The sequence below is a fragment of the Perca flavescens genome, chromosome 14 (genome assembly GCF_004354835.1).
Source record: "Perca flavescens isolate YP-PL-M2 chromosome 14, PFLA_1.0, whole genome shotgun sequence".
In the NCBI taxonomy this organism is placed as follows: Eukaryota; Metazoa; Chordata; class Actinopteri; order Perciformes; family Percidae; genus Perca; species Perca flavescens.
This window is the reverse complement of record NC_041344.1, coordinates 26200660-26257016: the sequence shown is the minus strand read 5'-3', so window position 1 is coordinate 26257016 and position 56357 is coordinate 26200660. Positions and strand designations below refer to the sequence as shown.

Sequence of the window (56357 nt, the reverse complement as noted above, 5' to 3'; positions counted from 1 at the left end):
AGCAAATGACAGAAAGTTAGTTTTATAAGTCTTACCTACTGCACCTTTAAGGAGGTTTGAATAGGCTTCACTTTACACATTTTTCTAAGGTAATATAAATAATAAAATAAAACCCTGGCACAAAACGATTTCTCTGTCTGCCATGTGAGGTTCTTTTTCAAGAAAGTAGAGGAAAACCCAAAATCAAGTCATTCAGAAAATAATTATATAGATAACACAGATACATCTTAACAAAACACTTTCCCGAAACAAAAAGTGGGAAGTATTACAAACTTATTTAATCCCACCCTTTCTCCATGAAACATTTTTAAATATTTAACAAACTTTCTCTGTCATAATTTTTCTTTCCTTTTTTTTTTAAAACTCTACCAGACAGCGGTGTAATCTACGTGATACGCAGGTATACGCAGTGCACCCATCAAGAAAGCTCCAGGATTTCCATATACCCACTAAAAAATGCCATACATGTCATACAACAACATACTTTCCATTATATTTTTGATATATTTAGAATTGTCATCTGTGTTTTTCTTCTTCACATAGGCTAAATAAAGGTATTTCCACCGTAAATTGGGGCATAAAAGTTTATCCGAATATAGGAAATGAAGTCGTCGATGCTCAAAACTTCCCTAGAGGGAACCTCCACTATGATATGTATATATACACTGTACAGTACAGTATACCCACTACAATACATTAGACTACACCACTGCTACTAACTTTACTTACCAATTCTCTTACAAAATACAATTTGTATCTCATATATTCCTTATCAAGTGTGCATTATAATTTCTTGCATATTTACTTATTTTACCCAAAATACATATTGATATATTTTAGGATCAGGTTAAAATAACTGAGTGAGATACATATCTTTAGCTAGCCGGAGAAGAGCCTCTGTCATACCAGACTAAACTGAAACACAACCGATTTTTAACTAGTGTGTGTGTGTGTGTGTGTGTGTGTGTGTGTGTGTGTGTGTGTGTGTGTGTGTGTGTGTGTTTGCCCAACATTTCACTACCTCACAAATGGAATTATAGTGGCAAAGTGAACTACCAATGAGAGCTGTGCTGGTGCAGCGGTATCCACATGACAGTAGGACTGACCTGTACCCTCCTGTTGTCCTCGGGTCAAATGTGACCCGTTTTTAAAGTTTCTATATCATAAATTTGGGTTTCTTTTAACCAAAGTACCCAAATATAACATGAATGGTTAAAATAAAAAAAAAGAGATTGGGTATAATTTCATATAAATGAGGTTTGTTGACCATGATTTCCAACAAGAAGTGTAAAACTAGTGACAAGTTGGAATGAAGTTGGCTAAGAAGATGTAGGCCTAACGCAGAACTGGGGAGATAAGCAGGTGAAACGGACGGAGGACAACACAAGGGTTAAGTCAACTCATACCAAACATTTCTGACCTTAGGTCAACTCATACCAAACATTTGTACAGCCGCGCCGCTGCTTTGGGGAATGCTATAGTGTCACTGCCTTCTGCTGGTAGCATGAGGAACACCAGTTGCTACTCCCTGATCTACTACCGGTTAACCCTTTTTCTATTTCTCACTGCCTCTGATGAACTGGTAGCTTGTGTTGGATAAATACCCCTGCTTTCTTTCTTCCTTCCTTCTATCCTAACATCCCTTTTCTTCCTTCCTATTTTTTTCTTATGTTGCATGAACACGTTTGTTCGGTTGGACCTGGAAATTCGAAAATATACCAATGTGTTTCAAAGCTGCACGTGTGGACTGTTGCCTCATTTCTTCTCTGGTTGGTTTGGGATATATGTAAGGATTGCATTAAGGGAGCAGAGCATTTCACCGAGGACAAGGCTAATGTCCGGTCTGCAGTGGTGGAAGAAGTATTTACATCCTTTCCTTTAAGTAAAAGTACTAATACACTGTGAAAATACTCTGTTACAAGTAAAAGTCCTGCATTGAAAATGTTACTTAAGTAAACTTATGCAAGTATCAGCAGGGAAATCTACTTAAAGTACTCAATGCAGAAAAATCCTCACATTTTAGAAACTGGAAACGATCCGAACAGTTTTGTCAATCAACTAAGTGTTTAACCCTTGTGTTGTCTTCCATTCAGCCATGCACTTGCTGGTTGAAAACTGAAAATCCCCACTTTTGGCGCCTTTTTCAACATTTTTTGCGCTTTTTTGACGTTCTTCTTTTCACTACCATGAATAAACACCACTAACACCAACTTATCACCACTAGTTTTACACTTATTTTTGGAATTCATGGTCAATAGACCTCATTTATAGATTGTTATAAGTTAAGTTATACCTAATTCTTGAGTTACAAAAGCAGAAATTATGAATTATTTAGACTAATATTAAAGGAAGGATAATCACAGAAGGGTATCTGTCTTCTTTTCTTTATTTAAAATTTTGGGCATTTCTGCCTTTATTGGATAGGAAAGCTGAGAGAGAGGGGGGAGACACGCAGGAAAACCGTCACAGGTCGGACTCGAACCCTGGACCTTCTGCGTCGAGGAATAAACCTCCTCCGCATATTCGTTGCGTTCAGTTGGGATACTGTCCATTTTTTTTCAATGCAAAAAAATTAAAGTGGAGATCCGATATTTTGTTGTACTTGCGAAGCACGAGGTGTGGGATTATCCATGTTATTTTTTGGGTAATCACAATTAGGTAGTTAAAAAGAAACCTGTATTTCTGATTTCTGAATTTTGAAAACGGGTCAAATTTGACCCAAAGACAACACACAAGGGTTAATCACCTGATCATTTCAGCTGTAAGTGAAGGCCGTTATATTGTTGGGTAGTTTCATTTATATTAAAACATTGTATTTTATAAACCACATGTGTTTTGTGTGCAAAAATCTTAATTATAAAGTAACTAGTAACTAAAGCTGTCAGATGAATGTAGCGGAGTAAAAAAAGTACAATATTTCTCTCTGAAATGTAGCGGAGTAGAAGTAGAAAGTGGCATGAAAAGACTCAAGTAAAGTACAAGTACCTCAACATTTGTACTTAGTACAGTGCTTGAGTAAATGTATTTAGTTGCAAGCCACCACTGCTGGTCTGACAGCTGGAAATTGCTGTCATGCATTGGAATGTGGCAGCCTGTCGAGGTACACCGTAGGTCCTTATTATTATTATTATTATTATTATTATTATTATTATTATTAACAAGAAGTGGGTGAATGTGTTTGCACCAGCCTGTCAGGATGTCTACATGGGAGTGTAACCAGTCATTCCTGTCAGATCACTGTAGCTGCTGCCATCAACCACACGTTAAACTGAAATGTCTTTTCGGTTTCAGAATTCATCTGTAAAACACACAAGATAGATGCATCATTTTGAATAAAAAGTTTTATTTACTTGTTGACTTAACTTGTCAAAATAAATACCTAACAGCAGAAAAAAACGTGCACACACTGTCTCAATTCTCAATTACTCACACAGGCAACGAAAACGGATAAAAGCTTGGAGGCACACCCACACCAACACACTCTGCACACTGCATTTCTTCACTTGTGAGAATCTTTTGTCCTATTTCTACTGTACTGGTCTCCGTTATATGTCTAAACTCAAACATTAAAAGAACAGTTGCACATTTTAGGTAATACACGTTTTTGCCTTCTTATCGAGAGTCAGACGAGAAGATCAATATACAACTTGCGTGTCTGTGTGCCGAATGTGAAGAGAGCTGATTAGCTTAGCTTAGCATAAAGACAAAGCAGGGGAAAACAGCTAGCCTGGCCTTGTTTTTAAAAAACATTTTCTGCTTGTGTACAAATTAATCAAACGTGAAAATATTAATTGGTGAGCTTTAGTGGTGCAAGTAAGCATTTCTTTTTTTTAACGTTGGACCGAGCCAGGTTAGCCGTTTCTCTCCCTGATTCCAGTTTCATGATATGCTATGCTAAGCTAAGCAAAAAAAACGATATGCTCCCGGCCATGAATTGACTTTTTTTTTTTTTTTCACTACAAGATATAGCATGTTGAGTAGTGAGAGTTTTTGCTAGGTGTTTCTTTCACATTGGACGGAGCCAAGCTAGTGGTTTTCCCCCTGCTTTCAGTCTTTATGCTAAGCTAAGCTAAGCATGCCCCTACTGCACAGACATAGTCCTATCAATCTTCTAATCTGACTCTCGCCGAGAAAGCGTCAAAAGTACATTTCCCAAAATGTCCAACTATTATTAATTAACTCTGAATGAATCCTTGTAGAGTCAAGGATTTGCCTCATCTGTCTATCCTGACATTACATATTGCTTTTTGACCCTCATATGTACAGATATACAGATGTACAGATATACAGACACATAACCGAGATACTGCACATTGTGCAAACAGCCTGGGCCTTAGAAAATGAATACGTCGGCATTGAGTAATGAACGTCTCCAGCTCTAAGTTCATAGTTATGAAGTACTGAAAGGACAACAGGGTTGTGGAGTAAGATATTTGAATCCAAGCATTGTAGCTAGCGCTACAGTATACATCCACACAGCATTTTGGTCTTCAAGAAGCTCTTGCATGTCAAATATATGTCTAAATCCAGAAGCTGGACCTTTCATGGGCACCCCTCCCCAGCAGCTGGTGCTGCTGCGGTGGCCTTTGCTGGCTGCCAACCCTCGTTTTTAGCCTCTCTTCGTCTGACCTTTCTCTGTGCGGCTGGTGAAGAGGCCGCCTCTCCGAGGGAGGAAGGCTCCGATGTTGATGGGGAAGACGCTGTGGAGGGGGAGGAGGTCTGTGATGCTGTCTTGGAGGTTCAGTGTTCCGTCTTGGAGGTTGGCGATAGCTTCTTGGAGGATCAGTGCAGCGGGTTGGAGGTTCAGCGTAGCTTCTTGGAGGGTCATTGTAGCGGGATGGAGGGTCATTGTAATACTTTGGAGGTTCAGCGTAGCTTCTTGGAGGGTCATTGTAGCGGGATGGAGGGTCATTGTAACACGTTGGAGGTTCAGCGTAGCTTCTTGGAGGGTCATTGTTGCGAGAGGGAGGGGCTTCCTCCATTGGCCTCACCACATTGATCTACACAAACAGAAAAGGTATTTATTTTTTAAATCCAATTTCAAACAAACAATGCTCAATTGAAAAATAGGGGCTGCTGGATTATGGAGAAAAAAAAATCCTAATTAAAATTGAAATGACGATTATGTAACACGATTACTCATTGACTTTTGGAAAGACGCCGCATTTACTGAGCTTCAAAAACAGTTCAACAAATCCAACAGTGAAAACACCTTGAACTGTGATATTTCCCGTTGATACTTTTCCCTTTTGAAGAGGTTTATTTTTATCTATTTTTTCATTCAGAACACAAGACAAAATAGGAGTTTACTTGCAAAAACAAAATAATAGTTTTTTTCTCTATGACATTGTTTTTGTGATCGTTAGGAGCCGAAATCGTAATCACAATTACAATTCGAATAATGGCACAGCCTTAAATTGAAAACACCTCACGCACCATCTAAATGGATTCTTTTTTTTAACCCTTGTGTTGTCTTCCGGTCGTTGAAATGCTGTCCTTTCAGGTCAAAATTGAAAACTTTTAGTTGGCCCTTTTTATCAATGCTTTTAAAAAAGAAAAAAAGAAAAGAAAAAAGGTCAATAAACCTAATATAAATGACATTACCAAATTTTAAAAAAAGCAGATATTATGAATTCTTCTGACTAATAGTTAAGATAAGAGGATGTTGACTGAATCACAGAATTCATGTCAAAGTTCAGTCAGGATGCGGTTTTTAAACAATTAAAAAAAAAAAAAATGTAAATGCTATAGAATACAATAAAGACCCAAAATTCAGTGAAAGTAATCATGAATTGTATCTGTGAAGAATGTTGTATGGGTAACATCCAACGTACATCCATGCATCAGTTATTTTTTGGCAATTTGGTTGAAAGAAACCTATATTTCTGATATACAAAAAAAAAACATTGAAAACGGGTCAAATTTGACCCAAGGACAATATGGGGGTTAAAGCAGCTCAATGTGTTGTACTGTACGTCCCAGTGGAAATCTCACCGCTCTGCCATAGTCCCTCCTCCTTCTCTTCCTGGTAGGGCAGCAAGGTAGACCCAGGAATGAGACGCAGACAGCCAAGCACCGGGATGAAAACACCGTCTGGGTGACACAAGTCACGATCAGAGGCACCCAAAGGATCAGCGTGGTACTCTGGGGAGCGTTGGAGGAGAGGAGTTAGCGGCAAACACCAGCTGGACCATATGGAACCCAATTTGAGGCATGAGCGGCAGGGGACACGGTGTGGGAAATGATGCGATACGTACAAGCTTGTTTTTCTAAGACGGCTGTGGGAATAAATAAATAAATAAAAAAAAAAAAAAAAAAAACAGAAGCAGAGTCTGGGAGTTTGCACGGGAGAGTCAGCATTGTGAATTAAATATGTGGAGCAGAATGTTATCAAAGTAAAAGTGTACAGAGGGAATTCAAAGAAAACGAGCTGCAGGTTTTTTTTTTTTTTTTTTTTTTTTTTTTAGGCAGGCTGACTTCAAAGAGAATGAACGTTTATGGTTCAAAAGTTTGGAGCTTTCTTTGGAAATTCATCATGAAATATGCAGGAAGCACAAAACAATAAACCTTGCACAGCCATCATTAGTGCCTCTGAGCAGCTATGAATGTCAGAACCAGAAGCCCGAAACACACTTTCAGGTGATGTAATGGGCCCTACGGCGGCCATATTGGAGGTCCCTTGCTAATAGGCAACTTGTTAGTGAACAGCCCGTCCTGCAGTCTCAGCAGAACACAACAGTTACTTCTGTACCGACTCGGAGTTGGAACGGACTTTTTTAAAAAGGATAAATCTGGTTTATTATTTCTTTTTTTAAACTTTATTTGGAGGTACGACCAAATGTGAGCACAACCAAAACAAGACAAATAATCCCGCGTTTTCGGGAAAACGGACTAGATTGGGCATGAATTAATTTAATCTTCATTGTCTTTTGGAAAGATGTTGCAATTCTTTAACTTAATAAAAAAAAAAAAAAAACATTCTGAACACAGGACAAAATAAGAGATGCACATTTGCCCCATAGGGTTACATGGCAGCCGGTTACAGCTTAATACTAGACCAATGTCAAAGATTGTTGTTCCCATCAGTCACTTACACACAAAAAAACATAGGAAAATAGGGTCCAGGTTGAAAAAAAAACAAAAAAACTGTAGTTACCCTTTAAAAACCAAAACGTAGCAAGAGCCTCTTTCCGACCAAGTAGTTACAGGAACGTTGTTATAGGAACAGTCCACTTCTAAACAGTTCTCCTAACTACTCTACCCCAAATACCAGTTTTGCCATTTGCATTCGCGCTGGCCAAGTGGCCATAGGAACTGGTAGGAGGGGTAACGGAGTGACGCCAGCACGGCTACGGTCTTAATAGCGCCGTCACTTGACTTTAGCGCCACATACAACAACAAACCAGCATGGAGGAGGCCATCGGAAGGGTCCCTCTTGCCGGGATCCTCGTAACGGAGTTTGAACGGCGGCGTTTAAAGACTAGGCTGGAGTACAATAACAGAGGAAAACAGAAAATGAAGGCTCCGGCGTAATATGATCCTAATTAAGATGATGGAAGAAGACAGAAGAGCAGGCCGATTGCAACAGACAGTGAAGAATACGTACTGTTTGTGTTTCCTGCCCTGAAAGTAGGAGCTGAAAGAGTTACAGGAACTGCAGTCAGAGGAACTTAATAATCCCCAAATTGGTCCAATCGGAACAGGAGGGGAAAAAAAAGGGTTCTAGTAACGTTATGTTCTAGGAACTGTAAAAATCCCTCCGGTCATAAAGGGACTAATGTAAATGTGTCACAAAGTGAATGAAAAAATGAAAAACACAACACAAAATGCTGTGTTTGTGGTATTAACGGCTCAAATCCGAGACTGAGCCGAATGTATGTATTTACAGCGGGACTGGCGTTAACTTCTCCCATAGAGTACAAATCCAGCTTAGAAATCCACAAAAAGTCACCCAGCGTACAAATTGTAGACTACTAGGCGTGCTGAAATGCCAAAGTGTTGCCGTGTGCTGCTGCAGCGGTGAGGCTGAGCCGGCCCGGCAGTCCATCTGCAGCACACCGGAACAGGACCGGGAAAAGTGTCCAGATCCAGTACTCGCTCTTAACCCTTGTGTTGAACACGCAACTTTCTGTTTATTCTAGGTCAACGTTTGAAATAAAAACTTTTTGGTCGTCTTTTTTTGATACAATTGTTGCTTTTCCCAATGTTTTGGTTGATTTTTATTTTTTTTCTGTGCTTTTTTTGGTTTTCTCCGCACATTTTTCAATATTTTGGTCACTTTTTTCAACGTTCTTGTATCAGTTCTTTTTTAGATGCTATACATATAACTGTAACTGGTTCGGTTCCGACCTGCGGCCCTTTGCTGCATGTCATCCCCCTTCTAAGCTGTCCTGCCACAAATAAAGTCCTAAAATGCCCCCCAAAAAAAGGAGGGGCAAGGCAGTATATAAATATTATACCGACACCGATATGAGGCTAAATATCGTAAGGGTTGGATATGGTAATATTGTGATATGACATGGTTTTAAAGCAGGGGTCTCAAAATCGCGGCCCGATAGTTTGTGGCCCCCGCCTTAATATGAAAGTTTAATGTTAGTGCGGCCCGCGAGTGTGATATGTATGGTACTTTACAGTGTTGTGTGCGGAGCTGAACGAACCCACCAATCACGGTGGGGTATATGGCTCTCGGGGGCGGGACATCGGCCGGGCTTGATGCAAGCAGAGAAACATTCCTCAATGAGTGAAAGTTACAGCAGCGTTGCCATGGAGTGTTTTCTTCCGTGCCTGGATGGCTGCCTCGTTTCTATTGGGCACACGCGGACATTCGTCCCAGCGCGATGCGTTCACAACACTTCACTTCAAGTTGCTGCCCAGCGGGACATTAAATGTATATAACCAGGGGTTAAATTGGGCCGGGGCTTCGGGGCTCGGCCCCGGCACATAAGCTTGTTTGTTCGGATGTGCCTGCTTGCAGTCTAAATATGTCACGAGTTCATGTCGCTGACCAAGCAAGAACCGGTCCTCGCTGTCGCATCTCCGCCAGCGGTAGGGCTCCGAGCCGGCCACGGCTCACCTCCGAGCATCGGAAAGCCCCACTCGGTGTGCGTGCGTGCGTGCGTGCGTGCGTGCAAGTAAAGAGAGAGAATGGGAGAAGAAGTTTGTGTGAGGTGGACCTGGTCACCACAGACCCAAATCTTCTCAGTTGTTGCTACTGTCATGCTGCATGTCCGTCTCTTCATGCGGCACATTATGTTTGGCACATTGTATGGGTCACTTCTGATATCAGAACAAGGTAATACAGTGTGTAATCAAGTGATGACTGATTAACAGTAATGTAAATGCTAAATGCCCTAATACCTGTTGATACTACAACAATGCAAAGTATAGGCTCTTAACCTTGCAGTTTTGCACATATAATGTAAGACTCAATTTCTCCATTTCTTTGCACAAAACTCTCCAGAAACTGCCATGTAACGGTTTATTTTTTTTTTTTATTTCCCGGGGGGGTATACCCCCGGACCCCCCTAGAATAGGCTATATATATATAGTTATACATACACGTAAATGGCACTTAGAGTTAATATGAGGTCTCTCTCTCTGACAAAGTAAATCAAAGTGATGCGTATACGCGGCGGGATAAAAGAATTTAAATAATAAAGAGATTTGAGAAGGTTGGAATTTTTTTAACAAAGCTTTTCTTGTGGAAAACCTGATGCGGCCCAGCCTCACCCAGACTCTGCCTCCAGCGGCCCCCAGGTAAATTGAGTTTGAGACCCCTGATTTAAAGGCTGCGTTACAGTAAAGTAACATAGTTCTCTGAACTTGCCAGGCTTACCAGCCGTTTTCGTTCTCATTGTGTAAATATTTGGTGAAAGCACCAATTGTCAACCCTACAGTATCGCCGCAATATCGGCATCGATGTATTTGGTCAAAAATAAAGTAATATTCTATTTTCTCCATATCGCCCAGCTCTACTTAAAAGCAAAAAGTACTCAATGTAGAAAACAAATCCTCACATTTCAGAAACTGGAAACGATCCAAACAGTTCAATCAACTAAATGGTCTGATCATTTCAGCTGGACTTGTGGGCCGTTATATTGTTGGCTAGTTTCATTTATGATAAAACATCGTATTTTATAAACTACACGTCGAGAGCAGAAATCTTAATTTGTAAAGTAACTAAAGCTGTCAGATGAATGTAGTGGGAGTAAAAAGTATAATAGTTCTCTCTGTGGCATAAAAAGACTCAAGTAAAGTAGAAGTACCTGAAAGTAATAGGGCTGCACAATATTTAGTTATTTTTTTATCGTCTTCGCGTTATCAACTGGCGCGACAAACACATCGCGAAAGGCTGCGACATATAGACACTCCGAGATTTTTGTAATAGATGAAAGAAAATACGATTAGAAAACTGCACTTTGTCATTCTTTTTTTAAGTGGAGCCTTTTATATGCAATGTTCAATTTGTTCAGTAAAATAATGATTTCCTTTCATGTGTTTTAAATACAACAAGCACTTTCTTTTTTTTGCAGAATACTGAAAGCAGCAGAAATGCAGAACTGAGTACACTTTAATATCGGTTTATTTATCGCAAGTAATATTGTTATGTCGATATTCAACAACATTGTCGCGTGTTGCAGATTTACCTCATATCGTGCAGCCCTATACAGTACTTGAGTAAATGTACTTAATTACATTCCACCAGTGCACGCACACGCACACACGCACACACACACACACACACACAGGGCTGACGCACACGCCAGTACACTCACATAGACGCGTGTGGGGTCAAAAGGACACTCCTCGGTAATGCTGGAGTAGCCGGCGGCGTCGGGGAAGTGGCAGTGAGTCAGGAGATCACGCTCGCCGTGAACGGCGGCCCACACCATGTTCACGGAGAGTCCGACGGCGGAGGCCGCCGCCATGAGGGCTGCAGCCAGGCTGACGCAGAAGAGGGACCACGTCTGGGGGAGGAACAGACGGAGAAGAGACAATCAGGGATCCAAAAAGCTGACGGCTCATGAGATCAAGCCTTTTTCATACAGTTGGGAAAAGTGGGGCGTTGAAATGGAAAATGTAAATTCTCTAAATTTTCCATTGCTTTAGCACAAAGTTGCTTTAGTCATGTTGAATATTATTATTAATATAAGGACTGCAGAGAATAAACCATATTAACCCTCGAGGACAAAAGACGCACCTGAGAGCCCACGCAAAACAATGTCATTTTAGACATTTATTTACTATTATGTATTCATATATTACAGTAGGTTACACTTCTTTTGTGAACCCAAGACTTTTGTAAATTAATTTCAAGCACCCTAAGTGTGTTTTTTTTTTTTTTGTTCACAAGAGATTTGAGAAAATTCAAAAAGCGAACGTCAACTTTTCAGCTTTAGGGCCAAATTATCTCTTTACTCGTTGCTTTGGGAAAAATTTGGACCCCACTTGATGGATGATTTGATATGAAACACATGGGGATCAGGTTAAAAAGATATTTAAAAATTCCCTTAGACTTCAGAGGGGTTAATATTAACAACATGAGATATGGAGATGTAGGCAAAAAAAGATCAATTAATTGAGAATTGATGAAGTAGTATGAACGTTTAAGTTATGCATTTGGAACATGTTTTTGATTTTGCCTTAAAGCGACCATCTTATGCTCATTTTCAGGTTCATAATTGTATTTAGAGGTTGTACCAGAATAGGTTTACGTGGTTTAATTTTCAAAAAACACCATATTTTTGTTGTACAGCACATTGCTGCAGCTCCTCTTTTCATCCTGTGTGTTGAGCTCTCTGTTTTAGCTACAGAGTGAGACATCTCACTTCTGGTCCATCTTTGTTGGGAGTCGCACATGCGCAGTAGCTAGGTAAGGACTACTAGCTAGAAGCTAGCGCTGCTAGCGGTTAGCTACCTCGTTCTCAGGTATTCCACGCAAAGTTGGAAGCGCGCCCTCGTTTAGAAGAAGTCTCCCGGCTAATCCTGCCTTGTACCGAAGTTGGAGAAACAGCTAGCTGGTGTGGTATTAGCTAAAGTGGTTAGCACACACCAAATGTTTCGGCCCTGCCGATTTTGACCATTCAGACTCCCATATCTTTCTCAAAACAGCATGGAGGTTTTTTTCCAAGTTTGGATGCGTGTGGAAGCACCAAAGACACACAATAACACCCCAAATCCCCAAAAAAGTGATTTATTTTTTTCATAATATGGGCACTTTAAGTTCATTGCTTTTCAATCCAGACTTTAAAAGGTGTCGAGTCATGTGTCACACAACAAACCCAATAGCTTTAGTTTGGATGAACTCTGTGTTCTATTGCAGCTTCTCAAGGGGCTTTAACACAGTCCAGTGGAGGCTTAAAGGGGCAATCCACCCATTTTACACATGAAGATCAGTCTACTTTTACTTCCATCCAGGGCCACGCGGAAGCTGCAGTCAGCAGAATTTTCATATAAAAAAACAAAACTTAAATACAACTCAGAATGTTTAGACTTGTCCCCACCCCAAGAAGACAAAAAAAGTCTGCTAAAAATTCCACAGATTTTCATTCTGGATCACAGCTGAAAACTGTAAAAAATAAAATACAAAAAAAAAACATAGATTCTGTTTGGGTCTGGTTTTCTCCCAAACCTAACGGAAGTTCATTTCTAAATTCCAACTAAAATGTCAATCCTCCTTTGAACAGTGGAAGAAGCTGCAGCATTAGAAACTAAAGCTATCAGCTATGAGCGATAACACATGACACGGTGTGTAAAAAAAACAAAAAACAAACAGTGAACCTATCTTTTAATAAGGTGAGACATAGGTACAGAAAGTCTGGAGACATTCAAAATCCCTTTGTGAAGATGACTGAGTCGTGGGGTCGAAACTCGATAAGAAGAACAAGAATTAAAGGAGAGAGATTAGAAGCTAGTAGTAGCCAGCGTGCGTGATAAAGGACGATATGAGGACTGTGTAAACGTGAAAAAAGGGAGTGTTAGGATTACTTGTTATTCATGCAGCGTGACGCCTGGATGAGTGAGTAGGATAACGAGACGGAGCAGGAGTTTGCCAAGTTCACGGTTGCTCTCGCTGACAAAAGGGAACAGGGAGTGGTTTATAGCGGCAGGTTTGGCCCGCTGCCCCACCTGTCCCGTCGGAACAGCCCAACAGCTGATTAAGTAAACACGAGGAGAAGCTGTGCTGCACGGCCTGAGGGAGAGGAGAGAGGAAGAAAAAAAAAAATGAAGAAAAAAAACCACACACAAACTATTCCAGCTCTGCAGGGCCAGATTGAGACAACTGAGGCAACATGCAGGAGCTCAAAGAGGGTTTTTGAATATCCTCCTGGCAGGATAGACCGAAGCTAAGAAAGCGGGAAAATATAATAGAATAATAAAATAATATAATATAAAGAGAAAGCAAGTGTAAATGGAGGTAGACAGATCACAATTAGCAGAGAGTAGGGATGTCACGAGAGCTGGTACAAAAATTCCGAAAACGTGACGCTACTCGTTTTTCTACAGTACCGCATGTACCACAGAAAGACAGAAAGAAGTTGAAACTAAAGAAAAACACATGGCCTGTCCCAAACCCCCCCTCCCTTCAAATGTTTAAATAAAAGGTGTTAGGCTATGTTCACACTTGGTAGATTTTTGGACTTTTGTATTTAAAAAAAAAATAAAAAAAAAAATAAGATGACAGCCTTTTGGTTCCAAAAAGCAGCCGAGAGCATCTTTTGTTGCTATAACAACAGCCACTGCTACAGTAGCCTAGAGCGCTATGTGGAAAAGACGGCAAGTGTGAACGTAGGCTTAATGGGTTATTGTTTGTTTTGGGGTTGTTGTTTTTTTTTTACACACCGTGGTATCGACTTCATTTGGTATCGAGTAGCATGTACTTTTGGTGGTATCGGTGCCGACCACTAGATTTTTGGTATCGTGACATCGTCGGCAGAGAGTGCCTTGAAAATACTGATCATGGCGACGTAGGAAGAATCGATGGACAGAGTAGAAGAGAGAAAATGAAAGTAATGATACTAACCAGGCCTCGACTCTTCTTGTTTTTAGACAGGACAATAGCCAGAATGCCAACAAGAATTCCCTGCAGAAACAAGACACATTTAAAGAATATTCATATTGCTCCATTTGCAACTATACACATGGCCACTACATGAAATAGGAGAAGATTTCACTTTCTCAGACACGCTCAAGGTAGCAACAGTCTAAAGATCTCAACACCACAGCTGTGCTGCCACTAACACACATTTCAAATTGCTTCTTTAAAGTGCCCTTGTCGGCTATGAAAGTTGTTTTTCCATCTAACATCTACATCTAATTCATGGTATTTAACCCCTCCTGTTATCCTCGGGTCAAATTTGACCCATTTAAAAAAAATGTTTCTATATCAGAAATTTGTGTTTCTTTTAAAGTGCTCATATTATGCTAATTTTCAGGGTCATAATTGTATTTAGAGGTTGTACCAGAATAGGTTTACACGGTTTAATTTTCAGAAAACACCATATTTTTTGTTGTACTGCACATTGCTGCTGATCCTGTTTTCACCCTGTGTGTTGAGCTCTCTGTTTTAGCTACAGAGTGAGACATCGCACTTTGGTACCATCTTTGTTGGGAGTCACACATGCGCAGGCCTAGGTAAGGACTACTAGCCAGTCAGAAGCAGAGTATGAGGGCGTGCCACGCTAGTAGCTAGGCGAGCATTAGAACGTGTGTTACAAAGTGACGAACGTTGAAGTATGTAATGTCTCTGAAGTAAAGGCTGGACTACAGTAGAGCTGTTTGTGAACAGGGTTTTCTGTTGGAGATGTTAAGTCCCTTTGGGGTGGACTTTGGGCTTTTTCACTTCGTAAACCTATAACGCCCAAAAAAGATATATGACACAATATAGGGAAAAAGCCAAAAAGCCTAATATGAGCACTTTAACCAAAGTGTCCAAAAAAGTAACGTGGATGGTTCCATCGTAAAAGAACGGATCAGTTCACAACTTTCATTGAATTTTGGTGTTCAATTAAATATGGGATTTGGAGAAAAAAAACCAATTGATAACAGAACGTTGAAAAAAGTGACAAAAACGTTAGAAAAAGAGAAAAAGAAATTGGATAAAAGTGACAAAAACATCGGGAAAAACGACAAAAGTGTTGAAAAAGACGACCAAAAAGTTGCCCGGGGCGACGGAAAAGACAAGATAGAGTTAATATGTTATTTAAACACGGCTCAAGCACTTCTGGTTAGACGCTAAAACTAAATGTTGTTGCTCTGTACTTGTGACACGTGCAATGACAATAAAGTTGAATCTAATCTCATCAGTGTTGATGATCAATTTGAGATTATAAAATAAATCTGTGACTGATTCAAACAACCATTTTCTGCAGTTGTAAAGGGGAAATGACATGTCATAAATTAAATGATCTTCCTATGAACAAAAAAGAAGAGGATTCCCGAACGGTTCTTGGTCAACAAATAGCCCTAATGACTAGGAGGATCCAGTGAGGCCCACGTCCAAATAACCCCTTTTGTTGCAATATTGATTTTTGTACTGAGAATGTTTCCGCAGTACTTCACGATCAATTCTAGTTACATTTGTAGATGCATTTGTAGCTTGTGGTCGGCAGGGTGCAACCACAGCACTAATGGAGCATGGAGATGTATATGCAATGGTTTGGTTAACAGTTGGAAAATTCCCTTATACCCGAATTCAATGCCTTGTCATTCAATACCAAATTCCAATACCTAAGGAGCAAATCTCATCAGCGAGCCAATAAGCCCTCGGCATGCTTTTGCCGAGATCTAATAATGCCGGTGATTGGCTGTAGTCGTAGAGACAAGCAGGGAAAAGTCCAAGTTACACACAGAGACAGGGCTCACGTAGTAGGAGCTGAAAAAGGTAAATAAAAAAAGATTTCTCTGCAACGCTGTAATTTGTACGCGTGTACGTTCAAAGGTTGTTTTAGTCGTGCGACGGAAAACTCCGATTGGACAGATAGTCTAGCTAGCTGTCTGGAATTTACCCTGCAGAGATCTGAGGAGACAGTTAACCATAGTCCTCAGAAATCCACCGGAGTTTAGAACGCCAACACAAAGGAAGAGGAAGGGGACGGACATCCGGCCGAAATGAAAGACATCCGGCGGCAGCTGAACAAATCCCAGAAACCAAACGTCGTGGATATAGACCACGATCAGTAGGAATCTTACTACGAGGCCCGAGGTGAGAGCGACCACGTTGGAGATGGCGTACTCCACGGCCAACGCCTGCTTGTTGAGGTTGATGTGTCGGAGCACCACGCCCTGCACCAGCGCTCCCAACAGGAAGTTAACATGGCCGACGAGGACCATGCACAGACCCATCTTCATCAGGCTCTTGGGCTCCTCCAGGCTGGCACAACACACTCCTGAGGACGGGGAAAGGAGGGAGGGAGAAAAGCAGGTGGAATATATATATATAAAACAGAGAGTTGCAGTGCTTTCAGGTAGAGGCATGGGCCGGTATGAGATTCCGACGGTATGATAACCTTCAGCAAAAATATCAAGGTTTCGCGATATTGCGGTATTGCAATTACAGCTTCAAAAATGTATTATTTTTGAAATGTCTGAGTTAGGGATGCACTGAATCCAGGATTCGGCTTTGGATTCGGCCGAATATTGGGCTTTTTGACGGGGTTCGGGTTTCTGCCGAACCTTAGAATTTTGTTCCACCGAACCCTACGCTTGCACTACGCACGCTACGCTGGCCGCCGTAATGACGCCGCCGTTGATTACAATGCAGTAGTCTGTGAGAAAGTGAAAATGGAACTCACGAGCAGAGAAAAAAAAAGTGTTGTTTGGCAGTACTTTCAGTCAAAAGAAGGCCATTCAAGTCCAGCCACATGTTCAATTTGCAACGCCGAATTGTCTGGTGGTGGCGAGGACCCTAAACAATACACAACATCGCCAATGTTACAACATTTGCGTATGAAACAGCCGAAAGAATACGAGCAACTTCAGGTACGGCAAAGGAAGGCCAGTCCATGCTTAAAACTGGTGTTAACCAGACGAGCATTACCAGCTTTGCTAGCCCTTCTACTACCTTTGGACACAATGCCTTCCGCTTTGCAGCAGTACATGATTGGAACACACTACAAAATACTCTGAAACTTACGTCTCCCAATTTCCACCTTTAAGCTTAATCTTCAAAACAACACAGTCGATTCCTGTTCCTGCTGATAAACATGAATCATATTTATACATATACTTAAGCATTTTATTTTTTCTCTTTGCTATCTACTTTTATTTTTTTATTTGCTTGTTCTGTGTGTTATGTGTATGACATGTATATGTTTAGTTGTAGAGTACGTTTTCATTTATTTCTGTAGCCTCTTGGCCAGGTCATGTTTGTAAATGAGAAGTTTACCTGGATAAATAAAGGTTAAATAAAAATGAAATAAAATAAAAAGCCCTACACCGAACAAACAGTGGGCTTGGATCTTGAGATAGAGTAAACATAGGCCTATGGTAATTGTCAAAATAGTTCTTCCCACTTGTCTTCCTGGCATAATGCTGCCTATTCTTTTTTTTTTTTTTTTTTTTTTTACAGTTAACGTAAAATGAAATGAAAAATACACTGCTGTGGACCCGGCAGAATCTTAACCAGTGGATTCGGTATTCGGCCGAACCTCAAAAATCTGAATTCGGTGCATCCCTAGTCTGGGTACACAATGTATTTTATGTGGGAAGGCAGAGATAAAAGGAGGGCTTCTTTTTGGTGGTGGTTGAAAAAAATCTAACAAGGGAGCTCTTTGCTGCAGGGGTCATCCAATGGTATCAGAACAGCATGAAAACCAAGGCACTCTTGAAGAAAATATTAAAAAAAAAGTCTTTTTTTTTTAAACACACTGCCACACTGGCAGGGACAGGGATTTCTAAGACTCATAATAAAAATAAAATAAAAGAAACAGCTCATACAGGAGCGGTACCGCGGATCATTTTAGTGGTTTTGAAACAGTCACTTTTTCAGTATATTTTCGGTATACCTTGAAACCGGTAACCGGCCCACGCCTACTTTCAGGTGATTGTTACGTGATGCGTGTTTGCCCATGTTGTATTGATCACAGACACGAGAGCCGGGTTCAAAACCACAGCAGAGATGTTACTGGTATTAATGATTAGCTGCTAAACACATAACTAGCCTACAGTACAGGCAGGTTCAGACTGGAACTGTCCCGAACAAGTCGCTAAGGAATAAAAAAAAAAAAAAAATCAAACTACATTTGACATGAATTGATTGCAACTAAAAATCCAAGCTGGAGTGAAGAGGATACATTATGCTGAATCAACAATTCCTGCAGGCTATGGATTCATTGTGTAGCCTTGTAATATTCAACACATGAAAAGCACTCTGCTTGTCCACGAAACCTAACTTGGACTTAACACAGAAACCTAGCAAATGCCATCTGACAAGAAAAATAAAAATAAAAAACTGAATTTCAAAACTGAAGACAAACTTGTGCCTTGGCTTAATATGGACACTGAGACCTGTTAGTTAAGTTACACATCTATATTTGTTGATTCATGCAACATAGATATAGGACACATCCCCATTTAAACCTGGTCACTGCTCCCATCCTCACAGCTGAATATTTGGGGAATTCAAACTCACATATTCCTGCATTCACTCATACAAAAGACTTGCAGAGCAGATGTGTCATTGCATTTCACATCAGCATTCACACCTCCAAGGAATGTGGTTTGAAAATAGACTAGAAGTGCAGTACTTAACTCCCATTTGCAGTTTTAATATCACATTTAAATTAATGTAAAATATCAGTAGTACTGGGACTTTGACACAGGGCTTGTTGAATCTGGTAGGAAACCATTTTAACTTTTGAAGGGATTTAGCTACAGAGAAAAAAAAAACACTATTGGATTGACAATGCAATTTTAAAGCTCTCTTCACAAGACACACAGTTCATCTCCAGGCTGGTGTGTCACACCTCCACTACCACACCCAAACCATTCCGAAAGTTTGAAACAAACAAATATGTCTGTCGTTTCCACATTTAAATAACTATGTATTACCTGAACCGGCCATCTCTGTTGGGTCACCACCATTCGGTTATACTGACGGTGAGTCCCGTGCCTTGAGTTTATCAGCGTGTCCCCCCCCTTCTCTCCAAAAACTACACTCTCCTGTCAACCAGCCGGACGGACAGACGGACGGACAGACAGACTGACACTGCTGCTCATCTTTTTCAAAATAAAATCTCGTTTTATTTAGGAATGTAATCACTAAAAGCGTATTAAACTTGATAAACACTGTGCTGTACACAGTACTTGTCAAACTATCAGAGTCGCTTTTTGGAGTGGAGTTCCATAAACCCAGTAACTACGTTTCCTCAAGCAATTGTAGGCATGTAGATGAAAGTCAGAAAAAAATGGCCTACTGAGCGAAGTGCAAAGAAAATGAAGGAAAATGACAAAAGTTTAAAATTATGTTTGAGTAATAATCAGTTGTAAATGCATTATCAAAATATGTTTTCATGTCCCAAAATGCCTCTGACGTGCATTAGACGTGCAACGGTTAGGGCTATTTCTTGTGAAGGAATACGTTTCATGCTTTTATTTTGAAATCAACACCAGTTGTCTGTCGAATGTCGGCAACCTTCACAGACAAGCACCTCTTAGTTAGCACCTCCCTGTTTTTAGTGATAGGAAAAGTTATGGACATGCTGTACAGGCTACTTTAGTGTAAGCCATGCTGCAGTTAACTGACTTTATTCATAAATGTTGGGGGAATGTTTTTATTTTTTACATTAAAATGTTCTTTTTAACTAAATGTGGTGCGTTAAGTAGGCTAAAACCTCTTATGCTAGTTCGGGGTCAACACCTGGATCAAAGCCTGGGGAAAAAAACAATAAAGACAACTGTACTTTTCTCTCTAATTACAGTTGCTAAAGAGTAACATAAACTATTTAGGAATATTGTAGGAATGCAGAATAGCCTTAGCATTACCTACAAATAATACATAACCCCAAAACAACTGAACTCTGGGAAGGGATCATTGTCATGTTTTCTGAAGGCTGCACATTCTACTACACATGTTAGTGTAGTATGACTTTAGTGCCACCAGGTGGAGAAATGGCGCCATTAAATTAGGAGAAAGCAAATCTTACCCATGAACGTGTATTTGCTGTGGTTTTATTATTGAAAAAAAAAACAACTTTATTTAGTGCTTTGGCAATCTTTTTTTAGGGAATACAAGACACAAGTTGTATTACAGTGGTCACAAATATGAGCAATTCTTCAGTCCATTGAATAATGATCGATTACCTGGATGTACAGCAGCCAACATCACTACAATATTCAGCTTTCTTCTGGTGCTTAAATATTTATTACACTTGTGGGGGAAAAATATAATATATTTATATTACATAATGAAATGTATATGTAAAATTACTTTTTTTTATGAAAATACCCTCAATGGGTAAAATTGCCACCCTATTGTCTAAGTCATTTAGAGGAATAAGAACAAATACTGATTCCCTATACTAGGTTTCCAGCTATGATGTATGAGATGGCTTACAGCCATCACAGTCCATGTCAGGGTGGAGCGGTGGCATCTTTCTAGACGAGGCGTGGGCGCTGCCTCTGTGTTTGAGGTTCACCACCCGGAAAGCAATCAGGTAGAAAATCTCACAGATGTTGAGCACCACACACAGGACGGACGCCCCCACCATGAAGTAAGTGAAAACGGTCTTCTCGGTGGGCCGGGATATGTAGCAGTCCACCAGATTAGGACAGGGACTGACATCACATTGGACCTTCCTGGGCAGCTTGAAGCTGTCGTAGATGTAGTGGAGCAGGTAGAGAAAAGTGACCTCGAAGGCGGTCTTGATGAAGAGGCTTATCAGGTAAGTCCACCACAGGCCGCCATGCTTTTGGCCCGTGTTGTCGTACAGCCGAGTGTCCTCGCCGTGCTTGACTCGGTACTTGCGTTCCCGCTCATCGCGGTAGGCCACGTGCAGCACCACCATGAAGGAAGGGCAGGTGACGAAGATGAGCTGGAGAGCCCAGAGGCGGATGTGGGAGATGGGGAAGAAGTAGTCGTAGCAGATGTTGGTGCAACCCGGCTGGCGGGTGTTGCAGTCAAAGTGTCCCTGGTCGTCACTCCAGACACGCTCGGCAGCAACCACGAAGACCAACACCCGGAAGACAAAGACCACGGATAGCCAGATACGCCCGAACGCAGTGGAGTACTTGTTGACTCCACTAAGAAGACCCTGGAGAAATTTCCAATCCATGAGTTCAGCGTTGGCCCGTGACTCTTTGGAAGTCGGTCTTTAAACGTTGCAGGAGGTAAATTTTAAAGACTTGAGAGCTAAAACACAACAAAGAAACAAAGACAGAGTTAGGCAGTTTTCCGGAGAAATACAAGGTTTTAAAATACTATATATATATATATATATATATATATATATATATATATATATATATAATCAGCCTTGATTGAGATAAATATTCTGTAATCTGTTCCGAATATTTCACTGCGTATTTTAGATCGTCGTTCTCTTTGGCGATCAAACCATTTCTTTGACAGCTACGAAGCGTCAATCCCCTCTCCTACATCTCACAGTTGAAAGCATTTTCACTTGCTTCCAAAATTTGGCACTTTGAAGAAAGATGCCTTTAATAATTTGCTGGCACACTTATTCAACACATAAAACCCCCGGCTTCAGCCTTTTACACTTTTAGGAAAGTTAAGACAGAAGGTAGAGTTTGTATAATGTTCTTCCATCCTGCCTCTTAATGCCAGAAGTCCAGTTCTGCCCTCAAATGTAAAGTTCTTAGCTTTGCAGAGAGTCTTTCAAACATAATATGACTGTCCCAAAATATACAATCATGACTAAAAATGTCTTAGCTTACCATAAGAAAACTCTTCCGCTCAGTCCATCGTGTCCCCTGTCTTGGAAATAGACTATGGGAATGCCAACCTCTCTCCTACAGTAGGTCTATGATAATGATCACGTGAATCAACTCTTGGCCATAATCTAGAGGTGGGGCCACGTTTGGCATCCACCCAAAATTAACATTTAAACCTCCTACTACTCCCTGTCAGCATCGTTCTATCTTAGAACTGACATTCAGCTAACCCAAGAGCTTTGAGAACAGTAAGTGTTAACAACTATGGCAGTTGTATTGTTACGGTATATCCTTTGTAAATACAGGAAAAATGGCTCAAGCAAACATTAACAGACACAGTGGTTTGACCGAACAAGGAATTTGGTTGCAGTGTGACAAATGAATAAAGGCAATACAGTATAATGAATAACAAGTACACCTTGTACACCTACTGTAGCTATAGTGACTTGATATCAGCCCCATTCGGGAACCGTGATTAAGATATATGCCCCTTTGTGGCTATGATTAATCAGTATTAAACATGGCCACCACCTAACATTTGTTTGTGCAAGTGCTCTGGAACCATGGGCACCCAAATACACCGGAGATAAGGAGCAAAATCAGATACAGTATAACAAGCGTTTGCTTGTTTTATTTTCTTAGGTAAGAATGGGCAAGTCGCTCTCTCAGTTTTATGATACCGTCCTTTAGAAATCAAATCTCGGTCCGCTGCTCTGATGGAATGCAGGATGTGATTAATTATTATCGAAGTGGGACTTGTAGGAGTGGTGATTTTCACAACTTTTGTCAATAATGTTACTCCCATCACTTATCATGTGTAGATCATTTTGTACATTGTTGTAATCCACCATCTAGATCTCTATTGGTTGAATGTACTTTATAATACTGCACCCATTTGTATCTGCCCTGCATGTGGTAGGTTCATTCAAGAGGTCCGATTAAAAGAGCTCTCGTTCCAAAAAATTACCTGAATGATACTGAGGTAATCAGTTTAATACGTGTCTAAAATGTCTGTTTGTGTTAAAGTACACACACTGCGGCTTTCGTGTATAAGAATAAGTAAAGCATTTTAATTTTGTGGCCATACAGATAACAAAAAAATCTCATGTTATGAAATTATCACATAAATACTACAGTCACCTTGAGTGTATGTCAGTTATTTTAGATCACAAGCCTTTAAAAAGCCAAGAGATATTAATGGGACAAAACATTGTATCTTCATTTGATGTAAAAAAAGAAAATGAAGACATGAACTTTGTAAACAACATTTCCTTTGAAACCACTAACATTTTACCGATAAATGTGTCCAACAGTACAAAAGATACTATTCTTCCAAGTCAAACTAATAAACATGATGTATGTCTCTCAGGAGATTGCTATGCTGTACGCTGGGGCTGAACTCGCTTTCCCAGATCCTGAACTGCCGTTGTCGACCATGTTGGCCTTCTCCGGAACCGGCTCTTTGAACGTTGAGTTCTGCTTCCCAGTCAGAGGAGTTCTGGTCATCATGAAGGAGTTGTCCCTCACTGAGCGAGTTCCTCTTCCGCTGCACTCCCAGAACCTCTTCCCACACAGGTAGAAGACCTCGCAAAGAGTGAGGAAGATGCACACGAAGCTGGTCACCACCATGAAAACTGTGAAAATCTTCTTCTCTGTGGGCCTGAGGAACACAAAGGGACGAGACAGAAAGAGTAAGATGAATATTTATTGATTCCTTTAGAAAACTTGGCTTTTAAAGTGGAGGTCAGAGGTCAAGTTCAGCCATTGAGATTTCAGGATCTTTACCTATTTAGAACAGGGGTTGGCAACCGTGCCGTTTTAAAATGTTCTTGTTAATTGGTGTGCCATATCAGCATTAAGCCTGCCGTCATCCACCGAGCCTGATCAGGCAGTGCTATTTTTATTTTATTTCATTTTTTGCGGAACGCGGATGGGGAAAACGTCAATCAAACTACCGTAAATGTGCTCCTGCCAATGTTGTGAAATAGGTAATTTGGGATTATGCTCCCACACATAATGCTAGTGTGTCATTTGTTGAGCTACTGCGTGCCAATGGTGGCCCAAGTTTGCTGACCATTGATTAAGAACCTCAGAGGTACCCTTACCTGGCGATGTAGCAGTCCACCACATTGGGACACGGCTCTATGCTGCATTTCACCAACGGTGGGAAGAACGTGGCCTCGTAGATGTAGAAGAGCAGGAAGACAAACACGCCATCCACCGTTATCTTGAACAGCAGGCTAAGGAAGTAGGTCCACCACAGACCCCCTCGCTTCTTCCCTGTGTCATCATACAGAGGCGTGCAGCTTTCTCCGTACTTCAGCCGGTGTTTGCGCTCACGTTCTTCTCGGTAGGACACATGGAGCGTCACGAGAAAGGACGGGCAGGTGACAAAGATCAGCTGGAGAGCCCAGAGTCGGGTGTAGGAGACGGGGTAGTAGTGGTCGTAGCAGACATTGTGACAACCGGGCTGCCGCGTGTTGCAATCAAAGTCCTTTTGCTCGTCGCCCCAGACCTTCTCGCAGGCCACCAGGAAGACCAAGAGCCTGAAGATGAAGACGATGGCGAGCCAGATGCGACCGAACGCCGTGGAATATTTGTTCACCCCGCTAAGGAGGCCTTCAAGGAAGGCCCAGTTCATGCTTAGGTTGGACCACCTTGAAGAAAAAGAAGCACCAAATACGCCGAAATGTGGCAAACACTGTGCTGAGCCAATACAGATGGCTTGGACACGGACTGAACTGAAAACGTCAGGCACTAACTTTAGTATGGCACTTATTACTACTGCCTTCTTGGCACAGGCTGAAGGGGAGGGAGGAATATTGAACAAAGCAAACATAGACTCATTCCTGTGCTGCAGTCGCTGCAGTGGAACTGGTGATAGCAAACACCTTGACTAACAGGAAGGAGAGAGACAGAGAGAGGCAGGGAGATTGATTCACACATGAGCCCAATGCTGTTAATGGTACCACAAGTTCCTCTCAGTTAAAAAAAAGATGTTTAAAGAGGTAGTTTTTTTTTTAGGTAATTTTGGGGAAATGCTTTCTTGTTGAAAGTTGGATAAAAACAACAATACCGCTGCCATATCTATTATGTTAAATTTAAGCTACAGCCAGGAATTGGCCTAGCCGTAGCAGGTAACTGACTTTCGATTGGCTTTACACAATACAGTCGACACAGCTGGGACAGCCATAGCATATATTATATACTGATTCATAAAATGGTTTAACTATTATGTTTCCAGATGGGGCAAAGAAAATTTTTCACCCTCAGAGTGCTGGTTCTCCGTGATGAAATTCTTTAAATATTGTCCAGCATTGAGGAGACTGTCCGCGGGATGGTCCACCATCTCAGTGCATTCTCATGAACGGGGTTGTACGGTATCGTACACAAATGTACGCACAACAGCTCGTATGATATCCCGCTAAAGTAGGCGAGCACCGGCTGGTCACGTGACGCAGGCTACAGATCTCCGTGTCAGAGGACGTTACAGTCGAGCCGCCAAAAAGCGGGCACCGTGTGGCGATGACACGTGAGTTTAGGCACCAAAACGACTAGTTACGTTTAGGAAAAAAAAGACAGCAAAAAAGTTTTGCACATATCATGTAAGACTCGATTTCTCCATTTCTTTGCACAAAACTCTCCAGAGAGTGACATTTAATGGTTTATTTTTCAAAAAAAGAATTCCCGAATTCCCTAGACGAAGGATCGGATCACTTCTTACATTTGAATGAATTGTGTATTTTTTATTCAATTTTTACAGCATTCGAAACAGTATCCTGACTCAGCTTTGACAGATATACCAGTCTGTGATCCACTTAACATCCTCGGATCTTAGCTATTAGTCAAAAATAATTAATAATTTCTGCTTTTTTAACTCAAAAATTAGGTATAATTCCATACAAATGAGGTTTGTTGACCATGAATTGCAAAAAAGAAGTGTAAAACTAGTGGTAACATGTTGGTTTTAGTGGTGCATATAGCCTACTGGTGGTACTGAAGAAAAAGCATCGAAAAAAGGAACAAAATAGTTTTTTTTTTTTTTTTAAAAGCGTCAAAAGTACAGAAAACAAACGAAATAAAAAGTGTTTTGATCAATTTTGACTGGGAAGTCGAGTTCACGGTCAACGGGAAGACAACACAAGGCTTTAAGGTTCCAGATCAAAATCAAGTCATTTTACCTTGAAAACCACCCAAATGGTGCAGGGGGAACAACCCCCACCAACCACAGGTGATAACTGGGTTCAAGCCCCAGCAGCATTGGGCCCGAAACCTATGGATCTTTTTCACAGCAGACATTTTCACTTTTCACAGTAGGAAAAGCACAGCTGAAGTTGATAACCTTAACGATGGCTCAGTTCCATCAAGTTTCCCAGTAAGCTATTTCAGTGAGTCAGCATGCACAATACCAGGGCCTCTCCTAAGTGGAATGCAGCCATCATTAATGGTCCCATGACATGGTGCTCTTTGGGTGCTTTTATATAGACCTTAGTGGTCCCCTAATACTGTATCTGAAGTCTCTTTTATATAGACCTTAGTGGTCCCCTAATACTGTATCTGAAGTCTCTTTTATATAGACCTTAGTGGTCCCCTAATACTGTATCTGAAGTCTCTTTTATATAGACCTTAGTGGTCCCCTGATACTGTATCTGAAGTCTCTTTTATATAGACCTTAGTGGTCCCCTGATACTGTATCTGAAGTCTCTTTTATATAGACCTTAGTGGTCCCCTAATACTGTATCTGAAGTCTCTTTTATATAGACCTTAGTGGTTCCCTAATACTGTATCTGAAGTCTCTTTTATATAGACCTTAGTGGTCCCCTAATACTGTATCTGAAGTCTCTTTTATATAGACCTTAGTGGTTCCCTAATACTGTATCTGAAGTCTCTTTCCCGAAATTCAGCCTTGGTGCAGAATTACAGCCACTAGAGCCAGTCCCACAATGAGTTTTCCATAGGATGTGCCATTTCTGTTTCTGTAGCTATTGAGGAGGAGAGGGGGGCACTTTGCTCGTTTGAAAGCCATGATGTCTCTCTCTCATGGGTGGGCCAAATTCTCTGGGCGGGCAAAGCAGAGAAAGGGGAGGTAACCTTGCTCCTTATGACCTCATAAGGAGAAGATTCCAATCGGCCCATCTGAGCTTTCATTTTCTCAAAGGCAGAGCAGGATACCCAGGGCTCGGTTTACACCTATCACCATTTCTAGCCACTGGGGGACCATAGGCAGGCTGGGGGAACGCATATTAATGTTAACCTCATAAAGTGAATTTTTCATGCCATGGGACCTTTAATGGTTTTGAATAGACCTGTGCTTTTCCTACTATGACATGTCAACATGTCTGGCATGAAAAAGGTCCATTGAACCAATATAATTGGTGGATGGGATATATATATATATATATATATATATATATATATATATATATATATATATATATATATATATATATATATATATATATATACATACATATATATATATATACACATACATATATATATATATATATATATATATATATATATATATATATATATATAAAAGATAAAGTAACCTACTTAACTGTTGGAAATAGAGTGTCGCTATATATGCTTTATAAACTTGATACATGTATGAGCATTGTTGGTATTTTAATTTCCCAATACTTATGCTAAAATATAACCTTTACTTTTATTTTGGAACATTGTGGTACTTAAGTGTAGCGATGGTATTTCTATGTACAGTATAACCGGAAATCATAATTATGGTTCTTGCTAGCTTGACAGTGGTATCGGGTGAGGGGTCATAAATTGAGACAGACTCCCCACATTTGCATACAGTATTTCCCCACTGCATAGCTGAAAGACAATATGACCCTGCACCGTTTACCCTCTGCTCGGTAATTCACCGTCAGCGCCGGACATACGAGTTACTTTCTTTAGTGGGGTCGGGTGGACCGCCACTTTCTCTACAGTTTTCACCCTCTTCCCTCTTCGTCTAGCCAGCTGCCGCTAATCTCTCCACAGCAACGGGAGGTAAGAGAGAGGCGCTCTCACATCCATGGGTGCTCCGCGGTGGGACAACCCTTCGCTAGCTATCAGCTAACTTAGCTAACGTTAGCTAGCGAGCTAGCTAACTCGTTAGCAACTGGATGTGTCCCAGCCATCCTAGCCCCATCGACCTAACACACCGAATGTTTGCATGCGGCCGCGTTTAACCGTAAAGGCTTCGTACAGAGCCGCTCATGTTAAATATTGTCGATGTAACGTTAGCTAACTTCCGAAGTGCAAGTTTTAGATAAGTTAAGTTAGCCGAGAAAAGACCGACTGAAGTGTCAAGTTGGCCAGAGTCAACAAGTAATGTTTCCTTTGTCCTTCAAAATAAAAGCCCAATTTGTACACCGATTCTTCAGAAACCAAAGCTACGGAAGAGTAATCAGTAACACTTTAATGCAAATACATTGCAATTGTGGTGAAACAAACGTGTATCCACAAATCTTTTATACATGTATTTTGCCATGTAACTTTGCATAATAGCTTAAACAATGAGTTGAACGATGTTATTTATAAAACACAGTAAAGTAGGCTACTTTTAGCCAAGTTTACCCCTATTGTTTACTGTGTGGTGGCTCCATTTGCTAGCTGTTAGTTCACTTAATTAAAATAAAAGGGTTAAAACATAAGTAAGCACAGTGGTGGAATGTAAGAAAGTAGCCTACATTATCATATTGTTTTCCCTCAGTTTGAGGAAGACTTAGGTGCATGTGTTTATTTGGCAGGGGTCCTGCCTCAAGAAACGATACTTCATTAACTGACTGTAAATGCAATTTTACAGGATTTTGGACTGCTATTATTACCATATCTGTGTCTAAAATGTTGGAAAAGCCAGAGCAGATAGTACATAAATAACACTCCAGAAGCTTAAAGATAAAACTTGCTAAATAAGAAGTCCATTTGGGAATATAATATAATCATTAGATCTGAGAAAAGTAATTTAGTTAGTTTTGATGCTCACATTGATTTAACATTCATTCAATCCTGCAAGTAACTTACTGTACTCAAAGTGTTGTATTTTACTTTAAGTAGGCTAAAGGATCTGAATACTTCTTCCACCACTGAGTGGTATTATCAGCCTATAAGGGGGCTTGTAACACTGTGCCATTAAGGGCGAAGTGTCGACAGGTTTCATTCTCAGTCAGACACTACTGTAGGTGAATGCTTATGCATGAATTTAAGTAACGTAAATATATGCAAAAAGAGGTTATTATTTGAGAAAAACCATACCATTTTCAACAAACGGCAGTTTGTAGGGATGCTACACTGGCTTTTATTCTGAAGGTTACATTGCATTACTTCCGCTTTCTATTGGACTTGTACTGGTCAACTTGACACAACAAGGTAGCAAGGAGCTATATCGATGGGAGTCTGGTGCTCAGGGGGGAACCGAGGGAACCAACCACAGTTGAGGGTGTTAGCTTAGCCAATATAGCCTGCTAGCAAGTCATTTGCTGTTGTAGGTTTGCCAGCATGCTAACGGGGGCAGCTTAACCGCAACACATTGCAGCAAGTCTCCTGTCTGACTCTGTAGAGGTCCAGCCGAGCTGAACTCCGCGGAGCCATGCGGCAGTGGTGTGTCCCCGCTGCGACCCCTCGCACTGAGCCGCTCCCGGGGCGCCTGTCCGTGTCACCCCCTCCGCCAGGTAAGAATCAGTGACGGGACGCGGTTTAAACTCACTTTTTCAAGCGCAACGCCAGCTTGCTGCACAGTTCAGAATCTTTTAGTTTTTTTTTTTTTGCATATATAGAACCAAGAATACCACTGCGTGTGGTGACATGGGCATACTTTCCTGTAGCTCTGATAGGTGCCAGTCTGTCCTGTAAACACACAGTTTGAAACCGAAATATTAGTATCTGGCAAGTCAACTTTGTCAGTACAGTATTGGACTTGACACGTCTTAGACATCTTCGAGTCTTTCTCGTCAATTCGACATTACATCCCATTTAGCAAGATCAACTTTTTTAAAGCCTGTTGGCTCTACTTGTTAACACTTGTTTATGTGTTTCGTCAGATGGGCAAAAGTCATTTTAAAAATAACATAAAGTTATGTTTCCCCAGGTGTTTACCTTTTTCAAGTATGCAAGGTCATTTCAGATTGGTAGATTTTCTTATTGAGTTTAATGTGAACTTCACACTGTAGTCTGTACAGTAACCAGAGATGCTAAAGGCAAGGCTTCCTACACACACACTGTGACAGCATGACAGGCAACTATAGGACATGAAGAGATGGATGGGTGGCTATGACTAGGCCGAATGGACCTGATTGCTAGGTTATGTATGCCAGGGTGATCTGACTTTAATTCCGACCTGGACAAATGGAGCAAGGTTAGCCCCCAAGTGTCCGTGCCAAGTGTTTGAAAGGGTGCCAACATTTTGAATGACCCAAGGGTTCTTCAGAGGAGAATGCAGTCTGCTTTTTTTTGTAGCCGTTACACGCAGAATGTAGACTGATGAGTCGAGATTCTTGATTTTTTTTTATAAACCTATAAAAAAAATCTTAAGTTCTTTGGTATTGCCTTAACTAAAATAATGCAGTTAAAGTGTTGTATTCGAGATAAACGCTCGTCTACAAAGGAAGTGTCGTGTTTGAATTCAGCTTTGAATGTCTGTTTTTATTTGGGGTTTCATCTATTAATAATCCTTTCATCGTGTATCAGTTTGTCTGCAGGTTTGTGAGAAAGTTTGCGACATATTGTCTAAATTTAAGATCTATCAAAGGCAGAGATAAATATAGCGGTGTATGCCTCTGTAACGCTGTGGGTAGTTTTGGGGTGCTGTTTATCTGGTGAGATATCAACCCAGGTATGCAGGTGTATTCATAGGGCTACACTTGGTTCATATTCACACACAGTAGGGATAGACCGGTACTGGTTTCTTAAAGGCAGATACCAATTATTAGTAGTTCAGTCAGGACCACTTTGTCAAAAATGGATTAATTCATCTGCGATTTGTATTTGGTGGTATGGCTCTGTTCTGGGGCCTCCCTCTCACTTCCACGTGCATACTGGGAAAGCATGAGGCAGGGAGAGCACACCTCCCTGCCCTTTTGTGGGAGAAAAAGTTCTCTCTCAGGTCCAACTCAGTGGCTGGTTCAGATGAGTTGTATCTACCGCGCAATGGAGAAAGTTCTAAGCTCACAGGCAGCTGTAGGATTTCTGATTCTTTCTAGCCAGGGGTTTTTACACAAGGTTACAGGAAAGAGCAGAATAAACAAAGCCGAGAAGACATTCAACTGACCCGAATACCAGTGGGCTAGAAGACCAACAGTATTCACTAGTCACTGACATTCACTGACTTTCAACATTTCCCAGTGTACAAAGCACAGCATCAATAACCTCTATCGATCCATCCATCCATCTACGATCCTGATAAATGAAGCAATACAAAATAAATCCACTGGAAATAGGACATTTCTCTAAACAATCTGTGATATGTGACATTATTCCATTTATCTCTTGAAAAAATAGTCAATGTAACGTTATAAGAGGAATAAAAAAAATGTGAAAGTAAATCAAATGTTAAACCAAGCATTCATCCAAATATTTCGCATTCAATTTAATCGCGGTTTAGAGGACAAGCTAATCGCAATTAATTAATTAATTAATTAATCGTTCAGCCCTAATACCCTCAATAAAGTGCAAAGTGACAAGTGATCCAGTTAGAAAAAACGTTTTTAATGATAATAAAGAGGCGTGGTTTACTTCATAGGCTGTGTACCTGTTATTACATTGTCTGTCTCACATAACTGTGATTATATAACCAATGGATGGATCCTGGAATTCATTCCAAACTTATAATTTGTTTAAAAAAAAAAAAAAAATGATTGAACAGGAACATTTGGAATTGTTACAGCTTTATTACTTACATTCATTTGGCTTAGGCAGTCCCCAAAACGGCTTGGGTGCTGCGCCTAAAGGGTGCTTCGTGGTCCTGCGGAGGCTCCACGCAGAGCTTTCACCGTAGCCTACGTACGTGGCCTGAAGTTTAAACCTGTGCATCGATCTCGTTAAGAGAACAGCAGGGCCGGTGTGTGTGTGTGTGGGGAGTGTGTGGTGTGTGTGGTAGAGCGAGTGTGAGAGTGGCGGGGATTAGCTTCGGAGCGACTCTAGAGTCATAGTGCGAGAAACAAAGTGTCTCCCCTGTTCTTTCTGACCACGATGGGAAATCTGGAGCAGGAAAAGTTCACCCTCTCCTTGATTTCATGTTGTTTATGGAGAAGGAGAACCAGGAAATGCAACGCTACCAAGCCACGGCCGAGCGACGTGCGGAGCCGCAACTTGCAGTTACATTTTTCAAGAGGTGCACGTCAGGCTACGGTGTAGGGTTCGTGTCGCCACATACCTACGTACGTAGCCACGGCGTCGATTTAACGCAGAAGCATAAATCAATCTTGAAGGTCCCATGACATGCTGCTCTTTGGATGCTTTTATATAGACCTTAGTGGTCCCCTAATACTGTATCTGAAGTCTCTTTTATATAGACCTTAGTGGTCCCCTAATACTGTATCTGAAGTCTCTTTTATATAGACCTTAGTGGTCCCCTATCTAGAAGTCTCTTTTATAAAGACCTTAGTGGTCCCCTAATACTGTATCTGAAGTCTCTTTTATAAAGGTCCCCTTAGTGGTCCCCTTTATATAGACCTTAGTGGTCCCCCCCATACTGTATCTGAAGTCTCTTTTACTTAGTGGTCCCCTAATACTGTATCTGAAGTCTCTTTTATATAGACCTTAGTGGTCCCCTAATACTGTATCTGAAGTCTCTTTTATATAGACCTTAGTGGTCCCCTAATACTGTATCTGAAGTCTCTTTTACTTAGTGGTCCCCTAATACTGTATCTGAAGTCTCTTTTATATAGACCTTAGTGGTCCCCTAATACTGTATCTGAAGTCTCTTTTATATAGACCTTAGTGGTCCCCTAATACTGTATCTGAAGTCTCTTTTATTAAGACCTTAGTGGTCCCCTAATACTGTATCTGAAGTCTCTTTATATAGGCCTTAGTGGTCCCCTAATACTGTATCTGAAGTCTCTTTTATATAGGCCTTAGTGGTCCCCTAATACTGTATCTGAAGTCTCTTTTATATAGGCCTTAGTGGTCCCCTAATACTGTATCTGAAGTCTCTTTCCCCAAATTCAGCCTTGGTGCAGAATTACAACCACTAGAGCCAGTCCCACAATTTGCTCTCCTTAGGATGTGCCATTTCTGTGTCTGTAGCTATTGAGGAGGAGAGAGGGGGGGTAAGGTAGAGTATGGGGGTGTGGCCTTGACCAACTGCCACTTTGCTCGTTTGAAAGTCATGATGTCTCTCTCTCATGGGTGGACCGAATTCTCTGGGCGGGCAAAGCAGAGAAAGGGGAGGTAACCTTGCTCCTTATGACCTCACAGGGCTCAGTCCATCGCACTCCCTCGGTCTTTCGGTCGTTTTTTTTTTTTTTTTTTCTCTAAAGATTTCGGCCTTTATTTTGATAGGAAAGCTGAAGACATGAAAGGGGAGAGGGGGGGGGGGGGTCGGAGTCAAACCTCTATATTTACCAACTGAGCTATCCGGGCATCCTCTTTCTCTTTTAATCAGTCTGTTGTTGTTGTTGAAAGCTTATGAAGGAGCTTTCTCAGAGATATATATATATATATATATATATATATATATATATATATATCTATCTATCCTAGGCTATTTATTTTAGATAACTTTCATTTACATGTGTTGCAGCTTTATATTTTCAAACTGGTAAAGGAAACCCTGTCTTTGCATTTTATTTTAATCACAATCTGTTTTAATAAAAGAGCTTGTGAAAAGTGGCTTTGACTTAAAACTGAACATTTAGCCCACTTGGTAAAAAAAATACAGAGCTATATATCGTGTATCGCCATTCAGCATTACAGCGATGCGAGGAAAAATTTGGGTGCACCTAAATTTTGTGCTGGTGCACCTAAATAAAAAAAGTAAGGCGCACCAGTGCAACCAAGGCAAAAAGTTAGTGTGGAGCCCTGCCTCATAAGGAGAAGATTCCAGATCGGCCCATCTGAGCTTTTCCCAAAAGGCAGAGCAGGATACCCAGGGCTCGGTTTACACCTATCACCATTTCTAGCCACTGGGGGACCACAGGCAGGCTGCGGGAACTCACATTAATGTTAAAAAACCTCATAAAGTGAAATGTTCTTGCCATGGGACCTTTAACCCTTCTTACGGTAGGGAACACCCCTGTTTTGTCTGCAGATGCCAGAATGGAGTGCTGCGAGGCGGAGCCCCGCTACACCATCGAACAGATCGACCTCCTGCAGCGCTTGCGTCTGTGCGGCATGACCAAACCTCAGATCCTCCACGCTCTGGAGTCCCTGGAGAGGCTGGACCCGGACCACCGCCCGTCCCACTGCGACTCTCAGCCCGCCCCGTCCAACAACACCCCCGCCGCGGCCGCCCCGGCCCCGTCCTCGTCTTCGTCCTCGTCCTCCTCTCTCTCCCTGGCCTCCGCCACCACGCAGACCTCCGGCCTGGACGGCGCCGCCCTGTCGCCCAGCAACAGCTACGAGGCCTCGCCTCCGCCCCTCTACCCTCCCAGCGTGGCCGTCCAGCGCTCGTTCAGCTACGACGTGATGGGGGAGGAGGACTGGGACCTGGAAGAGAAGGTGGAGGAGTACATGAGGTGAGCCGGCCGCGGGCGAAGCACGACGCTGGAGGAGGGCTGTGCAATTGTTCTTTTTTTTTTTTAAAGCGATTTCGGCTCCCAAGGACTCCTGCACACTGCCTGCGTGAGCGTGTCAGCTGCGTTGCATGTCGGTTTTTATTTCAGCTCCCATGTTAACAGGTTAGAGCTTACACACTGCCTGCGTGACACACCCATCTCAGACAGGGCTCTGGGACGCGCCAAAAACGCATGCATGCTAGAAATAGAACCAACGCCTACTTTTCACTAGGGCTGTAGCGATACACTAATCATACGATACGATACATGATATTCAGCTCACGATACGATATATATCACGATATTCAGCCAACGATACGATTCGATATATTTCGATACACTTACATCATTTTCTGAAAGATTTAAAGGGGACCGAGTGATTTCGGTGACATCTTGTGAGTGTTCCATTTACTTGGAACTGATTAATCGAACTGAAAACATCAATTACACAATAAATGTCTTTGACTGGACAGAGAGTCTACAGCAGGGATCAACTGCATTTTTTTCAGAATTTTTCTAAGCACTCTGGCGGCCAGACTTTCAAATAAAGAAAATAAAATGAATTTATACCTAATACGCCTATTCTTGTTCGAAATTTTCACTTTCTTACTGAATTAATGCTACAATTTTTTAACATGTATTTGTGTGAGCAAACTCCCTAAAAAACATGGAAACTCCATAATGATAACTCTTTAACTAGAAATAGATCTCAGACGAGGAGGCAGTTAACTGAGGAGTGATGGTTAAAGTCTGTGATTATGGAAACATTATTGTAGTATGCAGCATCCTGATTGGTGGAAAATGCTTGCAGAAAGAGAGGCTGTTGTCAGGTAAGGCTACGCACTCGTCAAGTATGCGTCATTTGCAATGAAACGATGTTGTTGCAAAATAATACAACCATCATCATCATCATCATCACTCTAACATAACCATCGCGTCATTCACGTGCATATTAAGTAGCTCCAGATTGTCCGCTCTAGCGGAGTTTGGTTTGTTCAGCCAGCAGTGAGGTTTACAAGAATTTGTCCAAATTTCCAGATTCCCGGCAACCTAAGATAAACAGTTAGACTACAAACCGACAGCTTTTGTTTTAGCTTGTTTGTAAAAATTTCGCTATTTGAAGAGTAGAGCTGTGTTAGCGTAAAACAGCGCGGTGGACAGAGCAGATTGAAATATCGCTTTCTACATGTTTATGCCGGTCTACACAGGTGAGTGCATTGATAAGTATTGACTTTCTACTCACGAAGGTTTAATTGGAGCCTATTTACAGAAAAGAGACCAGCGTGAGTTCATCTGCCCCAGCGGCCGTTGGTAACTCTGTATCGTTCCCAGTCAGGTGCTGCGTGTTTTAACCTTTAACACACACACATCTCGGCTCAGCGGTGTGTGTGTTTTAACGCACACATCTCGGCTCAGCCCTAGGCCTATGTGGGGAGCTCGGGTATTGCTGTAGGCTACAGAATCCCGGCATGTGAATAGAGATGTAAATACAGGGGGCTGGGTTTTTGCTCTAAATGCTTGAAATGATAAATAACAGAACGCATTTTTTCCTCTTTACATTTTGTGAATTCCTGATTATTCTGCGGGCCAGACTAAAAGCTTTGGCAGCGGGCGCCAGTTGACGTTGGCTGCTCTACAGCGACACTAGCGGCTGGCTGACCAAATCGCTCTTCCTGCAACGTGAACGGGGGTTAACACGGGGGATTTGAATGGGACTTATGTATCGATACTCGCGGCATAAAAATCGATACTTTCTTGGGGGGAAAAACATTGATTTATATCGCAGAATCGATAAAATTGCTCAGCCTTACTTTTCACGCAACACGCAAACTGTTGGAAGCGTTTCCAGGCAAAATAGAATAGGAAAAGATGTTTATGTGTCATTTTGACACAAATACATATTAATAAATGACATTTTAATGTTTGAAAGTCACTAGGTTTTGACATAAATGCAGATGTAAATGTAATTTAAAATAATAAGTAATTATTGATTTTCAAATATTGCACCTGTTAATACACAACAAAATATTCTATAGCCTGTTTTGCCGTCAATACGGCCGACGTTGTCTGTGCTGTAATCATATCAGTGTTTATGTTTATGGGAAACATCCATGTGTCCAGACGAGGCTAGCAGCAGCAGCGTCGCGTCAGACCCGTTTCTGCTGTGCAAAGACACAGAAAACACCACGCAGCCGCCACGCAACAGAAACGCCACGCTCGCGCCACGCTCGCGCCACGCTCGCGCCACGCTCGCGCCACGCAGGCAGTGTGCAGGACCTCTGATGATCACAAAAAACGATGAATCGAGAGAGAAAAAACGATTGTTTTGCGCACACACACGTTTAGCAAAGTAAACTCTTATTTTGTCTTGTGTACTGAACGAAGAAAAAAAAAAATTTCCAATGGGAAAAGTACTAATAGTTCACATTGTTTTCACTGTTGATTAATGTTGCACTGTTTCCCAGTTTGTTTGTTTTTTAAGTTAATAATAGTAATTGCAACGTCTTTCCAAAAGACAATGAGTAATCGTGTTACATTATCGGGATTTCAGTGTTGACCAAAATAATCGTGATTATGATTTATTTTAATTTTTTTCCATAATGGAGCAGCCCTACGGTGGAGCGTAGTGTTATCAGAGAGCCGTGTGAGGATGAGCCCAAAAGACCGGTAGAGACAAAGAGAGACTATTATAACATCAGATAATGACAACTGCTGTCCTCCTGAGGCGCAGACTTCTTCTTCTGGACTTTTTAGCGGAGTTAATTCAGGTCAGGCGTTTAGGGACGGCCGAGAAAAGCGAAGCATCAGTGAATATGGTTAGTCGGAGCAAAGGCTGGCGCTTTAACCACCGTGGAATGGTTCTAATGCCACCGTGTTGCTTTTTACAGGAGAGACAGCAACCTGGTGAAAGAAGAGATCAAATCCTTCCTCAACAATCGCAGGATCTCTCAGGCAATCGTAGGCCAAGTTACAGGTACTTTGCTTTCTCTGTGAACGTTATTAAAGGTCCTATGACATGCTGCTTTTTGGATGCATTTATATAGGCCTCAGTGGACCCCTAATACTGTATCTGAAGTCTCTTTTATATAGACCTTAGTGTTCCCCTAATACTGTATCTGAAGTCTCTTTTATATAGACCTTAGTGGTCCCCTAATACTGTATCTGAAGTCTCTTTATATAGACCTTAGTGGTCCCCTAATACTGTATCTGAAGTCTCTTTTATATAGACCTTAGTGGTCCCCTAATACTGTATCTGAAGTCTCTTTTATATAGACCTTAGTGGTCCCCTAATACTGTATCTGAAGTCTCTTTTATATAGACCTTAGTGGTCCCCTAATACTGTATCTGAAGTCTCTTTATATAGACCTTAGTGGTCCCCTAATACTGTATCTGAAGTCTCTTTTATATAGACCTTAGTGGTCCCCTAATACTGTATCTGAAGTCTCTTTATATAGACCTTAGTGGTCCCCTAATACTGTATCTGAAGTCTCTTTTATATAAACCTTAGTGGTCCCCTAATACTGTATCTGAAGTCTCTTTTATATAGACATTAGTGGTCCTCTAATACTGTATCTGAAGTCTCTTTTACATAGACATTACTGGTCCCCTAATACTGTATCTGAAGTCTCTTTTATATAGACCTTAGTGGTCCCCTAATACTGTATCTGAAGTCTCTTTTATATAGACATTAGTGGTCCTCTAATACTGTATCTGAAATTCAGCCTTGGTGCAGAATTACAGCCACTAGAGCCAGTCCCACAATGAACTTTCCTTAGTATGTGTCATTTCTGTGTCTGTAGCTTTAAATACTATTGAGGAGGAAAGGGGGGGGGGGCAAGGACTCCGAAGCTGTTAAGGTAAATTAAGCTGCATAGTTCCCATTTAAACATAACTAAGCTGCTAAGCTAACTGGTTGATGATGGTCACTGTCTGACCAAACAGAATAAAAAGCAGAGAAAGGTGTGTGTGGGAGCATGCAACCTTAACTGAAAATGTCGACTGCGATAATCTGGAAATAGGTTACAATCTTCTGCCCGTATGAAAATATCGAAATGAAAGTGTAATGTACTGACCCCCAACACTTGCTGGGTGTCTATATGCTTCTGTAGAAACAGCTGGCTGATGGCAAATGCTGTGTTCACAAAATACTTCACCTATCTTTTGCCTACTATTAAGTTATTGAATTGTACTAGAATATATATATATATATATTTTTTTTTTTTGTAATTGGTGAATCGATTCCGAATCATACAAAATAGGAACTGTAATCTAAATCTAAAAAAAAGTGCCTCGCCATCCAAACGTTCACTGGTTCTAGCTTTCTCGAATGTGATAATTTGCTGCCTTTTCTCTGTTTTTATATAAGTTTAAATTGAAAAATGTGTTTGGACAAGACAAGTCATTTTTAAGAGGCCATCTTGATTCCTGGAAAACTATTTTTAGACCTTTGTTTGGTCTTAAAGGTTAATCAATTCATAAAAAAAGAGACCGATAATGAAAATCATTATAACCCTAATGACCGTATGCCACATTGAACAACATACAGCATGTCATAACACAAGGAGCAATGTTTAGTACAGTAAGCCCCTATCAACAACCCAACAACGCTTTTTTTGGGTAGAGATAGAACTTCTAGTTCAAGTAGAGTCACTCTACTTGGCTAATCCTGGTTTTCTAGGAGCAGCATGCACCAAATCACGCGTCCCTAATCAAAGGTATTGTTATTGGGGCGGCTTCATTAGCTTAACGGGACGGACTCCAGAGCTGGCTCCCGGCCGATCTCAGCAGTACAGATGCTGTTGGCGCACCATCAAATCAATCAATGTCTTTCATGTGTTAAGATAACATGCCTTGCCCCCCGCACGCAGGCATCAGCCAGAGTTACATTTCCCAGTGGTTGCTGCAGCAAGGCCTGGAGATGAGCGACTCCAAACGCCGAGCGTTCTACCGCTGGTACCTGCTGGAGAGGAATAACCCAGGTGAGGCGCGTGCGGGGCAGGTTGGGGGGTTGGAGGGGTCAAGGCAGGACAACACAAGGACTGTGTTCCCCATCGTATCAGGACTATCTCTTTCCGCACAGTAACGTATTCCATATGTAAGGGGACTGACCCACTGGGGGAAGTTGACGTGAATATCGCTTTGACACGCCACCATTTGGCCCGTGCCGGGGCATTAAAGGCCCAGGTGTGCATGGGTTCGCTGATTCACTGATTGCCACTGTGAAAGCGGGAGATGTGTGAGCAGGTCAAAGCTACGAGTTTAGGGAAAGGAAGATTCTTACATCCACTTACCTTGGGTGAGAAGAGAGCTGGTCTCCAGGCCCCTCCTCGGGATTTCTGGTCTGCCTTTCCTCACTTGTATTGAAGAGTAAAGACCGAGAGGGGTACCGTACGACTTATTGCACGATAAACTCTTGCTAACGCGCCCAACACAAAGCTCATTTTACGCCATCCAAACTGAGCTAGTCGGTTGGGAAAAGCGGGATTTCAAGAGCGCTGCAGTAGTTAGCAGCCACTGCTACAAACATTTTCCAGCGTGTATTCAGCCACTTCCGGGTATCCTGGGTGATGTCATCGTGGCGAGCCAGGAGGGTCCTCCATGCAACGGTTGCAGTGTGAGAATGCCTGTGGAAGATGGCCATGATTATTGTGTGCTCGGTCTGGGGAGCCGAGCATGCGTTGATGGTGAGGGGTAAACCATCTGCATGCATGATGAACTGGTGGTGAACGCTGGAACTGTCGGCTGACACCAGATATTCATTTCAATTCAACAACTTTATTGATCCCACAAGGGGCAATTCGTTAAGAGCAGCTACAGACAACACACACATACATACAGCACACAAGCCTACATATAGGCATACTGGCAATTAGTTTTAAAAGCAGGTAAAATGTTATAGATAGATAGACAGACATTTTGATGGCAAAAGAGAAAATTTACTCTGAAGACCAAATGCTCGTTGCCTTACGCTAGATTTGTTGATTATCAAAGACAATATAAGGGCCCTATTTTAACGATCTGAAACAAAAGTATGAAACGCAAAGCGCAAGTAGCTTTGTGGGCGGATCTCGGGCGCTGTTGCTATTATGACGGCGGGAAAAATGACTCTTGCGCCCGACGCAAATCTAAAATAGGTTGGTCTGAAGTAGCTAGGTGTGGTTTGGGCGTAACGTGCAAACCCCCCCCCAGCCCCCCACTCCATCTCCGTCCATCCGCTCCATCGGGAGCACATCACGCATTACTCCCGGACCAGATCACTCCGTAGTTCAACATCACGTCTCCTTAAAGGAACACGCCGACTTATTGGGAATTTAGCTTATTCACCGTAACCCCCAGAGTAAGACAAGTCCATACATACCCTTCTCATCTCCGTGTGTGCTGTAACGCTGTCTGACGGTTCCAGCATTAGCTTAGCCTAGCACAGATCCTGCAGGTAACTGGTTCCAACTAGCCTTCTGCTCCGAATTGTGACAAAAGTGACAAAATAACGCCAACATGTTCCTATTTACTCTATAAATCACAACATGTAAATAGGAACATGTTGGCGTTATTTTGTCACTTATTCGGAGCAGTAGGATTACTGGAACCATTCACCTGCATGTTCTGTGCTGGCCTGATGCCGCTGGAGCCGTCAGACAGCATTACAGCACGCACGGAGATGAGAAGGGTATGTATCGACTTGTCTTACTCTGGGGGTTACGGTAAATAAGCTAAATTCCCAATATGTCGGCGTGTTCCTTTTAAGTCCTCTAATATTTCCTCATTTATGTCATCAACACATCCATGATTCATGGAAATGTTGTGTAAAACACAACAAGCCACAAAGAATGCTGTGACTTTTTGAGGACTGTACTGTAAAGTTCCTCCTGATCTATCCAAACACCTGAAGCGCATTTTCAGTAATATTTTCCTTTGTAATTATGTATGGTTTGCAAAAATGGGAACTGCTGCGTCCGTTTAGAAGAGAGAAGTGTATGCGCGTTGTGCACACGCTACATTATGGCCAAGCATGCGCCCCTAAAATAGCATCTGAATAACGCGCTACTGACTTTAGACTAGCGCCACTGGCTTTAGAACAGGTTTTTCCTGGTCAGTGGCAGAATTGGTTTCTGAAACTGCAAAATAGCACCAATTAACGTTTGCGCCGGAACACGCCTCCTCTTTTCACTGAACCGCCCCCGGGAGCGCAAATACATTCCCTATTTTACCGACGTGCGTCTGTGGAGGGAAAAGTCTGCTGTGGGTTGGGTGCAAAATAGGAATGATACATGCGTCTGTGTAAATGGACTGTTCTTATATAGCGCTTTTCTAGTCTCAACGACTACTCAAAGCGCTTTAACATAGTACAGGAACCATTCACACACATTCATACACTGTGGCCGAGGCTGCCGTACAAGGTGCCCCCTGCTCATCAGATAATCCTTCACACACATTTACACTCCGATGCGCAGCATCGGGGGCAACTCGGGGTTCAGTGTCTTGCCCAAGGACACTTCGACATGGGACTGCCACCAACCTTCCGATTGGCAGGCAACCGCTCTACCACTCAGCCACAGCCGCCCCGGTGTAAAAAGGCAATTGCGCTGAGTGCAAGATAGGGCCCTATATCTCTTTGTTTCACACCAATAATTTTAGAGCAGGTTTTGACTATACGGTTCAGGCTGTTTCTGTCTTTTCACTGTGAGTCTGTGAAACCAGCCGATAAAAGAAAAAGTCGTAGATGTTAGAAGATGGCTGTGGCCAATGTGTATTGTGTTTGGGGCATCAACAGGGATAACCCCTTAGTCGTGCACGCCGCGTTGGTGCTGAGTGCCACTACGCAACAGCCCACACAGTGACCACAACCCTGTGCCGGTTGGGCCCGGCCAGGGAGAGGCCGGTGCTCTTGTCAGTCGGCCGCTCAGAGGGGCGGGCCCTCTGAGCGGCCTCCATCCTTTCACACCCAACCTTTTGCGCTTTGCGGGGTTTGCCGTGCTGAAGGCTACGTCTGGCGCCTAAGCCTCGAGCAGCGAAAGGGCGGATCTGAGAATCTGTACATAGCATATCACGGAAAAGGAAAGAAGGAGAACAAAGAAAAGAAAAAAGGGATTCTTCTCTGTTTGACACACCTTTTTTTTCTGCACTCTGGTGGCGGAGATGTCTCATTCAAATACCAGGGTCGAGAATCTTGGGAAATGTGGGGGGAGCTTGGTTTGCTCTGTCTCCTCGCGGGGTGTCTTAAAGTGGAATATGTAACTGTGTGGAGAGATATTCTCTAAACGATAGATCGATAGATAACGTATGGTTACAAGGTTACCAGGTAGGCCTCTTGGATACCATTTAAATCCATGTCAATCAGTGAACCCATGCACCTTCTGCGCCTTTTATGCCCTGGCATGGGCCACGTAGTGGTGCGTCTTAAAATGATATATCCACGTCAACTGCCCCCAGTGGGTCAGTCCCCGTACATATGGAATATGTAACTGTGTGGAGAGATAGCCTCTTCACTCAAAGAACCAATTTACCTTGTAACCGAACGTTTCAGGTACAGTGTAGACTAGGTTTGGGTACCCAAACCCGGTTCCACTATGGAACCGGTAGGAATCGGACCGGATTAGAACGAAAATTTCAGTTCCACTTAATGTGTCGCCTGAAATATTTTCCCTCTGTTGTCTCGAAACAGACGTAAAAAATATCACCCTTTCTCTGTAGTCTACCGTTTGCTAGCTACCGTAAACACCAAAACAGACGTAGAAGCATATTAACCATTCACTGCACGTGATCGCTCGTAAACATATTACATCTTTGATGTCATTTTTCAGTTTTTCAAGAATCGGAATTGTTTTTAAAAGTACCGGTTCGGCACCGGAATCGTAAAAATCCAAACGGTACCCAACCCTAGTGTAGAGTTAGCCGATTCCAGAGCAGAGGAGTGGGATTGTAGATCATCAAGGACGATGGATATTAAGTACAGGAAGACTGATTGATTGATTATGAAAAAGTGCAGATCAGCATTGAGGTTGAATGTCGGGCTAATGATAAAAGATTAGATGATGTAGGAAGGAAGGATTGAAAAAAGGGAACAGGATTTTTTGTGTTGTGTGAATGTGAACCGCTGCTTGCTCTCCTTTCCCCTACCATCTGTCCTCCTCTTTACCCCCCACCCTCCTGCATGGTAAACCCACGCACCGCCAGTTCTTCACACTAAACTCCATTCTGGTCCTCGAGGGCCACAAGGTCAAGGAAGGACACAAGGCAAATCTATCATTTCAGACGAAAAGACAAACAATAAAGGTAGTCGTGTCACAGGAGATGCTAATCGATAATATTAAGGCTTCTGGTTTGGAAATGAAACTTTAGTGGGTGAATGCGGTCTGTCTGTACAGGCTAGAGTAACAGCTTGGCTAAGTGTTGTTCTCTTCATGTCCTAGGATACAGGGATGTAGATACTTAAAAAATTTGGTTAAACGGCTACAACACTAAATGAGTAACTGCTAAAGATGCTCAGAGCTTTCATTGGTTTGTGTCAGACAGCCTGCATTCACAGTAAATCATGTCAGAAAGTCTCATTTTTACATGATCGGTTCTATGAAATGAACCGAGCCGCTGATGGACCATCTGCTGACCCTTCATCTCTTAACCCTTTTATATTCCCCGCCCCCCCCACCACCCACCCAAGCTTTGCCTGCGCTCCTCTGTAGTTCTCAGCCCTGATGCTGGAGGTACTCTGGTGCTGGTTTTCATTCCTACATGGCTAACAAACTGGCTATTAACAGTGATACTAACAACAACTAATTTCCTCAGCGGCCACAATGCTTTGCTTCTGATATAGGGCTCCTATTGACCTGTCCATCAAATTGACTTTTAGACACTGGTATAGATTATAAAGCAGGCATTTGTTGTTAAATGTATTATGAATGAAAGCTGCCAGGCAGGTCTACGGGAGTGTGTCCGTAAACCCAATTAACTCTCAATTTCCAATTACATTAGCCTAAACTGGTGTGTCCATAATCTAATCCCTGGCTGTGGCCTGCCTGACCGTTGGTTTTGTCCCGAACTGAAGGGCTGAGGTGGAGTGAAAGCCAGCACAGCGTGAGTCCCATGCCCAGGGCCAGGGGAGGGGACAGAGACGGGACGGTAGCAGGGGCAAGTGGCAGCCTCCCCAACCCCAACACCAACCTCAACCCCAACCCCAATCCAGTGTGGAGCAGGCAGAGAGAGCTGCTGATGCACTTGCTGCCGTGGTACGCTGCCGCAGCCGCCCAGGCCCAGCCAGGTAACCTCCTCCTCCCCCCCCCTTCCCTGCTCCCCCGGCCTCAGCAGCTTGCCACAGGAGATGCCTGCACATCAGCTGAGCTGCATACCATTCGCCCACATAGCTTCTTTGGTCAGCTTGGGATGCATTTGGCAGATATAAACTAGAGCAGACTTTGTTTTTACATGAAGGACCCCTAAACTGACACAAATTAGACCAAGGACCCCCATTTGACAAGAATTTACCCCAGGGTCCCCCATCTGACAGGAGTTGTGCTTTCAGATGTTTTATTACAGAAAGCGTATGAAAACCCATGGCCAAAATACTCCTACATTCTGTTATTGTGTTACTTATGAATGGAATTCTAGTAAAAATAAATGATTCCCCTTTTTGCTGGGGACCCCCTGCAAACCCCTCAAGGACCCCCGGGGGTCCGCGGACTCAACTCTGGGAACCACTGAACTAGAGGATTGAACCCCGAATAAGTATTTAGGCGATTATGTTAAGTGTAAAATGTTTTTGTATCGGATTGCGGGCAGTCAGGAGGCGATCTACGTATAAACCGAAAGAAAGCTGTTGAATCCTCTTATTATGGAGTGTCTGTCAGCACTCGTATTGTTCCCGAAAATTTGACATTTTCTGTCCTGGGAGCAGAAGCACACCATCCCGGGAATCTGAGATAAATATATAAATACCAAAAGTTTCCCTTTTTAAAAAGGTTAAACCCCACAGAATCCCTGCTACATGTTAGCTAAAATGTTTAGTTAAGATATATGGTGGAAGTCATTCCTTGTTAACTGTCGCCATGGATGGTGTTAGATATGCCAGAGGAACATATTCTTTGATATAAAAACATATATTTTACCTGATAGACTACAACTGTACAACCAAATCATATCGTGGCAGTCTGTGATATCAGCAAATATTGTATCAGTCTCCAAATAATCTACAGTACAGGCCTACAGTAATCTACAGTACTGGCCATTGGACACATTCAATGCGTTTCCTTTTTATTTTCATGACTATTTACATTGTAGATTCTCACAGAAGGCATCAAAACTATGAATGAACACATGTGGAATTATGTACTTAACAAAAAAGTGTGAAATAACTGAACATGTCTTATATTTTAGATTCTTTAAAGTAGACCCCCTTTGCTTTTTTATTAATAAGGGACAAAATTCCACTAATTAACCCTGACAAAGCACACCTGTGAAGGTAAAACCATTTCAGGTGACTACCTCATGAAGCTCATTGAGAGAACACCAAGGGTTTGCAGTGTTATCAAAAAAAGCAAAGGGTGGCTACTTTGAAGAATCTAAAATATAAGACATGTTTTCAGTTATTTCACACTTTTTTGTTAGGTACATAATTCCATATGTGTTCATTCATAGTTTTGATGCTTTCAGTGAGAATTTACAATGTAAATAGTCATGAAAATAAAGAAACACATTGAATGAGAAGGTGTGTCCAAACTTTTAGCCTGTACTGTATATAATATCGTAACATGATAAAACTTGTCATTTACACCCCTAGTTCAAATTAGATAATTGTTATTATTACATGACCTTAATTTCTGTCGGTAATTAGTGTCTGAATGATGCACCGGGCGAAAGGTCACTCTGCAACAGGGTTAGGAATACTGTTGACTCATTGGTAGTTAACTTATAGCCTAAGTAAAAAGCTCAGATGAATCGAACTAGTTATAATGTAGCGGTTAATGTTTACTTATAATCCAGCTTTTGTTCAGCTGGTTTAACAGGTCACCTGGAGTCTAAACACATTCAATGTCTGTGTTTACATAAACTCCACTCAGTTACAGCCTTGCTTGTGCTCTTTTTTCAGGGGCCACCTTATCAATGCGGTCTCTGGTGAAGGAGGAACCCGACTGGAGGTCAGGGATCATGGCGGGTGACAGAGCGGGGATGGCGGCCGGGCCTCTGAGGCTGCGTAGAGGAAGCAGGTTCACCTGGAGGAAGGAGTGCCAATCAATCATGGAGAGGTGAGCACGTTTTCCGCTGGTCCTTAAAAGGAGACACGTGCTGTATTGTGCCGCAATCATGTCACTTGTGAAAATGGTACAAAATGGAGATTTCTTCTTTGATACACGTCAGCCGCAGAGGTGAACATTTAACCCGGGCACTCAAGGTTTGCACCCATTATTGATTAATCAGACTTGCATTTTCTCAATTAAGCAAATAATCTTTCGGTCCATGAAATGTAAAAAGGAAATAGAAAAAAAGGTGAAAAATCACAAATTTTCAGTGTCAGAATTTGACGTACAAATCAAGTCATTTGTCTTGTGGACGTCAAAAAAAAAAATGCCTGAAAAATTACAATTAACAATTAATCGATGATCAGAATACTTGCAAATAACTCTGCGGTAGGCACGGGTATTTATTGGCTCTCATCGGCAGTGATGGAAACATGTTACTCCAATTTTCACCCCCCTTCTCTGGCGTGATGCTATCACACGCGTCGCGTCGCCTCAGTCAGTAACTTCCGTCATCTCAGCCACAAATTCTGTCCGTCTCGGCCCAAGAAGTGCTCGGATATCGTTCCAAATTAGTCAGCTCCGAGTTTGGAAGACCACCCTAACATTGTCACTAGCCTCCATTCTACTTCTTCATGTTTATTGTCTACTAACCCTGTTTTCCAGAGGGTTTGTGACTTGGGAACCTGACACACAAGGGGAAAACAGAAAGGCATACTTGTCTATTGGCAAAGGGAAAGGAGTCTATCGCATATTTTTATGTTTAAAAACCTGCACATACATATTTGCATTGAACTGTCAAAAAAAAAAAACTCTATTAAGACCAAGCACAACCAGCACTGGTTCAACCACCAAGTCATGGATTGTTATTCACATATGATAGGAATGCAGCATTACTTGAGCTAGTTGTCACTGTAAATAACCTTCCCGGGTTGAAATGTCCTTTAGCGTCTCACTGTTGTGTCGTCCTGCTTGCATTCAGATCAGTATGGCGTTTTGTTGTTAGGTGCATTATGTCTCCTCTTCTCTGTAACATATTTGTCCCAGACAGTCTTCTCAGTAACCCAGAAGGATGCAGAGAAAGAAGAGTAGGCAATCCTCTCCAGTCCTACCCGCTGAAATGCAATTGATTTCTCTATTACATGGTTGCTGTAAGTACAGGGTGCAGTCTGGCCACTCACAGTAATAAGACCAGACTCAACAAGCAGTGCCCCTGGAATACGCAATTCCACTGCAGTGCTGATCCTTATGAGCTAGTTTACACCCAAGGACGGTACAGTAGAGGTGAAGTGTCTGTGTGTGTCTGTGTGTGTGTGTGTGTGTGTGTGTGTGTGTGTGTGTGTGTGTGTGTGTGTGTGTGTGTGTGTGTGTGTGTGTGTGTGTGTGTGTGTGTGTGTGTGTGTGTGTGTGTGTGTCAGAGTGGACAGGATAGGGCAACTCAGAGGGTGAGAGGAAGAGAGGGCTGGAAGAAATTGATCCCTGTATGTTTTGTAAAGATGAGCTAATGATTCTTTTTCAGCTCTAGAGGGAAATAAAGAAGCTAGACATGAGAGAGGAAAATTTGGAGAGGGAAAAGAAGAAAAGGTTACTTTAATTTTTTTCACCTGGATATGTATATTTCTGTTTGTACCGGAGAATCTTCACTTTTTTAGGCCTAGGCAGAGATTTAAGCATGCAATGCTTGAATTGCAGAAATGAATCCACCTAATGCATCCATTAATTTCTTCCTTCGCAGCGAGGACCTCTCCTGAAGCTCCTCCACTGTATAAATATTATCATTGCTCTGCTCTGGCTCAATACAAAGATTAAAAGTAGATGAGGTATGAACTGAGGGCATACCTACAGTGGCACTGCTTAGACTGGTGCCATCTTCTGATAAATGTGTAGCCTGTGATGCATATGATTGAACCGTTTCCAATACTCTGGATGTTTATCTCTTACAGCTTCTTCATGGAGAACCAGTACCCAGATGAAGCCAAGCGAGAGGAAATCGCCAACGCCTGTAACTCTGTCATTCAGAAACCAGGTACTGAGTCGCATCGTTACTGTATCGAGGCCTGTTTCCTGTCCGAAACGTCCTCGGGCAGCTGCTCAGGATAGCTTAGATAAAGTCTCTTGTTTAAAATGGCATTCTGCACACTTGACGGGTGTCATAGCGTCACGCCGTAGAAGGAGGCGGAAATTGGAGACTTGAATTTGTTCTGATAAGATTATTTGAGGTAATTAAGGATTGGTAGTGAGAATAATTAGATAATAATATAAATGTTATTTTAGTACAAAATAGATTTTTAGCAAGAAAAAACTATTTCAGTTGCTGTTTACGGTAGCTTGGCTATATAAAATCACGGGATGTCCCGTGTCATGCTCGTGACGATTCTGTCTGACCAATCGGTGGTCTGCAAGTGTTTTAACTCCACCTTCCATTTTCGGCTCAGCTTGCTTGGAACCTCGACCGAGGTGGTACCCAAAACCGTACCAGGTACTATCTACAACTTTTGCTAATGAAAAAAACTAAAAAGAGCGATCCGTACCATGCAGTGGAAAAAAACAGGAGTAGATAAAACCCAAGATTTACTGGTATCAGTGTTTGTGAGTTTAACAGTTGCAACTATAGTTGCAGTGTGTTCTTTTGTTTTGTGTAAAATGAAATCTGTTATCCTAAGTCATGTGTCTCTGTAAAATGAAAGTTGCCTTTATAGATGGAGGTAGTGTCTCCACAGAGATCCTGTGGTTTTGCCTTTTTTGCTGGCACTGTAAGTGAGAGATGTTGTGTATTTCATCACCCAGGCTGTAAGCTGTCTGAGTTTGAGCGCGTGACGGCATTAAAGGTGTACAACTGGTTTGCCAACCGTCGGAAGGAGATGAAGAGAAGAGCGAATATCGGTGAGGACCTGATAACTTCCGGGTGTTCTCTTAACATCAACTTTTTAAGAGCTTAGAAAAGACGCCTTGTTTTTAGCTCTGTGACACTCGTGGGTTTTCAACCAGTTTATGTAAAAGTAGAGATTTTTGTTCTCCACTTCATCCGATCATGAGAAAAGTTGGCTGTGGACGGCGGCGACGTGTGGAATCACATTTTCCTGAGCCCCGTTTGTCTCTGAAAAAATGTACCTGTTCATGTCTGTCTCCCGCGTTTCCATCTCTTACCTCCGCTTCCCTGTCTTAACACAACCAGAAGCTGCCATTTTGGAAAGCCATGGAATCGAGGTGCCAAGTCCGAGCTGCCACTCAAACGGCGAGGATGGAGAGATGCATGAGTTTACCGATCAGGTGAATCATCGGTTCTCCGAGCCGGTAAGTCAACGTGGTGCCACTTAAGCGGTGCTTAAGAAGAAACAACTCGTAGGAGAACTCGTTGGCTGTGATAATTGTAGCTGGAAAACGTTGTCACTGGCATCATGTGTTTTCTGCACACGTTGTGTGTTAGCCGAGTCAGAGGTAGGGTTGGGTACCGTGTGGATTTTTACGATTCCGATGCCGAACCGGTACTTTTAAAACGATTCCGATTCCTAAACCAATTTTTGAAATTGTGAAAAATGACCTAAAAGAAAGGCTCTTTTATGGATTTTTTTTAAAGTTTTAAAGTATTTAAATATATAATAAGTAAAACTTAGCTTAAAACCTAAACTTTAGCAGTTCTTTTGCAGAAAAATTACCCTATTTGCCTTCTCTGGCAAGATACTACACCTCTCCTGACTTATGGCATGTCCTGCACAGGAGAAAACTCTCAGACGGTGTCCAAGAGGCCTGTACACACAGGTAGGAGTTTGAAAGGGCAGACAATTTGGGGAGGCTGTCCTGCCTCCCCCACCAGCAGGCTACAGGGTCTTGTCCTGAACAATAGACTAGCAGAGCAAGTTTACTAGCGATCACGTGCAGTGAATGGTTTATATGTTTTTACGTCCGTTTTGGTGAGCCCAGAGGGAAAGTATGGCATTTTAAAAGTAGCCTACATTTACGAGAGCGGAGCCATAGTGCAACCGGGTTTCGGTACCCGACCCTAGTCAGAGGTAGCTGATCGTAAGAGCCAGGTTGCTGCATTGAGTACACATTGATAAAGAGCCAGGGAGTCTCTGAGGCTGCAGCATAAACACAGGCTGTCTCTCGGCTGGTCACCATTAACACGGTGTGGAAAGTCTCTGAGGCAGCCTCACTATCATTTAAGGAAAGTGACGGTGTATTTCAAGCTGCCGTATAAATCTGGCCATTGTGACTCTACGTCTGGGTCATGCTAACTTTGCACTCGCCACCTCAGTTGCAGAGATTTGGGGGAAAACGATGTAGATCGGCTACAGTTTTCTATCAGTTTTTCCAACTGCTAGTGTTTATTGCTAGTGGGTCACACACACATTACCATCCTCATGTAAAATAGTGTTTCACATGTTGTAATGGCTTTTGGTCCAGCCGGCCTTTTTCTTCCAGTCAGTGCTTGAATTGGACCAAAAAAAAGGTGCCAGTACTTAGGGGTGGGAATCACCAGAGGCCTTACGATACGATATCATCACGATACTTGCGTCACGATACGATATTATTGCGATTTTAAACATATTGCAATATTCTGCGATATATTGCAATTCATTACCTTTTTTCCAACTTCAAATTCTTCTCAATTTCAAATTCTGTCCCCAAAAGAAGCCTTGTCAACATCTGTTTTATCTAAAAAGATACATTTCTCTGTCTGTTCATCTCACTTCAATTGTATTGCTGCAAAATCAGATTGTCAAGCAGACAGACTGACCAACACATATATCATAAAAGATCAATACTTGGCGTCTGTGTATCGATACATTATTGCCAAAGAAAATATTGCGATACTATGCTGTATAGATTTATTTTTTTTTCCCCACCCCTACCAGTACCCTAATTCAGCAGTTGCGTGACGTGATCATCACGTGTCTTGGATATATTTAGTATATTCATACATATATCTTGTAGGGTGACCCCGCATCGTTGTAATTCGATCCAAGGAGCCAGATTCAAGTCTGGATTATATTAATAGATATCCGATCACTCAAATGTCCCGACTAACTTTGGACGAGGCTCATGCATGTGTGCCCAACTCCATGTTGACGGAGATTCATAAAACAGAATCAGGCGTACAGTACGTACTTGTAAATCTGCCGAAAAGAATGCGTTTGCACATTTCTGTCTTTGTGCGTACACAAGGGCTGTGCAGTTAATCGTGATTACAATTTCTGCTCCCAACGATCCCAAAAATGGAGTAATAGAGAAAAACAATTTATTTACGTTTATTGTATCTTGCAAGTCGACTCTTATTTTGTCCTGTGTTCTGAATAGAGGGGGGGGGGGGGGGGGGGGGGGGGGGGGGGGGGAGCTCAAACGGGAAAAGTATTGAAGGGAAATTTCACAATTCAATGTGTTTTCACTGTAAATTTGTTGAACGGTTTCCCTGATTTTTTTATTTTGTCTTTCCAAAATTCAACGAGTAATTGTGTAAAAATAATCGTGATTTCAATATTGACCAAAATAATTGTGATTATGATTCTTTCCATAATCGAACAGCCCTAGCATAAAGACAGTATGCCTCTGGCCTAGGGTTGGGCATCAAAAACATTCTGATTCCAATTCTTCCTTTTGATTCCAGTTTTTGTCGAAGAAGCCGCTTACTGTGCTCCGTGGCTGCAACACAACAAGCGCCTGGCCACTACGGAAAAAATTTTAATGTTAAATTTGAAACCGATGATCGGACTTGAAACCAAATTTTTGAAACTATTCCAAGTTGGAACCAGTTCACGGTGCCCAATCCTTACTCTTGTAAGTGTATCTGATCAAGTGGTTACTGAGTGTAAATCCAAATGTTTTGCTTACGCGTCTGTACTTAATTTTAAATTTTTTCCCCCCACAGGAGGAGACCTCTTCCCACAGGATTGTTGACCACCAAGACCCCTCCTCATTGGGTCTTGCAGAGGTCGCAGGCCTGCCGAGCCCCGCCCCTCAGGTCCTGGATCAGAAAGAGGAGGCTTCCAAAAGGGAGACGGTGGATGAAGAGTGACCCAAGCGGGTGGAGCTTGGATCGTCATATTTGAATTTGAAGTCCGTTGAAATAGGAAAAACACGAAGTGTCTCCTCCTCCACCCTTGGGAGGGTCTTTGGCACCCAAAAATCAAAGGGAGAACGGGTGCTGAAGATCGCTGAGGTGCCTCTGATGGCAAGGAGGCCACTGTATTTATCAACAGTAATCTTGCTTATATTAACAGCAATATACAGTAAATATATATATATATCAATATATAGTGCATTCCAAGATGGTATTTAAAAGCCTAAACTCCTTAGAAGGAGAACTATGTAAAGGATACCTCGCTCATTTTAAGCCTCTTTTTTTTTTTTTTTTTTTTTTTTTTTTCTTCGCTACATGCCTTCTTATTAGCCTTTTATCAAAGAGTGGTTGGTCGATGGACTGTGGTGGCGTGAGTGAGCTGAGCCTGCAGGTCAGGTGTGTTTGGATGTAGGGGATAAAGTACGCTATCAAAGGATCTAGTTTATGGGGGATACGGAAGCCCTCCGCTTGCTTGAATGTCTTCGACCCCCGTCTGGTCTGCGAAAACCTCAATCAGTCGATTGGTTCAATCAGTCGATCAATCGACGAGTGCTGTCACCGTCAAATCCGTTTAAAAAAAAAAAAAAAAAAAAAAAAAAAAAAAGCCCTGAGGGACAACTGGAATCTCAGGTAATCCCGAAACAAGGTGGATAAGGACAGTGAAGTCTTAACACAACGCTTTATTTTTTAATTTAATTTTTCTCCTTACCATCTTTCCTTTCCTTTCATCTTAACTGTGTTTAACCAAAAAAACAGGATGTTGTTATTTATACCTTTTTATATTAGCAAACACGAGCCTATGGCAATATATATCGTGGTATATGTCTTCTTTGTTATACTGAATGCTGCTGTTTGGTCATTTTTGTAGTATAATCCTTCATTTCAAAGTCTTGTCTGTCAAATCCTCAACTCAGCCAGTGAAGCTAGACTAGATACATAACGTCTACTCAGAATCTTTTTTTTTTTTTTTTTTTTTTTTTTTTACATTTGAAATAACGCTAAAAACAAAAATGTGACGAAACCTGAACGCGTCAGCCGACACGCTGCAAGCACCTTCTCCTCCCGTCGGAATAAGCTAAAAGCTTAGGCGCCTGTACTGTTTTTGTAGGACCGCGGAAGCTGCACTACGGATCGGATCGCACTGTAATTTGGAAAGCGGGACGCGTTAACGGAACCTGTACCTGCATCTGACGCATCCGTAACCCAGAGAGCGCGAGTGCTTCCCTATCAAATTACATTAGCACTAATATACAAAGTGTTATTTGTCAAACTTGAATAGCTGACTTCAACTTGTTGCATTACTTAGTCCCTGTATTTACTGGCCCAAGGCCTTGGGAGTTACTCCCCTTTTGTTTTTGTTTTTTTTAAAGTTCATGAAATGGACAATGACGCTTGAACTCAAATACCCTCGCACCCCCCCACCCCCCTCCCCCTACCATGTTACCTCCTTATGCCAAAGCTATGCCAAGGTAGAGATGAGCTGGCGTGCTCACAGGAACAGGATATGACCCAGTCACACATATTTGCTCAGTACAACACTAGCCAACTCTAGCTTACCTCAGAATATCTCTTGTGTCATGAACGGGTTACAGGCTAATAACTTGTCATAAAATTTGAAAAAAAAATAAAGTGACGGCAGCCATTATTGTGACTGTTTATGATACGGACAGTGTTATGTAGCATTTCTGACAGCGGGGGTGTTTTTGCCCTGTATTGTTGACGTATACTCACCTCAGATCGTTCTGTCGTGCGGCTTTGGACAGGAAAACCCCCAAAGCCGCACGCCGTTTCTGATTATTATGCTCCTCTCTATCTGCTTTTATCCGACAGCGAGAAAACAATAACGATAATAAAATTGTAAACAATGGCTCTGATATGTCTGGATTTTCTTTCTTTCTTTCCCCACCCACAGGGACTTAACGGTTTGGGATAGGAGCATACAGCTGGTGTCTACAGGATGAAACTGTGTTCAAACAAGGCGAGTCACATTTGAAATAGGTTAGTGTCTCACCCTGCCAGCACGTGCAAAGTTGGACTGAATTATTCACTTAATGGAAGGCCTAGAAACCTAGTCTGGATCAATGGAAGTTAATTTCCACGATAAAGCTCACCTTCCTGCCCTACACATTTTGATTAAATTGTTGGGTAAAAAAAAAATGCAGCTGATCAAATATTTGGTTTGAGTTATTCCCTGATGTGATATACACGGGAGCTTGTCTTATTTTGATCTATGCTTTTTTTTCCTTCATGTTTTCTCTATAACTGCAAGATCAAAGTTTTACTTCTCTACACTTGTGGCAAGTGTCCACATTACTGTACCCAAATGACTGTGTTTTAAAGCTCTGAAATTTGGCCAAATTTGGTTACATTTCTATAACACAAGATGGCAGTAAAAACTGTCCTGTCCTGTTAGTAGTGTCCTGAGGAGTGTCCCGGGACAGTCAGGGGAGTCGCACAACAGTGTACAGGACAGTGTCTGACTGTCCCGGGACAGTTATGGGAGTCACAGGACAGTGTCTGACTGTCCCGGGACACTCCTCAGGACACTACTAACAGGACAGGACAGTTTTTGCTGGAAATGGGGTTGCTTAGGCGAGAATTAAAAAAAGTGGCGCGGCCCGAAGAAATCTGAAGTACGGAGGCTGTGAAGTGGGCTGGTTTGAATCAGGATTGAGTCCAGTATGTGTACACATGTCGCTGTTATATTCAGGCCGGCAAGGCTGCGTGTTTAAAAAGATGCTGAGCTGAAGGAGGACACGGTATTAAAGGTAGGAGTGAAGGTCCCGACAAACATACTAAAATGTGAAATGTTATTAGAACGGAAAACCCATTTTAGAAAAGTATTCAGCCCTGGAAACAGCTGTTCTCAAAACCTTTCATAACATTACATCTCCAGAATCTTAAAGGGTAATTTACAGCACCCTATTTCCCCATGCATTGGTGTGACTTATGTGAACACCAATCTTTAAAATTGGTCCGGGGCCGAGCACATCATATAGGGCATTAAATGTGCACCGTCACTGTCCGTCCCCTAAAAGTGCTGTTTTTGTCACTGACAGGCTCCGATTATTATTCTAAGTGTCTGACGACATTATGGAAAGGATCCCTACAGAGATGGACGTTTTTGTTAAAGAGTGAGATCCTTTTTGTTTAACCAACACCGCTCTGAAATCGCCATGATCAAACCCACCAGACTCCATGTAAATAAATGATACTTTTAGCGTGTAGAGCCAGCATATTTGCACGTGTGAATGGGTGAATTAAGGGTTTGTTGGAACATTGGAGAGACAAACCAAGACGGCTTTTGATTTATTTTGTTTCTGTCCACTTGGAATAAAGTGTATTTTGCGATGATAAAATGACTGAATTTAAATGGGAGTCTGGTGGGTTTGGCGATGGCGGGGGGTGTTTCATGTTAAACAAAAACATGAAAAACAAAAAGGCTCTATCTCTGTAGGGATC

General features: G+C 42.0%; 4 protein-coding genes across 11 annotated transcripts; 1 reads left to right on the top strand and 3 right to left on the bottom strand.

Annotated features, from left to right (window-relative positions):
* Window positions 1–3323: 3323 nt before the first annotated feature.
* On the bottom strand, window positions 3324–19176 carry LOC114568067 (keratinocyte-associated protein 3). 2 transcript variants are annotated; one of them, XM_028597430.1, is made up of 6 exons: window positions 19051–19176; window positions 16192–16388; window positions 14024–14083; window positions 10776–10967; window positions 5995–6144; window positions 3324–5000 (listed from the first exon to the last, which is right to left on the bottom strand). In XM_028597430.1, exons 1-6 carry the CDS (start codon window positions 19061–19063, stop codon window positions 4521–4523), a joined length of 1092 nt encoding a protein of 363 aa, XP_028453231.1. In that variant the 5' UTR covers window positions 19064–19176; the 3' UTR covers window positions 3324–4520. The 2 variants fall into 2 exon arrangements, with proteins under 2 accessions (XP_028453231.1, XP_028453232.1); XM_028597431.1 differs by lacking the exon at window positions 14024–14083.
* A 1355-nt stretch (window positions 19177–20531) lies between these two features.
* Window positions 20532–21272, bottom strand: LOC114567771 (gap junction beta-3 protein). The gene has a single exon (XM_028596878.1). It carries the CDS (start codon window positions 21270–21272, stop codon window positions 20532–20534), a length of 741 nt encoding a protein of 246 aa, XP_028452679.1.
* A 1984-nt stretch (window positions 21273–23256) lies between these two features.
* On the bottom strand, window positions 23257–24532 carry LOC114567770 (gap junction beta-4 protein). The gene is made up of 2 exons (XM_028596877.1): window positions 23997–24532; window positions 23257–23551 (listed from the first exon to the last, which is right to left on the bottom strand). Exons 1-2 carry the CDS (start codon window positions 24530–24532, stop codon window positions 23257–23259), a joined length of 831 nt encoding a protein of 276 aa, XP_028452678.1.
* Window positions 24533–27640: 3108 nt separating this feature from the next.
* On the top strand, window positions 27641–54762 carry zgc:91944 (homeobox-containing protein 1). Of its 7 annotated transcripts, none has more exons than XM_028598294.1 (11): window positions 27641–27906; window positions 29459–29570; window positions 34145–34571; window positions 37499–37584; window positions 39479–39589; window positions 44653–44865; window positions 46690–46846; window positions 48781–48863; window positions 49625–49720; window positions 50013–50131; window positions 52704–54762. In XM_028598294.1, exons 2-11 carry the CDS (start codon window positions 29489–29491, stop codon window positions 52848–52850), a joined length of 1521 nt encoding a protein of 506 aa, XP_028454095.1. In that variant the 5' UTR covers window positions 27641–27906; window positions 29459–29488; the 3' UTR covers window positions 52851–54762. The 7 variants fall into 7 exon arrangements, with proteins under 7 accessions (XP_028454095.1, XP_028454096.1, XP_028454098.1 ...); XM_028598295.1 differs by having other exon boundaries at window positions 29388–29570; XM_028598297.1 differs by lacking the exon at window positions 29459–29570.
* Window positions 54763–56357: the final 1595 nt, after the last annotated feature.

Excerpts from the sequence above, each read along its gene's own strand:
- LOC114568067 (XM_028597430.1), bottom strand. Across the intron at positions 14,084-16,191 it reads CTCTCACCTCGGGCCTCGTA|GGAATTCTTGTTGGCATTCT; the intron begins GTAAGATTCCTA and ends TTGTTTCTGCAG. Across the intron at positions 6,145-10,775 it reads TTGACCCCACACGCGTCTAT|AGTACCACGCTGATCCTTTG; the intron begins GTGAGTGTACTG and ends AACGCTCCCCAG.
- LOC114567771 (XM_028596878.1), bottom strand. The coding sequence starts at position 21,272 with ATGGATTGGAAATTTCTCCAGGGTCTTCTTAGTGGAGTCAACAAGTAC.
- LOC114567770 (XM_028596877.1), bottom strand. The coding sequence starts at position 24,532 with ATGAACTGGGCCTTCCTTGAAGGCCTCCTTAGCGGGGTGAACAAATAT. Across the intron at positions 23,552-23,996 it reads GTGGACTGCTACATCGCCAG|GCCCACAGAGAAGAAGATTT; the intron begins GTAAGGGTACCT and ends TGTGTTCCTCAG.
- zgc:91944 (XM_028598294.1), top strand. The coding sequence starts at position 29,489 with ATGCGGCAGTGGTGTGTCCCCGCTGCGACCCCTCGCACTGAGCCGCTC. Across the intron at positions 48,864-49,624 it reads CTCTGTCATTCAGAAACCAG|GCTGTAAGCTGTCTGAGTTT; the intron begins GTACTGAGTCGC and ends TTCATCACCCAG. Across the intron at positions 49,721-50,012 it reads GAAGAGAAGAGCGAATATCG|AAGCTGCCATTTTGGAAAGC; the intron begins GTGAGGACCTGA and ends TAACACAACCAG.